At 36.9% G+C, this 72089-nt stretch overlaps 3 protein-coding genes across 6 annotated transcripts in view; 2 read left to right on the forward strand and 1 right to left on the reverse strand.

Annotated features, from left to right (window-relative positions):
• Nucleotides 1-21519: 21519 nt before the first annotated feature.
• LOC115975604 (nudix hydrolase 8-like) lies at nt 21520-24653 on the reverse strand. Its single transcript, XM_031096458.1, has 9 exons — nt 24510-24653; nt 24149-24417; nt 23605-23670; nt 23303-23440; nt 23144-23218; nt 22971-23021; nt 22849-22883; nt 22615-22723; nt 21520-21844 (listed from the first exon to the last, which is right to left on the reverse strand). The coding sequence occupies exons 1-9, from the start codon at nt 24628-24630 to the stop codon at nt 21659-21661; spliced, it is 1050 nt and encodes a 349-aa protein (XP_030952318.1). The 5' UTR covers nt 24631-24653; the 3' UTR covers nt 21520-21658.
• A 6212-nt stretch (nt 24654-30865) lies between these two features.
• On the forward strand, nt 30866-38289 carry LOC115975605 (mitochondrial-processing peptidase subunit alpha-like). Its single transcript, XM_031096459.1, has 13 exons — nt 30866-31050; nt 32041-32286; nt 32384-32680; nt 32775-32942; nt 33025-33192; nt 33287-33367; nt 33654-33720; nt 34111-34208; nt 35019-35091; nt 35192-35262; nt 35340-35389; nt 36551-36663; nt 38000-38289. Exons 1-13 carry the CDS (start codon nt 31006-31008, stop codon nt 38050-38052), a joined length of 1530 nt encoding a protein of 509 aa, XP_030952319.1. The 5' UTR covers nt 30866-31005; the 3' UTR covers nt 38053-38289.
• A 29465-nt stretch (nt 38290-67754) lies between these two features.
• LOC115975607 (NAC domain-containing protein 75-like) overlaps nt 67755-72089 on the forward strand; it is a 5057-nt gene continuing 722 nt past the window's right edge. The window contains exons 1-6 of one of the 4 annotated variants that reach the window (XM_031096461.1): nt 67755-67892; nt 68665-68864; nt 69109-69286; nt 69543-70102; nt 70660-70947; nt 71457-71576. In XM_031096461.1, the coding sequence (XP_030952321.1) occupies nt 68742-68864; nt 69109-69286; nt 69543-70102; nt 70660-70947; nt 71457-71576 (1269 nt within the window). In that variant the 5' untranslated portion in view covers nt 67755-67892; nt 68665-68741. Of the gene's footprint in view, nt 67893-67914; nt 68865-69108; nt 69287-69542; nt 70103-70659; nt 70948-71456; nt 71577-72089 lie in introns of those variants that run through there. The other 3 variants (XM_031096462.1, XM_031096460.1, XM_031096463.1) reach the window with 3 other exon arrangements.

Here is a 72089-nt window from a genome sequence, read left to right on the forward strand (position 1 = left end):
CTGTGAAGAGTGTTGCACTGAGGTGGAGACAACGGGGCATGTATTATGGAGTTGTAAAAAAGCAGAGGACACTTGGGCATATTCAAAAGTTGTTGCACCAACAAGTGGAGAGGAGTGCGTGTCTTTCCATGATTTTTTGTGGCATTTGGTAATGGTCGATAAGGTGGAGGAAGACAAACTTGCTCGGATTGTCACCATAGCTTGGGCACTTTGGTGTAATCGAAATGAGGTAAGGAATGGAGGGAAATAGAAAACAGGGAGCGAAATAATCTGATGGGCAGCAACGTACCTGGCGGAGTTTACAGCTGCAACAGTGTTACCAAGCGAACCAAGGCCAAGGCCGGAGTTAAGGAGCTTCTGGACACCACCACAAACCCCGATGTTCAAGGTTAATTTCGATGGAGCCGTTTTCTCATCACAGGGTGCAGTGGGTATCGACATAATTATTCGAGATGAGGAAGGATGGGTGGAGGCAGCTCTAAGTAAGAAGATTATGGCACCTTTGGGAGCATTAGAGGCAGAAGCTAAAGCTTTTGAGGCAGGACTTCTATTCATAAGAGACATTGGAATTCAAGAGCTGGTCTTGGAAAGGGACTCCATTACTATCTACAATGCACTCTGTGAAATATCAAGCCCACCATCCTCTGTGGAACCCATTATTGTAGGTGTGAACGTACTATGTTGTGATTTTAGGCGAGTCGAATTCTCCCATGTAAGGCGACAAGGAAATAGTCCAGCACACTTATTAACCAAACATGCTAAAGGAATTGCTGATTTTAGTACATGGATTGAAGAGAACCCTTGCTTCATTGAGCAAGCTCTTATCCACGATGTAATTGCTTTTATGCATACTGAATGAAATCCTAATTTTCGCATCAAAAAAAAAAAAAAAAAAAAAATCAACACTTGATAATAATAATAATCTCTTTGTTGAGGGGGAAATTAATGCCTCTGAATAAAATGTTGGGAAATCAAGCCGAAACTCGACTATGGCCTCTTGAGATGGCACCCGAAGGCTTTCGGTGTGATGACAAGCCTATCCAAGCAAGAAAACAAAGGCTGCACTTAACAAAACAACAACAAAGGCCCAATGGAAATACTTTACAATACTTAGTTAGTACATTAGTGGTCCTATTCTGATAGTTCAAGGGAAATAAATTCTCTAGCGGTAAAGGTAAAGTTACACTTAAGTCCAAAAAGATAAATTGTCCAACAGTAGGGGTGAAATTACACAATCCAGCAATCAATAATTAGATAAATATAGGAAAATGTTAAATCCCGTGGGTCCTTGTATGTCTCAGTCAAGAGGAATTTATTATACTTTCAGCCATTATTACATCAATATGAGGAAAGAGTTCAATTGTTATAAATACATCATATCCTTCAATAGTAAAATAAAAATTAAAAATTAAAGGTTCCATATGAAGAAGAAAAGAAGGATTAATTGGCTTGGTGTGAAGGGAGAAAGTAATCCCAGCTCAGTGTAGCAAGTATTAAACTAAGATTTTGGTGAGTGTGTGTATATAAGGCATGAACGAGGTGAATGTGGGCCATTTTGAGTGAGTGAGATAGAATTAATACTAAGATTAAGGCTTTTTGTGAGTGGTGGTCTGTTTGTGACTAGTTGGGAGACATTTATGAGCTGTGATTGTGTGAAAGGGGGAAAAGAGTATCTGAGATTAGATGAGTGTGGACCAAAGATGATGAGTGGTGAGCTTAAGGAAAGCTAAAACACGAGCAAAGTAGTAAACAAACCAAGAGTTTCAGAGAGGGTAGCTGTCCTTCAGTGGGCTGAGGTGTTTATGTTTTTATAATGGAGTTTTAGAGAAGCATTAGTTAACAACAATCCAAAAATGTAATACTAATCAGAGGTAGTGAATCAAGGTTAATCTTCCTGAGATTTTTGGTCAGAAGTAGGAGATTTACTTTAGGGACTGCCTTGCTTCTTTGGGTAATGATGGGATTTTAGAGTGTTTTGCATTAAATGCTAGGATTTCTGAGGCTGAGCTTAATCAATGTGATTAAGCCGTGTATCAAGAACGAATCCTAATGCTGCAACTGAGATTCAGACCCCCAAGATGTAAGATTCAACACCTCAAGCAAGGTGTCAAACTCTTAAATCCATTTCAAGGGTTCCACTAGAGATCCTTTTATGCCCTCCAAACCACATGTTCCCAATTTTTTCCCTTTAGGATTCATGGGCTTGGCACATAAATCATGTCTTAAAAGTTTTTAACATTTATAGCATCAATGTGTTAAGGTTTGGATAATTTGGTTTCAACTCCCCTTCCACTAGAGGTACAACCTTGAGGAAGATGATGGAGTTCCATCATCCTTTAGACTTCAGTTGATATGATAGCCCTCGAGCCCTGTTCATGTCAGGTAGAGGGTGGCAAAAAACTAATGGGACAGCCCCTAGTTCATCCTCAAAGACTTGGTTCTCTTGTAGGGGTCCCTAGTGTTTTTTGGTTAGAGGTGAACAACGGCTGGTTGTCCACTCTCCATCCTTTGCGTCTTGGTGGTGTCTTTTGGATTGGGCTTGCTTACATGGGCTATTTCCTTTGGGCCAAATTGTGTGCATCCTACAAAATGGACATTAACAACACATGTTTGCCATGGGTTTTCATTCCTCATGGACTTTTGTTAGTGAATACTTTGGGTTTTTTCACAAATACTTGCAATGGGCGTTTGGGCAATTAGTTGTAATATTTGAAACAATAGGACAAGCTTCAAAATGCCTTTATAAATCATTTACCGTGAATTCCGCATTGTAAGTAATGCTCGTGGTTTCTAATAACCGCATTATAATTTAAATGTTGAGCTTGTGGGTTTGAATATTTATCATGACTGTTGATGTTGTGACACAAATGGTGATCATGTACTTCATGGGTTTATAACATGAGATCAAAATCTTTAAGATAACTCCCAATGAGTTTTTATAAGACGATTGTCATAGCAATACTTAAGCAACGATTATACCATGATATTTTCTTTTTTGCCAAGTGTTACTAATCTTAGGCTTTTGATATTGCTAGTGGGAACTGAGATTTTGATATTGCCAATGAAAATTGGGCTTTTAATATTGCCAATAAGAACTGGGCTTTTGATATTGCCAATGAAAATTGGGCTTTTAATATTACTAGTGGGAATTGGGTTTTTTATATTGTCAATGAAAATTGGGTTTTTGATATTGCTAGTGGAGACTGGGCCTCTTTGATGAATAATTTGCCATGGATTTGAATCATGGGATTTGATCATGGGGTTGAATACCATTTGGACAAGATAATATTGCCATGAATTTGCATCATGGGTTTTTAGAATATTTGCTAAGTATAAAATTCTTGGGCCTTAGAAAGGATTAGATTTTATCTCACTAAAAGCTCGAAAACATGTGAAAACACAAGAACTCGTTTAGACTCCCAATTCAAATTATGGCTTGGTTGATTTTACACTAACTTAATACTAAGTGTGGAATAGTGTAAATACAAGCGTATAAGCAAGACAACTACTCTAATCCAAATTTAAAGCAACACAGTAGTAAAAATGAAATGAACAAGAGTAGGGAAGAGAGATGCAAACACAGATAACACCGAGACGTGTTATTGAAGAGGAAACCAAAGAATCTTGGCGAAAAACCTCTCTGCCGCCCTCCAAGCGGAAATCGATCCACTAGACAATCAGTTGGGATACATGGGTAAGCAAGAGACCCTCCAAGCCTAATCTACCCTCTGTACCTAAGCCCTCCAAGCTCTTACTCCAACAAGGCTTCTCGGAACCGTGTCTTGTCTAGCTCTCCGAATCCCACAACAAGCTCCATGTTGCATCTGCCATCCTTGGCTTCTTCCAATGCTTCCTAGCAACTCCAAAAACACTCACTACACTCTGAAAAGGTGTGGATTGTGTTTGGGTACAAATCTCCTCTCAAGGGTATGGAAATGGGAGAGGGATGGAGAAGAGGCTACAATGATTTCTCACTAAGGATGAGTAGCTTTCTCTCAAGAGGATGGGTGTGTGTGTTGTAGAAAACCTATCTAGGGTTTTTCTCTCTGAATGACCTCTCTTACATTTGTGGGTAATGAAGGTATATATAGTATGGGTGAAGGGTAAGGAATTCACACATAAAAATCCTCCAAGCAGAATGTTTCGTGGCTGTCTCATGGGAAGGCCTTACCCGTAAGACACTCGCGAAAACAATAGCCTGGCACGACTCTTTAGCTTCCAGTCATGTGCTCCTCACATGCTCTTTCCCGGCTTAACTTCTCGCGAGCTTCTCGCAAAATCCACTGATTCTTCATTTAAGCTTGAGTCTTCACCAACTTAATATTATACCCAATACAATAAAATTCCACAAAATACAAGGAACAAAATTAGAGCAATTATAACATTTTTTGTCATGGAATAAAGCCAACATAAAATATAGTTGTAAATCACAACTTTACACTCACTTACTAAATAATTCGGGCTTTTACGAGAAAATATTGGGTCCCACAGCGTTTTGCATTTGTAGCCCAATTTTGTGATAGAAAGGAGAAAAGTTATGGGCTAGCATAGTGATAGTCAGAAAATATTTAGGCATGCCCAATAATTTTTTTGTGATATTTGAAAAAAATAAATAAGTGTTATTTAAATAATATTAGGTGTAAAGAAATGTACCCCAACACTTCTAATAAAAAATGACAAAATTTGGTTACAAACTTAATTGTAACCTAAGGCTACAGCTTTCATTAAAAAATTGATATGATTACATATTTTGAAAATCTAACCATTGGATTGCATGTTGTTTATATCCTTAATACACATGTCAAATTTCATGCCGATCAGATATTATTTACCAATAGATCTATAAACTATTTTTTTAATGCATAATTTTAGATTACAAAAACTTAAAATTTAAACAATTAATTAATAACATAGTTATTCATCTTTAATCTTCTAGAAATTTTGCAAGTATAGATATTATAAGAAGAAAATTTAATCCAACGTTGGATCTGTCAAAATTTCCATCCAATAAAAAGAAATTAAATAAAGTTGCAGCCTTAAGCTACAACCAAGTTTTTTTTGCCAAACTTTGTCCTAAATGAATACAATAATTATCAAAATTTTATACAAACACAATCAAAATAAATGTCTATTAATAACTATGGGGGGAGTGGGATAAATACTAGAGGTCCATAAGCCTAAAGCCGAAAAAGACAGGAAAGGGAAGAGAGAAATATTGGGCTAGGTCCAAGGTAAGCATAGAAAACAAGAAGCAACAATTGGACGCTACTAAGAAAAAAAGGAAAGAAGATTCAAATAATGTATAAATAGAGCCCTCACCGTCCAAAAAGGGGACACAAAATAATAAAAAAGAAGTGATAAGAGTGAACTTCAATTGTACTTTGTTTCCTTGTTAGAGCATTCACAGTAGTGGAACTAAAAATTTAGCTATTTAACTCCACCAAAAGTTACTTTATCTATTTTACCTACACATATGCTGCAACAGTGGATCTATTTTAACTTTCAACACAATAAAATAATATATACATTACAATAAAATAATATATCTACTATAATAAAATAATATATCCACTGCAATAAACAACAATCACAACCACCCGTAACCGCTACCGCTGCCACTACCGCCACCACCATCGACTCTCCCACCGCCACTGCAATCGCTACCGCCGCCACCACTGACTCTTCCACCTCCGCCATCACCAACTCTTCCACCACCGCCGCCACATGATAGTAAATAATCGTTTAGTATTAACATGTGATTTTTTTAACCCCAAATTATACTTATACATTTTTTTTTTTTTTTACTAAAACAATTTCTCAATCATCATGATAGCAAATAAGAAACCAGAGTAACAATAATATTTTGTTTTAACCCCAAATTATATATATACAAATTTATCTTTTGACTAAAAAAAATTTCTCAATCGTTATTGTAAGCTCACAATTTGGGACCCAAGCCCAAAATGTACGGAATCTTAGTCCAATGAACTCAATACAATGAATTTATAGAGAATGGGTTGGAAACTTGGACCTTAGCGAATTAAACGAACAACCAATAGTTTTTGGTGATAAAGAAAGAAAGATAATGTAAGTTTAATAGGGAAAGGCGTCCTCGGATTTTACCTGAGGAGGTTGATTCTTAAGTACTATTCTTAAGAATTTGTTACAAGTCCGGTCTCCAGACTGTTCTTCCTCCTTCTTTTTTCCCTTTTTCCCTATTTTATACTATCTTCCTCTCATTTCCACCGTCCACTTGTAGATTTAGATCATCTTCCACGGAATGGTCCGAAGTGTCACTCTTAATGATAGACCATTCCCTTTGTCCTCGGCCTTGCCTGGCCGAGGAGGAGTTCTTACTCGGACTGGACCTTTGGCCCAACATATACATAGATATGGGCTCCCTGGCCTTTCACCCTTACAGTTATGATAGCCTATTATCGTCTCAATTGTCCGAAAGCAATCTTGGAACAATGTGAACTATGAAATGGAGAAACTTTATAAGAAAACATATAAAATAGAACACATATTATAACTAGAATAATGTAGTCCATAGATTACTCACATACATAACTCAAACCAAATTACAATAAAACTCACATGCTCGCACAAGTTCCTATGACTCATGCTTCTCAACATATAAAAAAGGAAGTTCCTATGACTAGTCTTGCAATTGCCATAAATGTTCAATGAGGTCCTCCTGGAGTTGAAAATGAATTTCTCGGTCTCTAATGCGTCCATACCTCTCAATGTATGTGATAGGCCACAAGCTGAATGACCCCTTGTGATAGAAATTAATTAATTAATTAGTCAAGTTATTAATTAATCAATTTATCATGCAAACGTGTGGTAGCACAAACAAATCACCAATAAACTAATAATGCAGCGGAAAATAAATAACACGGTGATTTGTTTACGAATGGGGAAAACCTAACGGCAAAAATCCCACCGGGTGATTTTCAGGTCACCACTCCCGAAACTCCACTATTATCACAACAAGCGGTTACAAGTAAAGGAATTCCAAGTACCTTACCAACCTACAGTTGAACCCTTACCTCAATACCTAATTTGACTTATTCTATAGTGACAATTCCCCTTTCTGATGCATGGCTATCCCAATATGTGACTAACTCCACAGCAACCCTTTGATTGTTGTAGTTGATTTGTAGCAGCTTCACATAGAAACACCAATAAGATCTTCAATGTTGGTGCAAGAGACTTTGCTTGGTTACAGAACCCAAAGGCGTACAAGAAACACAGCAAGAACTTTTTCTTCTGTAGGAGGAGGCTTAGAGTTTCAAAAAGAAAACCTTATGAAGCTCTCTAGGGTTAGGTTTTTCTTTTTCCACCTCCTTTAAATAGGAGTTTAATGGGCTCTCCTATTCCAAATAAGTTTACACAAATCTTGGGATTTCCTAGTCCTATAAGGATTATACAAACTCATAAACAAATAGCCTTTTAGAATAAAATGTTTCTGGCTATAATCTGAAAACCTGTAAGCTCGATAGATCGAGACATCTGTCGAGCTTTAATGAATCTCGACAGATCGAGCTTTTGTAGAGGAGGTATCGAGACCTACAGATTGCACTTTTCTTGAGCAGTTCTTGAGTAATCTTCATGTCTTCAATTTAACCACTTGTAATGATCATCTTGAACCTACTTAGATTTACCCAAATACAAATAAAGTGTGTTTTGTCAAAAGATATACCAATTACATAAAAATATGTCCCTAACAATCTCCCCCTTTGGCAATCCGTGACAAAACCACAAGAGTACATTGAATGTCCTAGAATACATTCTACTCAAGATTACAAAATAAATAAGTCTAATCTAAAAGATCTGAACCTTGGAAGTTGCTGCAAGAAGAAGGTTCGGAATCTTGACTTGGCTTTAACTTGTCTTTCCTGAAAGTCGCTAAACAAAACACATCAAGGTACCATGTGGAAAATAATGACAAGTTAGATAAACAAGAAACATGTATATAAAGAGAGAAAAGAAACGACACACGTGAGATAAAGAGTGAAATACATACATCATCATTTAATATAGAAACAACAAATGATGTATGTAAATGGTTACAAAACCAAAAGATACACAACACAAAAAATATATCAATATCAATATGTATTAAACTAACTCTCCTCCTAAGTTAGTTACAACAAAAACATTCTTCCCTTTAACATGAAGTTCTCCCCCTAAATCTATTACTCCCCCTAAGGAATGACATTCAATTCTCAAATTTCTCCCCCTTTTTGACATGATTGTCAAAGGGAATAAAAAGCCAAAAGACATGACGGAGACAAACAAAAAATTGACATAGAGGGAATAAGGAGAACAAGGAACCATAGACCTACAAGAAAAAGAAAAACAAGATGCTATGGACACAAAGATAACCAAAAATATGCAAAACATGTGAAAAATAATGCATGCAAGAGGATCTCGATTGATCGAGAGGTGGCGAGACAGGTGTCGAGCATAATAGATGTCGACAGATGCAGCTGTAGAGGATCTATCGAGGGACAAATCAACAAAAAGATAAAAAGATCTCGATCGATCCACCAGGTGTCGAGAAGCTATCGAAGAGATAGGAGCTTTCTCGATCGATCCACCAGGTGTCAAGAAGCTGTCAAGATTGCGATAAGAAAAAGCTTAGGAAGCTCGACAGATAGCTAGCTATAGAGGAGGTGTCGAGCCAGCTTTTAAAAACAGTTTTTCGAGATGTGAAAAACACAGACATGAATGCAGTCCAACATGCAACTCAACCAATGATCCAATCAAAATATTAAACTCTCAAAATCATCTCTCAATTAAAATTTTAAGCACATGGATCTTCAAAAAACACACACACACACACACTAAACAAATCTAACCAATTTTATATTTCAAAAACAAGTCAAGACAGTTTAGTGAGCATACATTAACACATGTAAACCTTTGTGATGGCCAAATCACATTGTATCTGCACATGTATCAAGAATAGCAAAGAATATTGCGTGTTGTGTGTGAAAAATATCGCAAGATTGCACAAGTGTATACATGTTATGACGATTTGAGATATGAGAAAATCACTTTACCTCACACACAATCATAACTGCTTGATAGGGACTATCACCTTCGAGGTACATCCTATAACTCTTACATCTCTTAGAATACATGCTTGCAATCATATTTAAAGCATTTTTGATCTTTTTGCTTTTGATTTTTCTTTGCATATTTTTCTTTTAAGCATATCATGCATGAGCATATTAGAGAAAGAAAAGAAATACCTAATGATATTTGACATTCCAATTTTGCTATGCCGAAGCATACAGGTGTCATATTATGATTGGCGGGCAACAGTGGTGCGATGGTTATTTATGCCTTTCGTTTAGGATTTTCTAGTCCTTCCCATCAAAAAGAGTGATATGAGTGTTAAGTATAAGAGTCAACTTAATCGTACTCATCACAAACACGAGCCACAAAGCTCACTTGCTTAGTTATGCATAAAGATACTCATCTAAGCTACAAATGATACAAAGTTTAGAAGACTTTGTTTCAATGGCCATCCAAGGTACACAAGATCCAAGGTACACAAGTACCAATGTACACAAAACACACACTATTTTTGTATTTTTCTAATATTTCAATTTTTTATTTTTTATTTTTATATCAAAAACAAAATAAACAAAACTGAAAACAAACAAACAAAAATATGTTAAACAAACAACATAAAAGCATGAAAGAAATATGCATATTCATGAAGGCATGATAGAAGGGTATAGATGCATGAAAGCATGATAAGAAATCAAGCTAAGAGAGTCCTACTTTAGATAGAAAGAATTAAAGTAGAGGACAAACAGAAAAGACAATTAAGTCTTAGGATCCTTTATCACTCACACAGCACGAGTCTTTGGCTGTGAAGATGAAAAAGCACGTGTCCTAGTATGACTACTATAGGACATAGAGGAATTAGAATTCCCCTGAAATTGAGTTAAAGAGTTCAAAGCTTTTAATAACTCACCAAGAATAGGTACAAAGCCTTTAGACAAAGGATGAGACCTATTTGACACTCGCTTATGAGGAAACAACTTGAAACAATTAGGATGAGTATAACCGGAAGCACCACGATGGTGACAAACATGAGTAGTTTTCGAACTACTATGCTTCCTAGAAGGAGCTCTAACCTTGGAGGTTGACAAAGACCTTAACTTAGGACAATTTGGCCTAATATGACCAAAAATATGACAATGATGACAAGTGGGGACAAATTCAGAATTTTTATTCTTCTTAGGAGGAGTTTTAGACATAGGTTTAGAAACTTCAGCGTTAACATCAGAATTTTTACATTTGTCTATCCTAACAATATTAGCCTTCAACTCTTCATTATTCCTTTTAAATGGAGGAACACAAAAATCCTTTTCTTTTGAGTTAGGCTCAACAACAAGTTTGGCACTAGTTAATTTTTCAACTTCAGTTTTAGATTCAACTAGTTGCTCTTCCAAACTTTTAATTTTGTCCACCTGAGATGAAATTTGATTTTTAAAATTCTCATTCAAATTATTGGCTTCATCCAATTTTGCAATCAAATCATCTTTTTCAAGCTTGACCTTCTTAAATTTAGCTTTTAATTTTGTAGAATATTTAAGAGATTTCATACAAAAATTATAAAGCTTGCAATAGGCATCTTGAATATCATCATCATCATTCAACATAAGATCATGCAAATCAAAACAATCAAGAGTTTCCATGACAACAAGGGTCAATGGATCACACAGCAAAGATTAAACCCTAATCAGAGTGTGCCTGCTCTAATACCACTTGATAGGCCACAAACTGAATGACCCCTTCTGATAGAAATTAATTAATTAATTCGTCAAGTTATTAATTAATCAATTTATCATGCAAACACGTGGTAGCACAAACAAATCACCAATAAACTAATAATACAGTGAAAAATAAATAACACGGTGTTTTGTTTACGAATGAGGAAAACCTAACGGCAAAAACCCCATCGGGTGATTTTCAGGTCACCACTCCCGAAACTCCACTATTATCACAACAAGGATTTACAAGTAAAGGAATCCCAAGTACCTTACTAACCTACAGTTGAACCCTTACCCCAATACCCAATTAGACTTGTTCTGTAATGACACTTCCCATTTCTGATGCATGGCTCCCAAGTACGTGACTAACCAATTTGATGCGCGAATCCCAGTACGCGGCTTGCTCCTTTGCACGAATCCCAATACGTGACTAACTCCATAGCAACCCTCTGATTGTTGTAGTTGATTTGCAGCAGCTTCACATAGAAACACCAATAAGATTTTCAATGTAGAAACACCAATAAGATCTTTAATGTTGGTGCAAGAGATTTTGCTTGGTTACAGAACCCAAAGGCGTACAAGAAATGCAACAAGAACTCTTTCTTCTGTAGGAGGAGGCTTAGGGTTTCAAAAAAAAAACCTTATGAAGCTCTCTAGGGTTAGGTTTTTCTTTTTCCACCTCCTTTAAATAGGAGTTTAATGGGCTCTCCTAGTCCAAATAGGTTTACACAAACCTTGGGCTTTCCTAGTCCTATAAGAATTATACAAACCCATAAACAAATAGCCTTTTAGAATAAAACGTTTCTGGCTATAATCTGAAAACCTGTAAGCTCGATAGATCGAGACATCTGTCGAGCTTTAATGAATCTTGACAGATTGAGCTTCTGTCGAAGAGGTATCGAGACCTGCAGATTGCACTTTTCTTGAGCAGTTCTTAAGTAATCTCCATGTCTTCAATTTAATCACTTGTAATGATTATCTTGAACCTACTTAGATTTACCCAAATACAAATAAAGTGCATTTTATCAAAGGATATGTCAATTACATAAAAATATGTCCCTAACAGTATGACATAAATCCATCACTTTATTCACGTAACACTTGCATAGGAGGATTATCCACTCCATCAATTTGTTCATAATCCAAGTCTAACACTTCATTATTATCCCGCTCATCTTCAACAATCATGTTATGGAGAATTATGCATGCTTTCATGATCTTTTGGAGTGTTTCAAGATGGAAAAATTGTGTAGGTTCACGGACAATTGCGAAACGTGCTTAAAGCACTCCAAATGCATGCTCAACATCCTTCCTACACGCCTCTTGGGCTGCTACAAATAATTTTCGCTTATGTCCTTGAGGAGACGGGATTGCTTTCACAAATGTTGCCCACTTTGGATATATACCATCAGCAAGGTAATATCTCATTGTGTAGTCATGACCATTGATTGAGTAATGTACTGCAAGAGTATGTCCTTCAGCAAATTCATTAAATACATGAGACCACTCTAACACATTAATATCATTATTTGACTCAAATAACCCAAAAAATGCATGTCATATCCAAAGATCATACGATACTACTACCTCTAAAATAATAATAGGCTCACAAATATGACCACAATATTGACCTTTCCATGCAAATGGAAAAATTTTTCACTTTCAATGCATGCAATCAATTGAACTTAACATACTTGGAAAATCTCGACGTTTGCCATAAGCTAATAGTCTAGCAATATCTTCATTGTTTGGCTTTCTCAAGTATTCCTCAGAGAAAACATCAATTAGTAACAAACTTTTTCAAACTTTTTAATGTAGTAATTTCTCCAATCTGTACATATTCACCTATCAAATCACCCAATACTCCATATACAAGCATTCTAAGTGCAGCAATTATCTTTTGTAATGAAGATAAACCAAGTTTGTTGGCACTATTTCTTTTTTGGACAAAGTAAGAGTCATGAGTTTCTACCTTAGATTGAATACGAAGAAAAAGAGAATACTTCATCCGAAATCTCTTACAAAATAAAGCGGGTAGATATATTGTTGCAGGAGCAAAATAATCAAGAAAAAGCCTCACATGGCCAACTAAATGATTATGTCGGATAAAGCGACGATGTTTAGGTTGTGATGTTTCCATAACAAGTTCTTCGATTATCTCATCCTCATCTGAGTCATCAAATAGCAACTTGCACAACAAAGAGCAATTCGTGGATGATTCAAGGCAATTAGAAAGAAATTATTACTATAGATGCAAGATTAAAGTCAAGTGACATAAGCCACAACAAAATGAATATAGCCAATTCATACAATGTAGTCACAACACAAACACATATATATAGTTTAAGATTAAAGTCAAGTGACATAAGCCACTATAAAATGAATATAACAAATTCATACAATGTAGTCACAATACAAACACATACATCTAGTTTAAAATTAAAATTAAGTGACATAAGCCACTACAAAATGAATATAACCAATTCATACAATGTAGTCATAACACAAACACATACATCTAGTTTAAGATTAAAGTCAAGTGACATAAGCCACTACAAAATACATAAGTTACTACCAAAATACATAAAGGCCTACATAAGCCACTACAAAATACATAAAAGCCTAAGCTGCATTCAAAATGCAATCAAACCCGTTAATTACATGAACTTCGTTTTGCCATGATTTCCTCTTGGAGTTGTTCATAAAAAGCTTTTTGTGCTTTGGTCAAGCCACTTGTATCTTTCATCATGATTCTCTCCTCCTCTAACATATATTCTATATCAAATTTTTTCTTCTCAATCATGATTTTTTCCTTCTCAATCTTAAGTTTTTCTTCACTTTTTTCCTTCTCAATCGCAAGTTTTTCCCTCTCAATAAACATTTTTTCCTCTTCCAATCGAGTTACATCCTTAATAAATTTCAATTTCTTGGTCAAATATTCCCCTACATCTTTTCCAGTGGCTTTGTTCTTTCGGATGGCCTTTTCAGCCTTCCTACCAATTGGCCTCTCAAAATGGGAAGTGTCACCAAGTCCGGACCCACAATCCCCATCACCAATAGATGTTGACTCTAGAGTTGGAGGCACGTTTGCTCTCGATCTTCCATTAGGATCGGCAAACTTTGGTAAGTCCTTTAACATGAGCTAATAATGATCAAGAAGAAATGAATTTTTATGCATCTCTTTATACAAAGCCTTTGCATTGGTAATCTAAACAAATTAAAAGAAATATAACATGATTAATATCTTCAAACTATTGGTGAATGGATATATTAACACTATTGCAATATAATTTATACCTTATCTTCTTCGGTTATACCACTTTGATGATGTGTGTTAACTTTGGCCATACACCCGACAAACTTATTTGTCTTTTCACTAATCGTTTCCCAACGACTTAGCACGGAGATAATAATACATATGGTACCGGATGTATTGTACTACGTGAAGTACTCCCAAACTTTTTGACAAAATGTATTTAGTGTTTGTTCATTATTGTTTATGACATCAACACTAGTATTGAGCCATGTTGACACTAGGAGTTGATCTTCCTCTACACTAAAGTTAGAGCCATGTTTTCCTTTTGTAGAAGAGGCATTTTCAACTTGAGATTGAGGTGGAGGTGGAGAATCAGAAACTGACATAGGAGTATTTTGAGATGTTCCCAAAAATTGTGAGTCAATTTCTATATCCCCATTCATGATACCCATGAAATATGGTAGGTCTCTACGTAACTCCGTGTCTCTATGTGACTCCATAAAATTAGAAAAAAAAAATGTAAACTTCCCTGCACATAGAAAATTCCCAAACTAACATTTATATCAAAACTTAAAATACTTAGAATTATAACAATAGAACATGATTATGCATAAATACTACATGCAATTTCATAAATCCATTATTCTAACAAAAAATGCAGCACAACACTTCTAAGACACACAATTGTGTGGAACATAAAAATAGTAAACAATAAAAACACACTTGATGCCAAGATGCATTAAATTCCATGTTCACAGAAGTAAATCAACGGAAGATCAATGAACATTCCAATAGAAACATGCAGGAATCTTAGGAATATGAAATGCAGTAGCATATAAGAATTGTTCTAATAAAGAAAACATAAAGATCTTTTCCATAAATAATTATGGTTTCTAATGATAAAATATACAGCCGTTAAAAAAAAAAAAAAAAAGAAAAAAAGAAAAGCATCAGAAAAAGGGTGTTATTCATTCTGAGAGAGCGAGACAGAGGAAACTTTCCAAACATTCCTCTTGAACTAAGTTATCAACATTTTAACCTCTCATGGACCCAACAAGCAAATTAAACACAAAAAGAAAATAAAGTGTAAACATCAAACATTACCAAACAAACATTCTTTTCCCTTGCTATGCGCCTTGAAAAAAAAAGGCATACAGTATTCCTAAAGCCTACCAATTGGTGGAAATTGTGACCCACTATTCCAATTTCTGTTCATCCTAACAAGAAATCTGACCTCAAATTCATGGCAAATACCAATAATCCAGAACAACAATAAAATATCATATATAAAAAATCCCACATTCTTTGATGTTATACCCAAATCAAAAATCCCACATTCTTTGATGTTATACCCAAATCAAAAACCCCAAGCATCCACATGAAGAAGACAGAGACAACTGACCTGAAGTGGATTGGCGGAAGAGAAGTGGGTCTGAGGTAGATAGGCGGCGTGGGTCTGAGGCGGATGGCGGCGTGGGTCTGAGGCTGATCGGCGGCTGGTGGGTGTCGGTGACGTCGAGCTTTGGTGGCAGCAATGTTGACGATGGTCGGACCGGCGGCGGTAGACAAAGTGAGCTTGAGAGAGATAAGATGAGAGTGAATGAGAGAGAGAGGCACAGTGTGATAAAAGAATGAAAAAAAAAAAGGAGCAAGTGGTTTTTGGTGTTTTGGTGGAGCTTAAATAGCTATATAGCTATTTAGCTCCACTGCTGTGAATGCTCTAAGAGAAAGAAATATATAAGCTATTGTTACTTTTTCCATTTCTATTAGTCGTCTAATCGGTTGTTCTATTTAGCTCTCCCATTGTGAATTTTTTCTCTACTTATTATAAATTAATTGTGAGTCTTATTTACCTTTTGTTTTGCAACTCCCACAATAACTATCATAATTATTTAATTTCATATTTATATACAAAAAAATAGTAAATAGCTTTTAAAGATAAAATCATATTTTATTTAGTTAACTTTCTCATGCATTGTTCAAGTTGCTGACAAGTAGTTATTAAACTAGGATAAATTAGACCAGTTGAATCAATTATCGAGTGGACCAATATTAAAGTCGGTCTTGTTGTTTAGTTGAACAACTTATGCAATTGCACCAATAAAACCCAGTAAGATCCAATAAGTTTTTTGAAACTTGTGCAACCTAGACAAGTTTTTTTTACCCCACTGGTTATGTAATAATAAACAAAGTCACTTTTATGTCCATTGCAGTACTCTTTTTTTTTTTTTAAATAAAGAGTCTAATGAAAACATAGGATTTTATAATGAGTTTTTGATGTTGGATTTTTCAATGAAGATAGAGTTTCATGTACTAGCTCATATCACAATCCATAGAATTGGAGTAGCTAGTGAGATCTGCAACATGCAAACAATGTGATTTTGGAGTTTTAGAAATACTTTTGTTTTTTTGCTGAATTTGAGAAATACTTTTGTTACTAGATTTTTAAGACATAGTATAATATAATTTCATCTTTTTAGTAGAGACTTTACTACAATTCAATGATATCATCCTTGTATTTTATGTTCTCTTGTGAAATCTTTATTTTGAATTATTAAAAGGTTGACAAAGTGATGTTATGGTGTTAAGTTATGGTGAAAGTTACGTGAGAAGCACATGCTAGAAGCTGAAGAGTCAAGTGCCAAAATGTATTTCGCGAGTCACTTTGCGACTTAGGCCAAGTTGAGAGTGACCCGCTAAACTCTCTGTCCGGAAGATTTTAAGTGTGACCTTACATCTTCTTTACCCTACTATATATACCCCCATTACCCGCAAAATTCAAAAAGAGGCTATTTAGAAGAAAACCCTAGAGAGATTTCTACAACACAACCATCATTTTAGAGAGAGACCTACTTATCCTTAAGTGAGAATTCTTTTGTAATCTCTTCTCCTTTCCCTCTCCCATTGTTATACCTTGAGAGGAGATTTGTACCCAAACACAACCCACACCTATTTAGAGTGTAGAGAGTGATTTGGAGTTTGGGAAGTATTGGGGATTTGCCAAAAGAAGCCGATGAGGCTTGGTGGATGCAATCGGGTGGTATTGTGGGATCCGGATAACTAGTGAAGAAAAGACTCCGAAAAGTCCATTGGTAGCTGGAGCATGGAGGGTTCAAGTACATTGGGTAGATTAGACTTGGAGGGTCTTTTTAATATTCATGTACTCCAACTTATTCACTAGCGGATTGATTTTGACTTGGAGGGTTGCGAAGAGGTTTTTTGTCGAGTTTTTTGGTTTCCTCTTCAATAACACATCGCCATGTTATTGTGTATTTGCATCTCTCTTCCCTTACTCTTTGTGCTTTACATTTATTGTTTATTGCTTATGTTCATGCACTAGAGTAGATCCGGTTTATTGCGCTTCATTTACTCTTGTTCCGCACTTAGATAAGTTAAAGTAAAAGCAATTAAGCAGTGTTTTTAAAATTGGGGGTCTCAACAAACTATAGTGTTTTACACTATTTAAGCTTTCATATGGAATATAAAATTTACAAACTAATGTGTCAATTTTTTAATACAAAATATAAATATAATTTAAATTTTATTTATTATATTACTAATGTGATAACAATTATATTCATTGTCATACCAATTTGTAATAAGGTTTGTTAAATTGTGATTTTCTATTTTATGTTGGCTATATTCCATACCAAATTTCTTTGTAATTTCATGCATAAATTCTATGTATTTTGTGGGATTTGATGTATATGAGTTTAGTATAGAGTTGGTGAATAATTGCTCAAATCAATGGATTTTACGACTTTCTCACGAGTATCTCGTGACTGTAGCACCCACTAGTGATCATGTGAGTAGCAGATGCCAGAAGTTCATACGTATTTACACACTTTCATTTTAATACAAACCTATCAAATGTTCTAAAGACAAGAAATGATCTTATATAACACATACCTATAGTTTATAAAATGGATCTTAGAAAATTTAGATTATATTTTTATTTATTTTTTGATAATCAATAGATCAAGTAGATATAAGAAAAAAATCTAGATTTGTGCAAATTCTTTTCTTATATTTTCTTATATCTAGTAGATCAAGTAGATATAAGAAAAGAGACTGCACAAATCTGTTTTTTTTTTTTTTTTTTTTTTTTTAAATAAAGTTTTTACCTTAATATTTGGGCTCCTCAATTTCTTCCATGGAGTAATTTTAGAGATACAAACATTTTTACAAAAACTTTTACAAACTACTGATATGATGAGTGGTTATTTGTAAATGAAAAAGTAATGTTAATGGTGGGTCTAGATAAAAACCAATGATAAGTTGGTCACATTAACGGCTTTTAAAAATGTTGCAAAATTGTTTGTGACTGTAGCATTACTCTTCTTCCATGGGTCACCTAATTAGTAATTACAGAGGATAGGTGATTTATAGGAATTTAGGGGTTATGATTTATTGGAATTTAGGGGTTATGAGATGAAGAAAAAAGCTAAACAATTTCATTTTTGGGTCTATGGGTGAGTTTTTTTGGGTAAATCTAGGGACACAACTTCTTCCAAGTATATTTCACAACTTGCTCCAATGACAAGTTATTAGTAGTAAAAAAAAATAAATAAATGTGGTGCCAATAGTGGGTTTATGTGAAAATAATTGTCTACTACTCACAATTTACCATGCCTTTCAAAAGACAAAAGACGAGTTCCGACAAAAACTTCGTTAAAATCATGAAACTCGTCTTTTGAAAAGACAAGTTCCTTTCAAAACATGGAATTCATCTTTTAAATTGGTTTCACTTGGTTAGTCCTCCTAATTGGGGCCCATTTGGGAACAACTTATTTAGCATTTTGCTGAAAGTTTATTGCGGAATGTATGATTAAAAAAAAAAAGAGTAAAAGAAAAAGTCATGTGGGACCTAGGGGGCCCTCAAACATTTATTGTTTAAAAAAAAAGTAAACCAAAAAGTAATGAAAGTGGGCTCACAAACTAGTGGCGGCTCCAAGATTATTTTCTAAGGGGGGTCTATAAGAAACATAAATTATATAAAATTTAAAACAAAAGAAAACTTGAATATATTGATATCAGAGAAAAAAAAAAAAAAAAAAAACACACACACACAAATACATGAAGTTTTACAATTGTTTTTACAAGATTTCATATTTTAAAATTGTTGCATGATATTTTCATTATAAATGCTACTATCCAAGAAATCATTCATCTATTGATCTCTCATTTGATTATTTTTTTTTCAAATTTTTTAAGATCTAAAAGAGCTTTTTCTACTTTCACGCTAATTGTTTCTACTTTTGTTGTTAGAATTTTTATTTTTTTTAGATTGGTTTGTCATTGGGTTTTTGTGTGTGTATGTGTTTAAAAAGACTAAGATATTATTAATAGGATCATAGTCAAGTTTGTTTCAGCTGAGCTTAAAAAAAAAAAGAAAAAAAAAGGATTAGGGTGTTCAAAATTATATTTTAGGGGGCCAAAATCAAAAAAAAAAAAATATTCTAAATTATATATGGTAATTTTTTTTTTTTTTTTGCCATTTTAGGGGGTTCATTTGAACCCTCTGGGCTTCAAGTGGAGTCGCCCATGCCCCAAACACTTGCAAATGATGTTTTGCTCTTGAAAAAGTAGCAAGTAGGCTTGCAAATAATCAAGTGTGTCACATGGGCAAACTTGAAATAAGTTGAATAAGCTAAAAGCTAGTGTGAAAGTTTACACACCTAATTACTAGGTGCTGTTTTAGGCCCCCAACTTTTAATTACGACTTAATTAATTTTAGGCTAAACACAATTCAAACAAAATATATGTAATTAGCCAATTATTTAACTGAACCACCAAAAAAAATGCATGGATGAATATAAATGTGCAATGCAATAATGTAAAGGGCAATAGGTAAAATAATATCAAACCCAAGATAACACCCAATGTGTTACTGAAGAGGAAAATCGAAGAACTCGGTGTAAAAACCTCTCTGCAGCCCTCTAAGCCAAAAATGATCCACTAAAAATAAGTTGAAGTACAAGGATATCAAAGAGATCATCCAAGCCTAATCTACCCATTGTACGTGTGCTCTCCAAGCTCTAGTTGTTAACAAACTACATCGAGTCATGCCTTCACTAGCTTGCTAGGTCCCATGATACTGCCCGATTGCATCCCCATGCCTTACCGGCTGAATATGTGGTCAAGCTCCAATGCTTCCCAATGGATCAAAACACCCTCAACACTCAGAATGTGTGTGGATTGTGTTTGGTTAAATCTCCTCTCAAAGTATGGCATTGAGGGAGGGAAGAGAGGTGGAGAAACTAAGGTGTTAGGCTCTCACAATGAAAGGCATAATTCTTACACTTTCAAGGGATTTCTTTAGGGTTTTCTATATGATTCTCACTTTACAATTTTGTGGGAAATGGGGGTATATATAGTGTAGGAATAAAGGAGGAAAGATGCCACTGGAACATTAGCTAGCAGTGCAACTAGCAATTCACTCATGGGTTGGTCTACTTGCGAGTTAGCACAATTGTAACTAACTTTTGAAATTCCTCACGTGCTCCTCACAGGTCAACTTTTGGGTTGTAGTCCTGAGCTACTCGCAAGTCAATCTTGAGTTCTACTAATTAAGCAAATCTTCACCGACTCTAAACTAAACCCATGTACATTAAAAGCTACAAAATACAAATAAATCATTGCACGCATTACAATCGAATTGACACATAATAAAGCCAACAAAATTATCATAAAAAAAAATCACAACTTAACATAGCGTAATGGAAAAATGGTATATTGCCATGTTACTACTAGAAATCGTCACTTGATTAGACAAGATTCAAAAGAGGCCAATCTCCAAATAACTTTTAGTCATAAACAAATAAACTGCATTGTAGTTGGGACCTTAATTTTCTCTTTTTCGTTAACTGGATGGATAATAGAAAAACTACACTGTAATGGTGTTACCACAGCAACGCCTTAAGGTTACACAGCCCATAACATCCTGATTCAGTAATAACAAAATACAAGGAGGGTGATCAAATAGTTAGGACTTAGGACCTTAGTTTTCCTTCAAACTGTTTTGTAGAAATCTCCTCTAACCTATTATGTGGTGATTCATAAAACTATCAACGCATATGAAATTATAAGACTCATGATATTATTTAAACAAGTTACACAATTCATTAAATAGATCATGTGACTAAAAATACATAATGGTTGTTTGAATAGATATGAAATAGGTTGGAGGAATTTTCCTCCAAATTAGCTTGGAGTTAAAATCTGTACCAACTATGATGGATTTATATATGAACATCTATAACAAGTATAATTTTCTTTTTGAAAACTTACATTAATTACAATTCATAATTAAATATTTATTATCTTTTAACATTTGCCCTCAAGGCCCTATTTGACAAGATTGAGTCATAGTCAAATGAATTGAGTTTTTCCCTTCTCAAAAAAAAAAAAAAAATATATATATATATATATATATATATATAATAACTACATTATTTTTTTCCCCCAAAGACGAGTTTTATTACAATAAAAACGTCTGGAAAAACTTGATTATTGTCCGAAGTATTTGTACCTTTACATTAAAACGAATGTGCCACAGCCACAAGGTATGTCCCTCGTAAATATGGAACAAAAGCTTCGTGACCTAATTTTTGTTTGAATAGTTGTAGTACAAGTAGGATAATTTTCCGTCAATTTTCGAGGTGAGCTGATTTGCAATGAATCCGCTGTAACGATCTTCATAAGCTGACATGCAAATATCAATGACCTTCTTTGACATGTGGTCTTCTTGATAAAATGGCTGTCCAATTAATTCATCAATAGGCATCCACTGAAGAAGCAGAACACTTTGCACAATCAATTGAGAGAGCTAGAGATGACAAATAAAAAATAAATTACAGTGAAAAGGAATATTATGCTAATCTTTCCAAATAGCATGATTTAAGAAAAAAAAAAAGTACCTAGCCAAATTTACTTAGCTATGTAACACTTTTTTGAAACTTAAGTTTGTCAAACTTGAGTTCCAAGTGAATCTCGAGTTTACCAAACTCGAGTTCCATGCATTATGTTTGATTAGATTAACATAATGTTTGGAATTCGAGTTTGGTAAACATAATGCTTGGAACTCGAGTTTGGTAAACTCAAGGTTAAAAAACTAGAGTTTGGTTAACTCAAGCTTGAAAATCTCGAGTTCTAAAAAAAGTGTTACATAACTAAATAAGTTTGGCCAGCTGTTTTTTTTCTAAATTTTTCCTAAAATTATGCTATTTGGCAAAATAGGCCAATAAATATTGCTCTCTTGGTCCCATATTACTGATCCAAAATTCTACACTATCCAGCCTATTTTGTGATGTCTTGGAATATGATTCTCTTTCAAAAGTAAATATATACACACAACTTTCTTCACTTTTATTTTATTTTGTTCAAAATGTTAATGTCTTTTCCTTGTAAGTTTTATTTGAGATTTTGATATATAAAGGATAGTAGTTTTTGGAATTTTATATAACTAATTTTTTTCTTCATAAATTGAATTTCCAAACATGACCAACAATGTGTGATGAAAGAAATATGAAGTTACAATTTGACTGTACTTTTTTATACCTTGGCAGCTTGAATTTCCTTCTCATCGATTGTGATTTCAAAGGACAATGGCTTAAGCATGCACACGAAGAGCAAATCTGAATTCTCAAAAGCCACAAGGTGGGCATGTCTTTGAAGTTGCAACCAAAAAAAAAATGGTAGAATTATAAGAAAGAACGTCAATATATATGTTCATCTCATAGTGGCAGAAGACATTTTCTAACTGAAGGCAATAGTAGCAGAATAAAACTTTACCTGAAAGCAACCAGTTCCAGGAAAATTGTGTCAACCTGTGAAGAGAAAGGGTGCATTAGAACTTAAAAGTAATTAACAAGAAACAATGTTCATAGCTATAATATTCAGAGAAAGATTCTTACCCCAGTTTCTTCTTTCACTTCTCTGATAGCTCCAGTGAATACGTCTTCAGACTGAAATGAGCCAAAAAAAGCACTCATTGTTATTTGCACTCAAAAGGAAACATTTCATCGACAAAGGAGATTAGTGTGGAATCTGCTTAATAACATAATTCAAAGTGCGGAAAATATTTCACCTTGTTAATATAGCCAGTAGGCAACTTCCACAAGCCTGAGCAACTACAAGGACATTTTTCTTTCACCACAAGGACCTAAATATAGTTAAAACAATAAGGAAAAAAAAGGTGTAGAATTAACCATTCCCAATCTAAAAATAGAATAATATAAACATGTACCTCTCTTTTGTCGTTGAGCACAAATCCTCCAACGCCAATTTGATGTGAAGGGCTAGCAGGAAGCATGGAGGGCTCATTAGGAATCCAATATGTTAACATAACATATCCTGATTCAGCTTGATGGTAATTGAAACCCTCCTTTAAAACAAGAAACAAAGAAGTTACACATAACAGTTAGTTTGCAACTAATCTAATACTGAATGATTCAATGATAATTTACATAGCAAAGAAGTCAGATGTGGTATTGTTAATGATAAAGGAGAGCTCTTGCATGACTCCACAATGGAATACTAAAGCATTACCTGTATAGCAATTGGAACAAGATCAGCTTGATCTAGTAGTATTTTGAGCCATAATCCTTTTTTCCCCTGCATTGCACATTGAATTAGGCATCAAGTAAAGCTTGTAGGTGAAAGTAACAACAGGAACAATAAGTTATGGCAGGTCTCTGATTTGTTAAAGTTGCAACTTGATTATAAATCATCCCTGGTTTTATCTAATACAAACAAAGAATTCCCAAGATTATCCGGGCAATACCTGCTTCATGGGAAGCATTGCTAGGGGGACTATCCCAAAGCCATGTGATAATATATGACTGAACAGAACAAGTACTAGTCCATGTTGAAACTTCACAAACATGAAATTGATTATACTGAAAAGGGAAATATAAATACAAAACAGAACGATTACAATTTTCTGAATGACATGCTAATCTTCTGAGGAAAATTTTTGGCAAATCTGTAAATTTGAGTATGTGATAGTAGGACATGCTTATGAATGAGTTGCATTCTAGTATCTGCCTTGATTGACTTTTGTCATGCGTCATTAAGTTAACTAAAATCCCACCTTCAACTTCCAGTTTGACAGAGAAGCTCGAAGGGCCAATTCAAAAGCATTTGCACTTAAAGGTAAGCTTTCTGGATTAATAATGACACCATCATAGTCATCATCCCAAGCATCAAGCAATTCCACTCTCATGCTTGGTGATGATATATTTGGAGATAAAACATGCATTCCCTTTTTCTTGTGCACATAGCTGCTCCCATGAAGTGGCACGGTAGAGGACTTGAGTTGAGTACTGGAGGTAGTTGAGAGAATAGACTTCTGCAAGAAACCTAGACAATAAAATGAACATGTTATGACTTTGATTTGTTCTTTTGTATTAGGAAAAAAAATGTTCACAACTCAGACAATTAGTAATGCTCACCCTTTGATAAACACTGGAAGCTGCAATCTTTAGCCCCAGAACTTCTAGGCTGCTCTATGAGACGCTGAATGCAAAAACCGGACCATTGACAGGCATCCATCACTGCTGCCATCATCACCATCCTTGCAAAGAATCATGATGACCTGACTTTCCATTATCTATATATAGCCCTTGCAGAGAAAAAGAAAAGAAAAGAAAATATTCTTATTGGGAGAATATTATTTGGCAGGCAAGTAGGAGGGAAGAGATGTAAATTTAATTTTTGTAGTTAAGAATCAACATTGTTGCATAATCTAGACCTCTTCCTAGTTCACATCATCCAAACAAAAATTTTAACCAGTATATTTTTGTCTTAACTGAAAACAATAATCAATTACCCTGATAAACTAGCAGCCACTACAACTTCCCTTAGTGCTACTTATCTATATTTCAGTTGCTTGTCAGAAGGATGAGAATATTCTATATCCATTTCAACAATTCATGGGCTCACTTTGCATCATATTGTGCGCTTAATCCGTTTTTAACTTTCTGTTTCTGAGGCATACTGAACAATTTTCCCTCGAAAACAGCATCATTTTGATATGGGGAGGTTTATAACTTTTCACTAGTTGCACCATATATGGAACTGTTCCTATTCCCTTCCCTTGAAGGATTATTCTCTTTTCCTTGTTTTATTTTTAGTATAATCGTTATCTTGATGCTTAAATAGCATTAGCAGCATGTTGTATACATTACCAGGCCACTCAGATTTTGCGCTCACACAATTACGTTAGTCCCTATATATATGTCATTCTTTACCTTTAGTTTTGGGAATGAAAATTAGCTTAATTCGAACTTAGCGTTAGATGGGAAAATTGGAAGGAATTTATAATATTCCTGAAAGAGAAATAGGAATGCATGTCAATATCCAAGCAGAATCTATTCAACAAGTATCGATGTCTCATTTTATATCACCATGAGCATCGTAAGAGGAGCCACATAAAGTCCCAGTTGCTAACCTTTCTTCAATATTGAATGGCTAATATGGCATTAAGCTAAGTAAAGCAGTGCAATATGCTTTATGTGAGGTCAGGTGCTAGTTTTATAAAACTAGAGATTCCACTTCTTCCATTTTTGTGTGTTAGTAGTCTGTCGGAGAAACTAAGCCAAGATCAAGTACTGAAATATATATAGGTGTAGAAATTTGTGATAAAAAATTTGTGATAAAGTGATAAAAAAGAGACAAAAGACAAGACAATTAGAGTTATACATAGTTTAACCACACGACCTACATTCACGTGACAAGAACTCAAAAGGTTACATTTTATTTATTCACTAAGATAATGATATATTACCTTGGAATTCATTTTTATAATGGAAATTACTCATTTACATACAAAAATCAATCACAACTTGAATTTTGAATTGATTTCTTCAATTCCAAAATTTCCTGCAACAATCAATTTTTTAGGGCCTGTTTGGTAAGAGTATTTAAATATAGTTTTTATTTTGCAATTCAGAAAATAATAGGTTCCACACTTGAATATATTGTTTGGCTGATGTTCTCTAGATACAATTTCCATACAATTTTCAGAAAATTGTATCATATTTTCCTTATTCTAAACATGATTTTGAAAATGGCTGAGAGGATGTTTTCAAATACAAAAAATGTTTTTAATAGCATAGTTGTAAATAAATTGAAAACAGTAGACCCCAAAAATTTGGCCAAACTCTTCTATCCCTTAAATTAAGGAGTTTGTTTATCATAAAAAATTCTCATACTTCAAATTTGAAACTTAACATTATTTATTTTTTTTAAAAAAAATGAGCTCTATTCCCTTGTCATTATCCAAAAATATATATAAAAAAGTAATCTACAAATTCTACACGTTATTTTTTTGTAAATTTTTCAAATATATATATATATATATATATATATATAAAATAGAAATGGCCTTTCAAACATTTATTTTTTGTTTTCAGTGTTTTGAAAATTATTCTTAAAAATGGGAGCCAAACACGTATAACGTAAAAATTATTATTTAAAAACTAGTTTCAATTTCCTTTTCTTTGAGCTTGTGATCTTGATAGTGCTTTGGTTGGTACCGATTGAATTGAACGAGGGGAGGATGAATCAACTTGAGCTTCTCATACGACCATATCTAAGGGAGAGAAAAAGAGAGCATGAGTGTTGAGTGGAAAAATGAGAGATGAAAAGGAAAAAGAAAGAGATATTTAAAGATGAGAGAGAGAAGTGGGGATCGGTGGCGAAGAGAGGAGGAATAGAGAGAGATGGAGAGTGTTGATGCCCTTTTTTTTTTTTTTTTATGAAATGCCCAAAAGTAAAAGGAGCCCAACAATTAAAAAAAAAATTAAAAAAATTAAAAAGAAAAAAAGAAAAAAAAAGAAGCAAGTTTGTAAACCCAATGGGCCAACATGGCATGAATAATAGCCAACAGGCTCATGGGAAGAATAAGAGATAAAGACGAAGTAAGTGAGTTGAGGAAGCCCAAGAAAAGAGGTAACAAGCCCAATGGACCGACATGGCAAGAATAATAGCTAGTAGGCCCATGGGGAGAATGAGAGGTAAAGACGAAGTAAGTGGGCCGAGGAAGCCTAAGAAAAAAGGTAGCAAGTCCAATGGGCCAACATGATAGGATAAATAGCTAGCAAGCCCATAGGAAGAATAAGAGGTATAGATGAGGTAAATGGGCTAGGGACGCCCAAGAAAAGAGGTAATGAGCCCAATCGGCCAACATGGCCAGCAGGCCTATGGAAAGGAAGAGAAGTGGCAGGAATAGGAACCCAATGGGCTATATAGGCAAAGGCCCTTATCTGGACAATGCCCATTCCACGAAGGGATGAAAAAAGGTAATACATGCCCAAAAGCCCACCCATGCCTCACACCATAGAAGACAAACATTACCAGTACGCATGGCAGAAGAATACGGCGTAGGAGCAGCAGAAATAACATGGGAATGAAAGAAGACAAACCCAGATGGTAGTGACACTCGTATAAGGCCCAGGGCATCACCGACGTGTACCTAGCAAATACAGGGGAGGTGGGCCCTCGGTTAAGGGATTCAAGTGGTGTGGTTTGGCAGTTTAGAGAAAAGAGATCTATTCTAGGGTTCCTGCCAAGACTTCTTTTGGGAAAATACTTTGCTAGGATGACATTTTTTCCAAAAGGGGTAAACATAGGCTGGGACCACTTGATGCATGCCATAGGAGTAGGTATAGAGAGCCCTCAACCTTTATCCACTGAGGGAGACAAGGTAGTGAGTGGGAGAGAAACAAAACAAGAACTTTTGTTTGGAAATGGAGAGTGGTGTGGCAAGCACCCTTTGAGTAGAAGTAATGGTCAAATAACAACCAGGTTAGTGGGTAGTCTTGGAAAGATGCCCATAAGAAACCAAAAGTGGTTGGTACAGCCTGAGGGACAAAATGGAGAAATCCCATGAATTTAAGCAAGTATAAAAGGGATAGAGGTAACCATGAATAGGGAAATGAAAGGAGAAGAACAAAGTTTCTCTCCAAACTAGTTTGGAGAAGAACAAAGTTTGGAGAGAAACTTTTCAAACTTCTCATATATCTTTTTTTTTTTTTTTTTTGTGAATTTTGAAAATCTAACCATTAAATTTCATGTTCCTTATGTTTTTAACATGTATATCAAATTTCGTTTAAATTGGATATTATTTACTATTCGATCAATAAACTTATTTTATATACACAATTTTAGATCATAAAAATTTGAAATTCTAACATTTGTTTGATGAGATAGCAATTGATCTTTGATTTTCTTGAAATTTTACATGCATGAAGAATATAATAAGAACATGCAATCTAACGGTTAAATTTTCAAAATTCACACTCAATATAGAGATATATGAGGAGTTTGTAGAGTTTTTCTCCAAACTAGTCTGGAGAGAGACTTTGTTCAAAGGAGAATGATAAGGGTTAGACGGAGAAAGAAAACACACAGAGAGAAAAAAGAAAAGAAACTTAACAAAAAAGAGAATAAAAAGAAATCAAGTGGTAAGATAGAGAGAGTTATGGCAGAAATAGTGGCATGTATCAATAGATCGACTTTTCTCTCCCCTTGACATTCCCACTCTCTTGGACCCATAATCTAAAACACAAAACCATTTAGGCCCTTTTCCCAACACAAGTAATTTCTAGCAAAAGCCTGTATTGAGGTTACCTGCATTGGGGATTGGCTCCCTTTTTGGATCTGCACCTGCCAAACAGCTCAACCCAAGGTTAGGAAGGACCCTATTCTCATTGCATCACTAGACATTATGTGACAGTCCCCTTTCAGTTTATGTTGACAGTATTAACGTTACCGGTTTTGTTTTAGTATTACATGTCTTGCTGTAGTATTTCCTTTTCGTTCCTATTTGTTGTATCAGTTATTTTGTTGTAACTTTGTTTATTTTGCTTACAGTGTTAGTTGCCAAAAGTGCCTTTTTATTTTAGCAATAACACTCTGTTGTAGCATATTTCTATAGTTTCTGCTGTAACAATTATCCTGCCATGACTACGTCTTGCATTTAGTCTACAGTGCCCTTAATAGCTTGTCTCAACATTAAGTAAGCCCAACTTGCACACAAGCTAGCCTACGATGCAATCTAAACTAGGCCAGTTCCAACTCCCTCACTCCAGATTCACAGACCTTAGTATAGCAGAAGGGCCAAAGCCCTAACATGCAAAAGGCCACCACAGAGAGTCATAGAGTAAAAGAGGAGAGAGGAGAGAGAAGAGACTGAGAAAGAGAGAGCCACGAGAGCGAGAAAAAAAAGAAATTAATAATTAAAATAATAGCAACTTGCTAAAGTGACCTAATATTAGTAGCAAGTTACTGTAGCATGTTGCTAAAAGTTTTTAGCTTTGGCACCACCGATAAAATGCATTTCTTTAGTGTTTAGGATGTTAAGAGCTATTTTAATATTTTTGTTGTGAATGCTCTAAGCCATTTATCACCATTTTTCTGAGAGGCAAGAGAGGGGAGGAAGTGATAGAGGAGAGAGTGAGAGAATGGAGAGAGAGAAACTAATTTAATATTAATAACAATTCCCTATAGCAAGTTGGTAAAAAATTTTAGCTTGAGCACAATACAATTGATGGAGAGCATTAGTATGGTATTTTACAATCCACAAACACTAAAATCACGCATTACCTAAAGTTGTAATTGTAAAAAAATATACCATTGTGCTACAGTAGCCTTTTACAAGTAAAATGCTACTGTAGCAAGATTGTATTCTTAAATAATATTATTTTATTGTGTCTCCAATTTTTTATTAATAGAAAGAGGAGAGATGATTTTGTGTTGTATATTTTACTGCATAGATATATATATTATTTTAACTAACTTGTAACCTCATGCATATGCATGGATATACTAAAAGATATACAATAAGATGCATAATATAATTCTTATATATATAATTTAAATACTATTGATAGTCATTTTTATATTTTAGTAACTCTTAAAAAAAATTTATAAGGATATTATTAGATATAAAATGTAAATTGTCCATATATTTTATTTATTTATTGTGAAGCACTTTTTTTTTACGATTAATATATTCTAGACTTTTTGGTTTTTGTACTTAGTAACTCACTTAGATAAATATTTATGATGTAGTTCCACATTTGATTCTAAAATTAAGAAATAAAAATTTTTAAGAATAAATAATTTAAGACACATAATGCGAAATTGGAACTCTAATTTGAAATTCTAATTTGAGTTTTTCTCAGTTTCATCTATTATATATATATATATATATATAGAGAGAGAGAGAGAGAGAGAGAGAGAGAGAGAGATGTGTTGTATAGAGAAATAAAAATTGAGATATTAAATGTGTTGTAAAATATTATTGTATAGTAGATAAAATAGCTTCCTATATAGTAAAATGAAAATTTTTAAAGATCTCGGATGCGAATGCAAAGGAAGGCTAGTTTAACACTACCGCTATGAAATGAATGAGATGAGCACAATTGTAAATTACTTTAGGACACAAGTCCGGATAACGAGACAGTTTGTGTGTTTTGACGGTAAAATGTATCTATAGATTTTGACCGGTATTATGTGAACAGTTCAACAGTAGTCGCAATTTTTGACCGGTCTTATGTGAACAGTGTATCTGTGTACTGTTTATGGACCTATAAATTTCATTTTTTATCCATTTTTTCATTAAAAATGGGTCTTACGGTACTATTCACATATTTAAAAATTATTTTACTACAGTGTTTTCAGTTTTCAATTTCAGCAAAATAAGTTCTATCCAAACAAACCCTATATAGTATACGACAGTGCGGATGTGAATGCTCTTTTAGCAACTTTGATGTGAATGGTGTAAGGATGGCACGTGCTTCTTCAAACCCCACAATAACAAAGGACAAAGTGACACCAGCTGCAGAGACAGAAACAGTACAGACTGCAGAGACAGAGAGACCAACCAGGCATTTGTAATTGTAATTGGAGGCGAGTCGTAGAGTAGAAAGTCTCCCACCAATCATGTACAGAGCCGCAGCCTCACGCCTCAGGCTCAGGTCTCTCAAGGTATGCTCTTTCCCAACAACACCCTTGGATTCTATGGAAACAAAAATGATTTTATGGAAACAAAATTGGAGTTCAGGTTGAATTTTCAGAGACCAGGGTTTTGTTGTAATTTTTGCAAGAAAAGTTTAAAACTTTGTTTATCTAATAATCTAAAACATGATAATTTTAATTTCTGTGAAATATTGAAACTTTTAGTGCTTTTGGATGAAGCTTGTATAAGTTGTTGGTGAGATTTTAAAATATAAAAAGCTAGCGGTGATTATTTTTTTGGGAATCAATGGAAAATAAGAAATCGAAGTATACTTATTAGAGCTTTGCTAATGGGTTCTGGGCAAATCACCTAAGTTTGGATTTTAATACTAGAGAAGCCTGAGACTTTGTCTTTAATAGTGTGCTAAAATAATTTACAAACTTTTTAAATAAAATAAAATCTGTAAATAACTGAATATGGATGACTAGTTTTAAATAATAAATATAAATAGTTACCTTTGGCTTAGAGAAGGCAGAGTTGAAAGGTGACTTTGGCTATTACTAGCTGTAAGAGAGTAGAGACTGATCATAAAATCATCTTTTGAGTGCTGTGCTGATCGAGCGAGCTATTTTTATCCAATAAATTACTCTGTTTAACGATCTAGGAATCCTCCTGTTTCTCAATCGTGGCTTGAGCTAGCCATTAATTAAATCTCAGTTTCTTCTTTCTTTCTTCCATCGCTGAAGTAGGATCACTTACATATTACAACAACCTACATGTATTTACACACAAATTAAATTGGTGTTTTAAGCTAAAACAAACAAACAAACCTTTGTCACTATATGATGCTACTGTGTTGATTTTGATTAAATTTGCTTGTATTGTCTTTTTGGTGGTAATTTAGCCGATGGAGTGGGGTTATTTATTTTCCCTCATAATGTTTTTATTATATTTATGTATGGGCTGTCTGATAGAATGGAATTTTGTTATGCTCTGCACTGTGATTAAACCATGATTAGGGTCAAACGTGCAATGGGGCATTGGCCAGATTTGCAAGTTCTAGTGCTGTTGCCAAAAATCCATCCTCTGCTTCAGGGGCTCTCTTTGGCTGGCTGACGGGGGGAGGATCAAAGTCTTTACCTCCTCTGGACTTCCCACTTGCAGGTGTCACGCTCCCACCACCATTGCCAGATTACGTTGAACCAAGTAAAACCAAGATTACTACTCTCCCAAATGGTGTTAAGATCGCTTCTGAAACATCGGCAGTGAGTATGGGTGTGGGAGTTATTCTTTCTTATTGTTTCTTGATCTATTATGGATTCAAATTTTAATTATTTATCAGGATTGCTGTTGCTTGACCAGAATCCTACAGCCTCAATCGGGTTATATGTTGATTGTGGTTCAAACTATGAGAAACCAGCATCAATTGGGGCCACAGACCTGCTACGGCGTATGGCCTTTAAGAGCACAAGAAACAGGAGCCACTTGCGTGTTGTGCGTGAAGTGGAGGCTATTGGTGGCAATGTGGAAGCCTCATCTTCTAAGGAGCAGATGAGTTACACCTTTAATGCTTTGAAGACTTATGTTCCTGAAATGGTAGAGCTTCTTATTGACAGTGTGAGGAATTCTGTTTTCCTGGATTGGGAGGTCAATGAAGAGGTAATTTTTTTTTTTCATCAGGCTGTGCATCGGCTAGCATGTCTGTAATGTGCGAAATATATTAGAATTACTGAGTCCAATCTACATTCTGCAGCTTCAGAAGCTGAAAGCTGAGACTAGCGAAACTTCTAACAACCCTAAAAATTTGCTTTTGGATGCAATTTATTCTGCTGGATATTCTGGTGCACTGGCGAATCCAATTTTAGCCTCAGAATCTGCATTCTATAGACTGAATAGTACAATTCTGGAGGAATTTGTTTCTGTAAGTCTAAAATTTATACAAATTTATTGGCCTAGTTATTGAATCATCTGTATTAAACTCGGGTTTTCTTTAACAATTTCAGGGCAATTATACTGCTCCTCGGTTGGTACTTGCAGCTACTGGTGTTGAACATGATGAACTGTTATCTGTTGCAGAACCACTTTTGTCTGATCTACCTAGTGTCTCTTGTCCCGAGGAGCCAAAATCTGTTTATACTGGAGGTGATTATCGTTGTCAAAGTAAATCTGGGGTGTGTATCATAAATGTTCCATTTAAGTTTTTCTCTCCTGTCTTTGCTGTCCATCTAGCGTTATGTTAACACTGATGTTCCCTTGAATGAACAGAGAACCCATTTTGCTCTTGCATTTGAACTCCCTGGTGGCTGGCATAAGGAGAAGGAGGCTGTAATTTTAACTGTGCTTGAGGTGTGGATTTTGAGTTTTTCTAGTGACTTTATGTGGTTAAAAACTGAAATATTCTCAGGAATGGACAATTAGCTCTAGCTCAAATGACACCTCCTCCCTTTGTAATAATAAGGTTAAGGGTGAGGTTGCGGGTTCAAGACCCATCATGCGTGTGTGTAAGTCGTGTGTAACTTACCTTTTTTTTTTGGGAATATGTTATCTACTTGGTTCCTCAATATTTATTTTCATGTTTTTTTGCTCATGATCATTTTAATGGGTTGTGATAGTAAATCTAACTTTACTATAGGCACTAATGGGAGGTGGTGGATCCTTCTCAGCTGGTGGACCTGGAAAAGGGATGTATTCACGCCTATGTAAGTTGTTTTTGAAATACGTTACCTTTGACAGCTATGTAACTGAGCTTGAAACCTCATAATGCATTCAAAGTTATGGGTTCTAAGATTTTTAGTAGATATTTTATTAGTTTTCTTCTCCAAGGGTAGTACAATCAGCTGGGACCACTCCTTATAAAGCAGAGGTCACTATTTTAAATCTCCCATTCCCCCCTCCTTGGGCCAAAGCTTACTTATCAAAAATAAAAATGATTCAGTTTTCTCTATTTGCTGAGTAATTTTCTGCATCTAGATCCTTGATGCATTTGTTTTTTTTTTTTTTTTTTTTTTTTTTTTTTTTTTAAGTTATTTATTTTCATTTTTTACCTATTGTAATTTTGGCATCTAAATATATGCTCGTATGGTGAGCAGACACTCATGTTTTGAATGAGCACCCACAATTTCAGTCAATTTCTGCATTCAGCAGCATCTACAAAAATAGTGGCATATTTGGCATCCAAGCTACCACTGTAAGCATCTTTTCTAACCTATCATTTGGGTAGACCTGCAAATTATAGTTCTTGATATATTTAAAAGATCGTTTCTATCGCACAAACCTTGTCACTTTGGGTGGAAGGCACTTGGCATTGTAATTATTATATTTAAATCCTGTTTTTATAGTGTTAATTTAATAATCAAGGGTTCAATTCATTCTTGAGGTCGATTCCATGCTGATTAGGAAAGAATAGGCACTTAAGATGATTTAAGATGGGCCAATAGATGCTAAGTTTTTATGCTTTGGACTCAAAAGGGGAAATGCTTATCAGAATTGTGCAAGTCTGATGATCAATCAGTACTCTGGAAAGCTATGGTGTTTGACAATACCATATATGAAGGTGTCTAATTTCTCTTGGAACATGGGTTGCATAGGTGTGATTACATTGAGTGAAGTTTTTGCTCCCCTCCCCTTTCTCCCTTCTTTACAGACAAAATTATATGAATGCAAACCTTTTCCTACTCTGGCATGGTTAAGTGACCCATCAAGATTACAACTGTTTTGTTATGCTATTTTTCTGTTGTGATCTAAGAGAAATTTTTATAATTCTACAGTCCTCTTCTCTCTTAGTATGTGTAAAGATACTGTAGCCCTTGGGCCTTTGCCTGCAATGCTTATGCGGAAAGACTTCTTTATTTTTTGGCAAGTGTTTAGAATGGTGAAGTTCCTCAAAGTTTGACATCATTATTTCGAGGGTACAATGCTTGGCTGGTGATGTTCCTATCTGTGGATCCTATTTGTTTATATTGCCGCGTCTTTAAAGAGTTAATGTTTCTGAATTCAGGGTTCCAAATTTGTGTCAAAGGCCATCAATATAGTGGCTAAGGAGCTTATTGCAGTCGCAACACCTGGAGAAGGTTGCTGCCCGTACCTTTATGTTGCCTAGCATTGTTTTTTCATCGTTGCATGTAATCTTGAATCCTGCCTCTGACGTGTTATTCCCCTCTCTTGTTTCAGTTGACCAGGTACAGCTGGATCGTGCTAAACAGTCAACAAAGTCTGACATCCTAATAAATTTGGAGTCCAGAGTATGCTATTTATTTTCCATGTGTATTATTTATTTTTTTAATAACCCATATGCTTACTTGTGAAGTGTATTTTGTAGATATGTGCATCAGAAGATATAGGTAGACAAATTTTGACCTCTGGTGAGAGGTATGGCCTGACTCATGACTGTCCAGGAACTTGTAGACATCTTTATATGCATTAATCCACTTCATTCTCTTTTGTTTCTGCCATGCACTGCACATGGATATCTCTTTTATATTTTCATTTTCTGCATGCCTATTGGGTGCTTTCAATATGTTTGTGTTACTAGGTGGAGATTTAGTTGGTTGATGTGAATTATTGTGGTTTTACCCTCATCTAAAAAGAAAAAGCTTATAGAGGGTTTAGTTGGAATTGTGCACATTCTTTATTTCTTGTTTTGTACCATAGAAATGAGACGTTGGTTTGTAGGTGTTAAAACACAGTATAGGGAAAGTATGCATTTTGTTAACTGGAATATCTCTACATTGATCATTCTAGAATTAGGTATGAAGCACATATAAACATTACAATCTGAGGAACCATCTTAGGACCGTGAAGGTTACTTTAATTGTCCTAAATGCATATAAGATGCTTGTTAGGATTATGATGGCAACCCCTTTGTCATAGTACATGGTTAAAAGTTTAAACACCCACCCTCCTGAAGAAAAGAACTATTTGACATTTAGTGGATTTGGAAAGTTCATTCTAGGACTGCAATATTACAGAATCTGGTGTCATAAATGATAAATTGTGTCCCAGATTTTTTTCTAGACTTTAATTAATTGAAATTTCATGTACAAGATCATATAAATCGTCCTGTAGTGGGTTGGAGAGACTTCACTCTAAAATGGTTTGAAGGGGAATTCTTCCCTTGTACAAAAAAACTAATAAAGCTGAAGCACCCCTGCAAATGCCCACCAATGGAGCCTGATTTTATCCTTCTTTTCAGGCTTCAGCAGCCTATTTGAGATTCATTAAAGATACAAGTGAAATTTGTTTACTGTTATGCTCGGGGACTTCACTTGCTGAAGGCAGAATGTCTTCTCTGGTTGGGCTTTTCTAGTTTAGTTAGTCATGTCCCTGCCCACATCATTCTTATTTCTCTACGTACAAGTCATTTGGAGAACCTAAGCGTTTTTCGGTTTGACCTCTATTATAACTTATTATTTCTTATTTTTTTGGTATTGATAATACCTGATCTTGCTTTTTTGTTTTCATTTCCATGCATCTTAAAGAGGTGTGATATAATTTTTTTTTTTCTTAAGATATATGTTTTTCATTCCTTAGGAAACCTGTGGACCATTTCACAAAAGCTATTGATGAAGTTACTGTGAAGGATATTACTTCAGTTGCCCAAAAGCTTCTTTCTTCCCCACTTACGATGGCATCATATGGAGATGGTATTTTTTCTTTTCACCAATGAGAACCCTCTTTATTTTATTTTAAGGAAAATTACACTTTGCCCACATGTGGTTTGCCCGAAAAACATTTTGCCTACCTATGGAAAATTAACTCCGTTTGTCTCCCATTACCCACCTCTGTAAAATAGGGGGTAAATTTGTATTTTTGTTACCTTTTTATGTCTCTCTCCTCTCAAAACATAAAAAACTTAAAAATCAAGGGAAAAGAAGATCAAAAAGCTAGGTTTTGTAAAAATTAAAACCTAACTTTTACATCTTTTTTCATGTATCAACTTTTAGATCTCATCATTTGAACATAAGATACCTTAACAAAGACAAGTATTGCAAGATTAGGAGCCTGTTGAAGCAAGAGCATTAGCACATGGCACGTGTAAGAACCCTCAACCTTTAAGGACATATTATGAAACATGGGAGGATCAAATTCAAAAGCATTGCAGAGGCACTGCACCACAACATAACAATTACAGGTCACAATAACAATGTTACTGCTCGTCCAAGAAGAACTTTTCAGAAATTTAATAATAGAAAATGAAAAAACCTGCTTTACCATTATGGAATTTCTGGACAAATGCAGCCGTTCAATATGACAGAGTGCTTTGATGAGGTTGCACACCCAATTACCATGATCTTCTATATAATCAATTAATCTTAAATTTGGTTCAACATTGACAACAGCTTCAACTAAGTTGGACAGATTTTCCAACAAAACATGTTCAACAAGATAACCTTTGAAATCAAGGTATTCCAGCTGGGGCATTTATGCCATGGGGTGTTTTATTCCAAGTTCGTAAACCGCCTCCTCTTGCAAATATATATATATATATATATATATATGTATGTATGTATGTATGTATGTATGTATGTATTCTTTTAATTGTAGATACAATGATTTTAAAATTGAAATCATGAGAGAGAGTCATCATTTTCGTGCTCACCTTGAAATGCATAATTTCAATTTTTAATGTATTAAAATAGAAGATCTAAAAGTGGATACATAAAAAAAGATGTAAAAGTTAGGTTTTAATTTTTACAAAACCTAGCTTTTTTATTTTCTTTTCCTTTTGATTTTTGATTTTTTATGTTTTGAGATGAGAGAAACATTAAAGGGTAACAAAAATATAAATTTACCTATGTTTTTAACAAAGATGGGTAACGGAAGACAAATAAAGTTAACTTCAGGTGGGTAAAGTGCCAATTTTTAAACCACTAGGCAAAGTGTTGGTGGGTAAAGTGTAATTTCTCATTTATTTTATTTAATAGGGTATTATTCATTCAGTGGTGATTGTTTTCTTAATCCTTCTATAATGTTTTGCAGTTATTTACGTTCCAACCTATGATTCTGTCAGCAGCAAGTTCCATTCAAAATGAAGTGGCTTTCGTGTATAAAAACTGCTTGTACTAATATTATTCAACATGTGCATATCTTCAAGTTCTCATACCCTTGATTGCAGTTGAAAATTGAGGAAGTTCTGACGTTCTGATTTCTAGTATATAAAAAGCGGCTAGGCTAGGCCAGGCCGCTGAAAGTGGTGTTACTTTTGAGCCTTCAGTTTCACAATGGGACATACATGCTTAATTATTTGTACGGTTGATCATTGAGAATTAGTACTAAATTTACCGTGAATATTGCTTTGGAAAGTTAAAATAAGAATTATCTTGTGAAAAGAGAAACAGGTAGGAGATGTATAGTTAATCACAGATGGTCAGGTAGGTAGTTGTTACATCAGTTAGACTTTAAAGTTGCATGTGAAAAGTCTAATATTTATCCCTTGTAGTTTTTGGTCCTTATAGCATGATAATTGTCACGTATGGTTAGTTCAACATCATTCTTCATCTTAATTTTGTGGTTAATTAGGATAATCGAGGATCTTGGATACAATGTTTTGAAGTTTAGGATATACACTACAAATACAAATTTCCCTTATAATTCTCGTGGATATCTACAATTAACTCATAATTTTCCCTTTTGTTTCTCCACTTGTCTACTAGTTTGGTGACTTTATTCTAGGGTTGCAATTTTTATCCAAACTATTAATCCACCCATGACTCACCAAATTTAGGCAAGTCTTGACTCAACCAAATTAAACATTTGGGTAAAATAAGTAAAGGTTCATTGGATAATCTAATTAAATGAGTTTTAATAGATAAATCTGCTAATACCTAGTGGATACCCATCTAAAATGTAAAATCTTAAGTTAAAGTTTTTATTAAAAAAAAAAAAAAAAATCTAAAGTTCTAAACCACAAAGCATTTGTGCGCTCACTCTCTCCTTGATGTCAAAATATAAACTCTAAATTTGGTGATTTTCTTTCGTTTTCTTAGCAGCCAGACATATCTATTCCTCTCCCCTGCTCTCTTTTCCTTTCAAAAACTTGTCAAAGGTCGTATTAGAGTGCAACATGAACTATGGGTCTTCGATCTTCGCATAAGATTTCTCAAGTAAGCCACCCAATTCTTGGGTTGAGTTTTAAATTAGAGTGCAACATGAACTTTGGGTCTCCTATCTTTGCATCAGATTTCTCAAGTCAACCAATTCCTTGGTTCTAAATTAGGGTTTTCAAGAGTTTTGGGTTTAGGGTTTTCAAAAAAAAAAAAAATGAAGAAGAGGTTTTTGCTATAATTTCTTGTGCGAATGAAGGGGGAATATGGTAATGCAAGAGAAAATTCATTTGCGAGGTGGCCAAGTTAGATATGGTGAAGAGTTTTGTAGATTCTTGGAAACTAAAATTGGCCATTGTTTTTTTTTTTTTTTTTCCTAGCAAGAGTTTGTTTGGGATTCGTTTATTTTGCTGAAACTAAAAACTTTTTGCTTAAAATACTGTAAATAAAAGTAAATGTTAGTTGAAATAATACAGTAGGACTCATAAATATTAGCAAAAATAAGCTGAAGAGTAAAATAAGTTGGCAAAAAATAAGCTAGCCAAACAGACACTAAGCGTGTGTTTGGGTTCACTTAAAGCTGCGTTGCATTTCTGTTCCTCCGTTTTTGTTCCTTTTTTTTTTTTTTTCACACGTTTTGGAGTAATGCTGTTACTGTTCATTGAATAGTAACCGCAAATGTTGACTTTCCACCGTGAACAGTGCATACATGCACTGTTCATGGACCCACAAATTACACTTTTCAACAACTTTTTCATTAAAAATGGGTCCCACGGTACTATTCACACATTTAAAAATTATTTTGTTACAGTGTTTTCAGTTTCAGCAAAATAAGTTCTATCCAAACAAACCCTAAGTCCCTTTTAAAATTTGGCTGTCTTTCATTGTGTAGATCAGGTTTATGCTAATTTGCTAATTGTCATTTTGTTTCTAGGGCTTGTGTAGCTGAATACCTTAATCTTTTTATTGTTTGATAGATACTCCAGTCTAAATTGCATTTAAGACTTTTAAAATTACTTAGATATGATGGTCATGTTTAAAGTTGACTGAAATATACTAAACTATTTTTATAAATAAATTGATAAAATTTGGTTGTAAGCAAGAACTAAAACTCCCGCTAATTTGACTAACTTGAAGTTGATTCTAGACCTATATAATTGGTGTATGTAATTAGAAGTAAGGCATTGGGTAGACTTTTCTACAAAGAAGCATTGCTATTGCTTGGTTTCTTTAGGATTTGTTTTGCACTTCGTGCTATACTTGAAATTGAGATTGCTTTAGACTACACCAATTTCCACCGTTCAATTGTGTCCTTGTTTATTATTTCACTTCAGGTTAAGTGAATTTTCTAGACTTATTTCGTATCTGAAGCATTGAGTTGTCTTAGATAGTTTTAATTGGTGAAAATAAGCATGTATGGTAGATGAATGGATAGGAATACAGCCGTCATTCATGAACTGCTTTTGTATTCCACAGATTTTGATTTAGTTTTTATTTCATAGATTTGGCTAATTTTACTTGGTTCTAATTTTGTGTCCCTTACTAGAGAGACGCATATTGTGCACTGGACTGACTCTAGGCTAAAGAAGAAAGTAGAAGTCTGACAATCTCATGTGGTAATATTGTTCTAGTAACGTTGTTTGTATTTTTTGGAAATATATGTGGGTGAAAAAGTGTGTAGAAATACAAGTAATTTTGTTTAAAAAGTGAAAATTGTTGTTTAAGTGCATGTACTAAACACACTCGAGAATCAAGTTATTTTTTGTCTATGAAATTTTGTTAAGAGAAAAGACAAATGTCAATGTGGTCCAAGGATGTTGAGTACTTATTCAGAATATTGCTAGCTTTAGCTCTTTCAAGTCTAGTTGTTTTAATTGGGGTTGTTCAGTAATTAAAATGTTGAACAACATTTCAAAATCTCTCGTGGTCAATTTTGAGTTTAGCTTTGATTTTATTGTTTTTAAAAGACATGCATGGCCTGTGAGTTCTCTTTGGAAAAATTGCAACTTTATGCAATTTAGCATTGAAAAAATGGATTCAAATGACCACACTAGATTAAGTCTTCCATAAAATAAAATAAAATAACTCACACCACCACACTTTGATTATGTTATCCAGGTTCCACCCAAAAAAATAAAAAACGTTTTCCAAGTAATAATGCCAGTCATTAAAGGTTAAGTATCCAAAATTTTATCTAAGAACATGCAATTGTCCAGTAACATGTGTGCGCTTGTCCCACCACAAAATCTCTCATAGAAGTTCAAATGCCAATAATATGATTGCCAACCAACATGGATTTATTTATTTATTTTGGTCATTTTAGAAATTCCAAGAATATTTTGGTAATTTTGAAGGTCAAGAGAGTATTTGGGTCATTTTGGATTAAATAAATGGGTTATTAAATTAAATAAGTTGGGTGAGTAATAGGTATTTAATTTATATATAAATAAAAAAAAATTATGTCTCTAACTCATTTATGATTCGACTCATAACCCGCCCAACTGCACCCCTACTTTACTCCTAAAATTATTGTTTTTAAAGGAAAATTAAAGATGAGAATGTAAAGGTTCTTATATTTACATATATTTTGTCCATTTCCGTTCTCCTCTCCCACACCCCATTTTAAAGTCATTTGTTAATTCTTTGTCCTCTTCAGAGCCGGAGTTATTGTCTCAAATATCTGAGGGGCAAAATTCAAGAGTAAAGATGTTTCAAATATCTTAGGAGAAAAAGAAGAAGATAATTTTATTGATTTAGTAACCAAGTGAGTTAGGAATGATATAATGACTCGGAATTCTATCAAGCTACTTGGAAATGTGGCTGAATTTTGTGAAGAAACAAACGTGGTGTACGTACCATGCCAAAGAAAGGAAAATCTATGGTCAAAACAGAAAATGGAGTGAAATAGAAGCAAGGGCCAATATTAGATAAACCTAACATCAAAATTCTTCTCCTCGTATCAAGAGTCATACCCAACTCACATTGTAAAAACCTACATGTTTTGTCTCTCACTGTGTAGGCAAGCATATTAATTAATTATGTTTCCATATTCTTCCTAAACATTTTAAGTTGGTTACCGGCTTACATTTCTTACATGATTTCTTCCCCCCCTTCTTTTATCCTATTTTGCTTGTGTTCCCAGCTTCTACCTCTGACCTCGTCTATTTTTGACTTTCCATTTTCAGTTAATTTTATTTGCCCACTTTTTTTGAGAAGCTTTAAATTCTATTAAGATTTTTTTTTTTTTGAAACAATCAGCTTGAATTATATTTGAAAGGTATGGTGGATATGTGTATTATTGCATGTTTAACAAGATTATGAGTTACAGAGTTATCTTTATGACAAACATGAAAATAGCTAATTTTTCTAGAGGCCTCTGCAATCAAGGCTGATTTTATTTTCCGAAGGATTTATATATAATTGATTTAACAACCACTCCTTTACACCAACAATCTTATTGAAAACACAGAAATGCCATGGTGACAAATTTTTTATTAGTTTTCTTAATTTTTAGCTAAAGTTTCAAGCGGTTTGGTTTTCGGAAGATTTTAATTTCGTTGGATTCATCAGTAAAACATGCGACCTTTTATTTCCTAGCCTCATTTGTGTGAAGTTTTAATTTTATCCAGGGCATCATCACATATTATACTAGTCCATGTACATTGCAGTATACTCTTATTGGTTATTCAGCTTACTTTTTCTAATATATCGTAATTAATACTTTTGATGAGAATAGTTGGAATTTTTTTCAAGACTCTAGTCTGAAAATTGTTATTTAAAATTTTTTAGCAACTTAAAAGAAAAGAAAGAAAGAAAGAAAAAAAGTTAAAGAAATAGAATTATAAAATGGGGAAGAGACTTTTGGGGGTGAAAATTAAAATGCAATGCGTTTATGCATACAATAAGTGCAGTGATGCAGAAAATGTTAAATTATTGAGGTGATAAGTTATTGTTACTCATTGTTAGTAAACAATAAAAACTTTATTAGTGGTGTCATGTAAAAATGACCTTACATTTACATCAATCATAACTTACTATTTTAATAAATTTTTAGTAATTAATGATTGTGAACTCTTTTATATATCTGTTACTCTTATAGGGATGGCAAGACCACGCACTCTTGGTGCGGTGGTCACTCCATAAGTATAAATGCTTATGGGGTGTGGGGGGCAAGGACTGGGGTTCAAGTTTTCAGAAGGGAGCTTTACACACATATACACTTAGTATCTGTTTGGATCCACGTTTGCGTTTCTTTCCTTTTTTTTCTCAGCCGCATGTTTTGACTTTTCAACAGTGAATAGTGCACCCGTGCACTGTTCACGGGTCCCAAAACTTCACTTTTCAGCAACTTTTTCATTAAAAATGGGTTCCACGATACTATTCACACATCTAAATTATTTTGCTACAGTGTTTTCAGTTTTCAGCTTTCGGTTTTAGCAAAATAAGTTCTATCTAAAGGGACCCTTAGATTAGGCTAGAGTAGAAATTCTATCTTATAAAAATAAAAAATAAAGAAAAAAGAAATGGCAAGAGTAATGCTATAGTCACAAACTATTTTACAACATTTTTGCAAATTATTGATATGGCAAATTTTTATTAATTCTAATATGAGTCCACCACTAACATCACATTTATGTTTATCAATGATTATTTGAAAATTACTAAAACCACATCAGCAGTTTGTAAAAATGTTGTAAAATAGCTTGTCTTTGTAGCATTACTTAGGATGGCAAATAGGTGATTAGTTTGGGATCTGATAGTTTTAATGCCAAGGAATGTCATTCTATTATTGTGCTCGTCCTAATTGCTTCTGTTAGGACATATGTGGAACTTGTTAGAACAAATGTTATTGTAAATCGGCTAATTTTTTGATAAAACACACTTTACTTGTAATTGAATAGATCTAGGATGAGTTTAATAGTTCAAGGAACAAGAGTTCAAGTCTAGTATTGAAGCCATGCAAGTCTGTCCAAGAAACAAGTGAAGAAGTGTTGTTCATTAAAACTCGACAGATATCTCGATGGATAATATCTATTGAAGTTTAATGTTGATGCTCGATAGCTACTTGACAAAAATAGTATCTATCGAGAATTACGAAATTGAGATTTCTAGATCTATTTTCATGCATATCCAAGTGTATCTGTGTAGGGTTTCTTTTCTGACAACCTTAGACATATATAAAAATTATTTTAAGAGCCGTCAAAGGGGATGCAAAGGTTGTTGCAATTGTTGTTGCATGCATATTGTGACCAAAGACAAAATTGCCCTAATTTATCATATTCTTTGTAGAAGCTGCTACGTCTTTGGGCCAAGGGTTTTGTAACAAGGAACTTCTTGATCTTCATCGTTTGGATGAATTGAAGAACTTTGCATCTGACATCTTTTTCAAGTTGGTCTGTTAGTCACATACTTGGATCCGTGCATCAATTGGTTAGTCACGTACTAAGAGTTGTGCATTGAAATAAGAGATTGTCACTACATTACAAGTCTAATTGGGTATCGGGGTAAGGGTTCAATTGTAAGTTGGTATTAGGTATTGGGATTCCTTTTACTTATAACCGTTTGTTTTGATAATAGTAGATTCTTAGGAGTTGTGACTTTAAATTCATCCGGTGAGATTTTGCCTCAGTGGTTTTCCCCATTCGTAAACAAATCATCCGAGTCAAATTTAATTTCCCCTGTATTTAGTTCTTTGGTGATTTGTTTGTGCTACCACGCTCATGCATGTAATTGAATCTAATTAATTTCACTTGGCTAAATTAATTGATTAAGTTACCAAAGCAATCAATTAGATTAGGCACACTCTAATTAGGGTTAATCTTTGCTGTGTGATCCATTGACCCCTGTTTGTCATAGATAGAGAACAATCTTTAATTATACCTCCTTTATTTGATGACACTAACTATGCGTACAGGAAAGTACTCATGAGAGATTTTTTTTTTTCGTCCTTAAATAAGAAGGTGTGGCAAGCTATGGAGATTGGCTGGATTAAGCCAAAGGAAGCACCGGCTGATTGGGATGATGCTAAGATCAAAATGGCAAATTTCAACAGCAGAGTATTGAATGCTTTATTTAGTATGGTCACCAATGAGGAGTTCAAGAAGATATTCTCTACAAAAACTGCTAAGAAAGCATGGACTATCCTCTAGACAACCTATGAAGGGACTAAGGCTGTCAAGAATTCAAAACTTCAAAGGCTTACCATAAGCTTTGAAGAAATTAAGATGGAGGGGGATGAATCGTTTGATGAGTTCTATGCCAAACTGAAGGACATAGTCAACTTTGCCTTTAATCTTGGGAAAACCAGTCTCGAACCCAAGGTTGTAAGAAAGGTGTTCAGATTTCTACCAAAGAGATTCCATGCCAAGATCACCGCCATTGAGGAATCAAAAGATATTGACAAAATTCCTTTGATAGAACTGGTTGGCAACTTGCAAACCTATGAATTAAGTTTGACTAGGATTGGGAAATCAAGCAAGAGCATGGCACTGAAGGCCAAAAACAATGATACAGATGAGTCCTCTAATGATAAAGATTCCAAGATGAAATCCTACATCACCAGGCAATTCAAGAAATTTATGAAGAATGTCAATGCAAAAGGATTCAACAAGGACCGCAAGCAATCCAATTCTTCACAATTCAAGAGCCAAGATAAAGGGAAGAATGATGCTAAGGAAGGCGGTCAGTACACTACTCCCTCCAGACCAAAGTGCTTCAGATATTAAGGTTTTGGACATATGAAACAAGAATGTCCAACATATCTCAAGACTATTGGGAAAAGCAAGGCCCTTGCTGCTACCTTAAGTGACATTGAGCTTGAGGATGACTCAAATGACAATGATGACGAAGGAATCTTGAATGCCTTCACTACCATAGTAAATCCTACTGAAGGGATTGTTGAAGAGGTGGATGAAGAAGAGGACTTGGTGGAGTCTAAGTTTGAAAAGATGGATGAGCAGGATGACATCCATACAACCTATGCAAAGTTGTACAAGGTCTCCGAAAAGCATGAGAAACTGTATAGGCTGGCCACGAAGAAACTAAGTGAAGTGGAACTTGATCGAGAAGAGCTCTCCACAAAATTTGTCGAAGCTAATCAAACCATTGGAGCACTGCGATTTGAGAACAATTTCTTGGTGGAAAAGACCAAGAAGCTTGAAGCAGAACTATCATGGGTCAGAGCTCAATTGGAGAGGACTTCCAGTGCAAAGCTTGATGAGATGCTTAACTTTCAGAAATCTGCTTCTGATAGAACCGGTTTGGGGTATGATTTCTCTTCTCCTAAGATTGCTTCTTCTAGTACTACTGTGTTTGTCTCACCTGCTAATAATGTTAATTCTAAGAACAATTAATGTAAAATTGATATAGCTATTGAGAATGTAGACAAGGGCAAATCAATTTTAGGAGCACCCCCTAAACTTGAAAAGAAAGAGACTAGAAATCCTAGGACTAAGAAGGGTAATAACCAAAAGTCTAAACAGAAAAAGCAGCATCTCTATCATCACTGTGGAGCTTCCGGGCATACTTGTCCAAATTGCTACAAATTGTTAGCCACTTAACAAAGCAACAGTATGATCTCATCTGGAAACCAGAATCAGTTTTCATTCTCTTTTGCTCCTCTTAGATATCTTCTTAAGGCCCTCATGTTCCTTTCGAACTTGAATGGTTTCAATTCTTCCCCCTCACCGTCGGATCAAAAGTTCGCTCAATGAAAGTTCTTCCAAGGTGTGGAAGGAAAAAAGCTCAAAGTGATTTAGTCACTTGTTCTCTTTCTCCCTCTTTTTGTTTATGCATTACTTGTGTGTTTTGCTTTCTTATTTTTGAGTCAGTCTAGTTTTATGCTATGTTTTGTTTAACATGTTTTTGTTTGTCTGTTTTCAGTTTTGCTTTATTTTGTTTTTCATAAAAATTAAAAAAAAAATTGAAAAATCAAAAAAATACAAAAACAGTGTGTGTTTTTGTATACATTGGTACTTGTGTACCTTAAATGGCCATTGAAACACAGTTTTCTAAACTTTGTATTTTTTGTAACTTAGATAAGCATCTCAATGCACAACTAAGCAAGTGAGCATTGTGGCTCGTGTTTGTGGTGAGTACGATTAAGTAATTTCTTGTACTTAAGACTCATATCACTCTTTTTGATGGGAAGAACTAAAAAATCCTAAGAGAAATGCATAAATAATCATCTCACCACTAAAGCCCACCAATCATAAATAACATCTGTGTACTTCGGCATAGAAAATTTGTGATGTTTAAAGCTTAACATAATTGAATATTTCTTCTCTTTCTTATATGTCCATGCATGATATGCTAAAAAGAAAAAGAATATGGAAAGAAAATAAAAGCAAAAAGAATTAAAATGCTTTTAAATATGGTTGCAAGCGTATTCTTAGAAGATGTGGGAGTTATAGGATGTACCTCGAAGGTGATAGTCACCATCAAGTAGTTATGATTATGTGTGAGTTAAAATTGATTTTCTCATATCTTAAATCGTCATAACTTAAGACATTTATGCACTCTTGCGATGTTTTCACGCACAACACGCATATTCTTTGCTACTTTTGATACATATGCAGGTACAATGTGATTTGGCCATTACAAGGAATATATGTGTTAACGTATGCTCACTAAACTGTCTTGACTTGTTTTTGAAATATAAAATTAGTTAGACTTGTTTATAGTGTGTGTGTGTGTGTGTGTGTGTGTGTTTTTTGAATCTATGAATGCTTTGCATTTTCTTGTTAAGAGATGTTTTTAAAAGCTTAAAATGTTGATTGGATCTTTGGTTGAGTAGTTTTCTTGTTTGCATTCATTTCTGTGTGTTTTTCCTCTCTTTGAAAAACTTCTTTTTATCAATCTCGACAGATCCTCAACAGCTTTCTATCTATCGAGCCTCTTGGACTTCTTTCCTTAACAGATCTTATCGCAAATTCGATTCATCGAAGTTTTCTGGAATTTGTCTCGATAGCTTCTCAATAGATTCTCAATCTATCGAGAAAGTTTTTGTCTAGCCGATAGCCTCTCGACAGATTTTCGATCCATCAAGGTGATTTTGCCATCAACAGATTCATAGCTGTCAAGATTTAATGCTTAACAGATCTCGACTGATCCTCGATCCATCGAGATACGATTTGTTTAAATAGGTTCAGCGCAAAATTAGATCTCACTTTCTCATTTCTCCCTTGACAGAAATTTCTTTTCTCTCCCTCCAAACACTCTTCCCTCACTCCCTTCACCTTCCTCACTTGAATTTTGGCCTAGATTGTGTTTTTCTCCTCTAGTATGATCTTTTAATCCTTCTTTCTTCATGCATTTCACGCATTAGACCTAGGTTTTTGGGGTTTTTGAAAACTTTTGAGTTTTTTGTGAAATTTTTGGGTTGGGTGTTGCTTATTTGATGCTATATGATCATGCATTGCATTCCATTTACATTTTCTCAATGTTTCATGTAGCTAGATGTGTGTTTATATGTTGAAAATTGTGTGCTGATAGGTTTGGATTGAGTTGAACCCATGATGCAATTTCCTTTAGCACATCACATGTTCATACATTTTTCATACATACGTACCTGCTCTTTTCTTTTGTTGGTACTCTGTTGTGATCGTGTTTTTCTATTTCTCTCCCTCTCTCTTTTGGATAGACTGCACATGACACCCAAGCGCAAATCCACTCCGTTTCGGAACCCTCTTCGTTCCAGGACATCTTCTTCTACTACTCCTCTTCACATTTGGTTCCGTGATGAGAAGGCCCATAAGGACTTCTCGGAGAACTTCTCTAAACATGGTGTTCATCCGGAGTGCCATGTGGTTCTATCGAACTATTCTGATACTGCTCTACCTGATGTCATTCACAGTCGGGGATGGGAATCTCTCTGTGAGATACCAGAGAGTTGTCTTATCGTGATCATACAGGAGGTCTACTCCAATATGCACTGTATCAATACCTCTATACCTCAATTTGCTACGCATATTAGAGGTACACGTATCGTAGTCACTCCGAAGCTTGTTTCCGAGATACTACATGTTCTGCGGGTATCATATCCTGATTACCTCGCTTGTCCACGTTTGAGGACTGTGTCCAAAGACGAACTTCTGTCTCTCTTCTGTGAGACACCTTCTTTATGGGGTGAGCACCAAAACACCTCATGCTCGGGCTTTGCAAAAGGTCCGAGGTTCCTAAACATGGTGATAACTTTTGTTCTCCATCCTTTGTCTCACTATAACTCTATTACAAAGCCTCGTACTCGGTTTTTGCTGTCCCTCATCAAGGACCTCTCTATAGACTTTCCTTCTCACTTCATTCTCTTTCTTATTAATAATGTCTATAGGGATACGGAGACCTGTGATAAGCTCTTTTTCCCTTCGACTATCACGCAGATCATTTGCCATCTTCCTATCCCTATTCCTAAGTCTCTTCACTTCACGGCCATAGATGCCATTAGCGTAGTGTCTATTCGACAGAACAAGGCCCAGCTTTGGCCAAAGCCGCCATGGACCGAGATGACGGATTCTCCAGCTCCCTCCATTCCATCCACCTCTGCTCCTTCTTCTTCTTCTGCAGGTGGTGTGACCCTCAAGGCAGTCATGGCACAGTTTCAGCGCATGGATGCTCGCCTTGATACACTTGCTACTGAGTTGTATCAGGTGAACACTCATGTTAGTCATATTGCACGACGACAGGCTCGCCTTGGTGGCTTCATCGCTTCTCCCTCTCCTCCTCCAGAGGCTTCTGAGGATGAGGATGTTGATGATGGTACTAATGATGATGATGAGGATAAGGATACTAACTCTTCTAGTGATGACGAGACGACTTCTCAGTGACTTACCCTTTGTCATTCGTGACAAAAAGGGATGGTAGTTTTGGGTTGAGAGTAGTCATGTATTTAGGGGGAGAGTTAGCATAGGACATTTTTTATAGGAGGAGTGTTTATATTTTTTGAACGATGTAGTGAGGATATATGTACTTTTCTTTTCTTTATCTTAGTTACATTATCCTTTTGTACACTGGTCCTATTTTTTTGATAACATACATTATACTCATTTCTCATTTATATATGATGATGTGTGTTATTATTCACCTATCTCTCCATGTGTTATTTCTTTTCTCTCTTTATACACATGTTTCTTTATGTATGCAATCTTTTATTTATGTTTCACACTAAGATACCTTGATGAGTTTTGTTTAAAGTGTTTCAAAAAGACAGGTCGTCAAAATCTATCATGCCATGAACTCTCTTCTTGCAAAGTTTTTCAAGTGTTTGTGTTAGGATTAGATTTTATTGTACTCAACAAGTGATTCTGAGTTTAGTGATTTATGACTTCTCTCATACTTCATTTGTTTGTTGTGGTTTTTTCACGAATTGCCAAAAGGGGAGATTGTTAGGACATATGTGGAACTTGTTAGAACATATATTATTGTAAATTGACTAATCCTTTGACAAAACGCACTTTACTTGTAATTGGGTAGATCTAGGATGGGTTTAGTTCTTTGAGGAACAAGAGTTCAAGTCTAGTATTGAAGCCATGCAAGTCTATCCAAGAAACAAGTGATTTAGTGTTGTTCATTTAAACTCGACAGATATCTTGATAGATAATATTTATCGAGGTTTAATGTTGATGCTCGACAGAAACAGTATTTATCGAGAATTACGAAATTTAGATTTCTAGATCTATTTTCATGCATATCCAAGTGTATTTGTGTAGGGTTTCTTTTCTCAAAACCTTAGACATATGTAATTATTATTTTAAGGACCGTCAAAGGGGATACAAAGGTTGTTGCAATTGTTGTTGGATGCATATTGTGACCGGAGACAAAATTGCCCAAGTTCATCATAATCTTTGTAGAAGCTACTGCATCTTTGTGCCAAGGGTTTTGTAACCAAGGAGTTTCTTGATCTTCATCGTTTGGATGAACTGAAGAACTTTGCAGCCAACATCTTTCTCAAGTTGGTGTGTTAGTCACGAACTTGGATCCGTGTATCATTGGTTAATCATGCACTGGAAGCCAAGCATTGAAAAGAGAGATTGTCACTACATTACAAGTCCAATTGGATATTGGGGTAAGAGTTCAACTATAGGTTGGTATTAGGCACTATGATTCCTTTTACTTGTAACCGCTGTTGAGGGCCATTTGTGAGAATCCAAGTGGAAAGAAAGAAAACCCAATAACAAGGGCAACAAAGAATTGACAAAGCAGACAGCAAAACCATTAGGCCCAAGCGGTAGGAATAATGGATCACAGGCCCAAGAAATAAACAAATGGACCTTGAAGAGGCAAGTAGGCTCAAAGAAGCCCGAAAAGAGAGAAATAACATCCCATGGGCAGTGTATGAGGTAGAAAAGCGAGAAAGGGATGCCGCAGGCCCAAAGTAATGCAAACTAAAAAAGTAAAGGGTTTATAGCAGGCTCATAAACCCCAAGGATGAGAATAAGGTTATTGGGCTAGGGAAGCCCAATGAAGTTAGTAAAGTAAAATGTAGAATAAGCAAAATGGCCGAGGAATCCCAAAGAAAGCAAACGGGCTGAGGATGCTCAAAGGAAAGCCAAAAGGGACATAGGAGCCCATAAATAAAAGCAAACTAGTGGTCATGCCAAGCCACTGAGAGAAGGAATAAACGGTTGGCCTAAAAGAGGCACAGCAAGATTAAGTTATTACAGCAGGAATAACAGAATGACATTACAAGAAATAAAGGAAAATAAGGAATGGGCCAAAGAAATGTAAGATCCATCATCAAATAAAGTCCAGCTCTTGAGAGGAGCGGGAAAACAAAAAGCAGTCCACATAAGAGGTCAAAAAACACGAACGGCGAGTCTCCAGACCACGGCAGACGAATGGATAGCAAGCAAGTTTTGGACACATATGGAATGAGGGCACGCGCAAGGCCCAGGCACCACCAGCCTGAACCCAGCCAATACAGAGCATGGTGAGGTCGGGGGGTCAAAGGATCAGAGGGCATGGTTTGGTGGTAGGGAGAGGGAAAAATTTATTTTTATGGTTCCGGCTCAGGCTCTTTCGGGGAGGTGTCCTGCTGGGATGGCTTACTACCCAAAAGAGGCAAGCTGAGTTGGAACCATTAGGTGCATGCCATGAGGGATAGGGAGAGAGAAATAACCCAAACCGTAACAGGAAAGGGTGCCATGATAGACTAGCAAATAAAATACTCTTCCTTGTCTGGCGATGGGAGGACAACACACAGACGGAACAGTAATGGTCAACCAGTACACCTAAACCAGACAAAGGGAGTTAAGGGTTAAAACAGTAAAATCGGGTAATAGCAAGCACTATAAAAGGAGGGCCTTGCCTTGAACAGAGAGGAGGAACAACAGAACTTTGACTAAGAAATAGAAAACTTAAAAGAAAAAGCAAGGAAAACGAAGTGAGAAGAAAGAAAGAAATAGTGATAATTAGAAAGGTGGGCATGCACCTGTAGATTAGTCCCTTCTCTCCCTTATGAAATCCGGCCCTCTGTAAGAAAACTTGAGAGTACCTACGCAGAAAACCACCTAGACCCGTTTCCCTCAGGGCGGTTAACCTCTACGGTAGGACTCTTTCCTAAGAGATTGACTGCTTTGAGGAGGAACGTTCTCCCCTTTGTGGTTCTGCTCCTGCGGATTGAATTTCTGGTCGATTTCCTCTAATATTCCGACTAACCCATGCTTATAAACATTTAATGTCCTCTGTTATGCCTTTTTCTCTTCCGTAAAAAAGAAAACAAATAGTATTGTTATTGTAATTGATTTTAAGAGCTATTTGGTCAATTCCCCATTAAAGTGGCTAGATATTTTCTATTTTTTTTTTTATTATTATTATGTCTGCCTACCATGATTTGTCTGAAATACTTTCGCCTGCCGTGAACACGTCCCTGGCAGATTTGGCCTAGTTTGCGCACAAGCCGGACCAACTTAAGCTAAAGCTGGGCCGGTCCCGACTCTTTTATCTAGAAAACTTGGGTTTAGTGCAACAGGAGGCAGCCCAACACCACTAGCAGTGCCCACCCCACTATAATTGGCGACTCCGTTGGGGAGTTGGGAAGCAAATAGGGGTAAAAAATAAAAATAGAGCCCCTCGCAAACAATGCCACCAAAGTCCAGGACGACACAAAATATAAGTGTCATACCCTTGCAAGCAGAATCCAGGCCAACAACGCCTCACCAACAGCAACTTAACCAAACGGAAGGTGCCAACAGAACAGGGGCTGATCCTCAGCCTCAGACAAGAGTCCCCATGGACAATGTCAACACCTTTATTGAAGTATTACAATCACTGTAGCACTCACAACAACAAATGATGGAAGAGATTCGTCAACTAAAGGCAAACAAAACAAAGGAGAAAGGCAGCCAGCATGACCCAGAGCATGCGGCAGACAAAGAGGAGACACTTGCAAGAGGTGTCCCACAGAATGCAGAACAGCGCTTCATTACTATGGCTGAAGTAGCGGCTCTCCTGGAGCAAGAGAGAGCCAAAACACCAAAGGAGAGGTTTTACGCACGAAGACCTCCTTACCCTCTAAAGGTACTCAGCAAACCATACCCCGAGAGGTACGAGTCAAGGGCCTTTGCACAATAGGATGGCAGGAAGGGAAGTGCAGTTGAGCATGTGAGCAAATTTATTGATACCCTTAGCCCTTATGCAGCAGACAAAGATTAATGTCTGCGGGAGTTTTCAAAGTCACTGTGTGACCGGGCATACACCTGGTACATTGGCTTAAAACCAGGATCGATCCCAACTTGGGATGACATGGTGAATGTATTTTGCACTAAGTACTTCCACGGAGAGGAAACAGTAACACTCGCAACCCTGCAAGCGACCAAGTAAAGGAATGACGAGGATTTAATGGAATACATCAAGCGGTTTAGGGACATAGCACTTGACTACTACGACCACTGTGAAGTAAGGACCTTAGTAGAAATGTGCATGACCAACATGATTTGGGAATTCAGAGTTGTTTTGGAAAATCTAGAAATTTCCCAGTTCGTACAGCTATTGTAGAAAGCTAGAAAGATGGCTCAGTCTGTAAAACCCAGTTCAGACAAAAGAAATACCCCGCAGGCTATGGCAGTGTCCACTGGAGAGCGGAGAAGGAAAACAGAGGGGAGGGAGTATATTACGCCCCCACTCTTACCATGTACTTCTAAGGAGATGGATGTGCTGCTAGACAAATGGATAGCGGACAGGATCTTTAAACCCAACTAAGTTTCCAGAAAACCCACGGAGGAAGAAAGGAGAGATCTTCGCTTTTGCCGCCTGCACAACTATGTACAACATCCCACCGCAAAATGCTGGGTGCTTTGCAGGTTGGTGCATTACAGGATTAAAGAAGACACATTGGAGCTAACCCAGTAGGAAGTCCATAAAAACCCACTCCCAAACCACAAGGGAAAGGGTCTAGCAGCAGTGGTAATATGCGCAGACCCGGGAGAGGACGAGGAAGAAAACTTGGCCCTGCTTGTCGCGGCGATTACCACTCTACAGCAGAGTGCCAAATTCAAAAATCTATTTGACCAGTTGGGACTTATAGCAAAAGAAAGGAAAATAGCCACGGAGGCTTTGGTAAGTATCGCCTCCGGGGCAGGGGTGGAGTGCCTGTTAGTAGAAATGCCAGAAGACAGAGCCCTCCTACAGGAATCAACAGAAATCACGTTCAGCAATGAGGATATGGAGGTGGGACACCCGGATCACAAGAGGCCTCTCTATTTAGCAGCATCTATAAATCAAATCCCCATCAAGAGGGCCTTGGTGGATACAAGTGTTTCCATAAACCTCATTCCGTTGAGCACCTTGCAAGCAGCAGGAATTTCAGAAAGAAAGATCCAGGGATGCCCGATGGAAGTAACGGGGTTCGGCAGAAGAGGTGAGTACACCGCAAGTCACATTCAATTGTGGTTGAAAGTAGGCCCTATAGCTCTTTAGCTTGTTTCCATGTGGTCAGAACTTAAGTATCCTATCATGTGCTTTTGGGAAGGCCCTGGTTGCACAAACATCGACTGGTCTCATCCACCTACCACCAATGTGTGAAAGGAAGATTAAATGACAGGATGATACGCATACCTGCAAACCCCTCGCCATTCGAGCAGGCAGAAGCCCACTTGGTGGAAACCATGTTTTATGACCAATGGGCTCCGTCTGGGGAAAACTCGGTTTCAAAGCTGCAAGGAACTTTCACGCCTAGGTGGGAAGATGTCCAAGGTGACCCAGAACTCGATCTAAGAGAGCTACTGGCGCGAAAGAAGAAAAGAAAAGAAGCACCTGCTGTAGAGCCAGATGAAACACCTCAGTGCATCAGGGTCCGAGGCCTTGATGGCAGGATTGTGTATAAGTTATGAAGGCGCGTGAGGCCCACGAGTGAGATGCAAGTGGGTCCCACCCAAAAAGGGCAACGCAAGAGTTTGGCGTGTTGCATCGCTGAAGAAGGTTGGGAAAAAGAAGAAGAGAAGGATGAGGAAGTTACGGCAAAAAAGGACATATAGGTTGACCTAGGGTCTGATTCACGAGAACTAAGGCCTATCTCAATTAGTGCAAGCCTAACAGAAAAGGAGAAGTCAGAACTGATATTGATGTTGAAAGAATTCAAAGACGTTTTTGCTTGGGACTACAGTGAAATGCCAGGACTGGATCCCGAGCTAGTTGCGCATACATTAAATGTAGACCCAGAGGCCAAGCCGGTGGCCCAGCCTGCTAGGATATTTCACACAGAAATAGAAGAGCAAATAGTCAAAGAGGTGCAGAATTTGCTGGCCGTAGGATTCATCAAGCCTATTCAGCATCCTCGCTAGCTATTCAACATAGTACCAGTGAAGAAGAAGAACGACCAGATAAGATGCTGTGTGGATTTCAAAAATCTCAACAAAGTCTGTCCAAAGGACGAGTTCCCATTGCCAAACATGGATTTACTAATAGATTCCGCGGCAGGAAGCGCCATGTTTTCGTTCATGGACGGTTTCAGCGGATACAATCAGATTAAGATGGCACCAAAGGATGCAGAGAAAACTACTTTCAAAACACCCATGGGCAATTTCTACTATACAGTGATGCCTTTCGGGTTAAAAAATACAAGTGCAACTTATCAACGAGCAACGACGGCCATATTTCATTATATGATGCACTAGGAGCTAGAAGACTATGTAGATGACATAGTGGTTAAATCAAGGAGGAGAGAAGAACACTTTTGCGTATTAAAAAGGGTATTCGAAAGATGCAGAGCTTTTAACTTAAGGATGAATCCCCTCAAGTGCGCATTCGGAGTGTCCTCTGGGAAATTCTTGGGTTTCCTGGTTCACAGTAGGGGCATAGATGTGGACCCGGCCAAAGCCATAGCCATAGCAGCTATGAGACCTCCGGCCACAATAAAAGAGTTGAAGAGCTTCTTAGGAAAATTCTCATATATCCGGAGATTCATCCCTAGATTAGCATCAATCACCTCTGCCTTCACCATATTACTCAAAAAGGAGCAAAGTTTTGAGTGGGGGGAAGCGCAGCAGACGGCCTTCAAAAGGCTACAACAGATAATGATGAACCTCCCCACGGTGCAGGCTCCTATCCATAAAAGACCACTGCTACTTTATTTGGCCACCAACTCATATGTCATCGGTGCACTAATCGCTCAGGAAGATGGAAGTGGTGCCGAGCAGCCAATATACTACATCAGCCACGCCTTAAAAGATGCAGAAACTCGTTACCCAAGGGTAGAGAGAGCATGCCTGGCCATTGTATACGCTTCGCAAAGGTTGCGTCACTATTTCTTGGCCTACGAAGTATGGCTGATGACTAAGTCCCATGCCATTAAAGCTTTGTTACAACAGCCGATCCTTTGCGGCTGGATATCCAGTGGTTGCTACAGTTATCACAATACAACTTGAGAATGGGGACACCTAGGGCAGTGAAAATTCAAGCTATAGCAGATTTATTGGCACAATTTCCAGGAGAGGAAGAATTCCCGCTGGATGATGAAGTTCCAAGGGAAGTAGCCATGGCAGAAGAGGTCAGAGAATAGTGGGTAATGAAATTTGATGGATCTTCTACTACCCATTCCGGAGGGGTGGGAGTAGTTTGTGTCATGAAGAAGACAAGGCAGTGGCACTGTCATTTAAGCTGAAATTCCCTTATTCAAACAACACAGCCGAGTACGAAGCCTACCTAACCGGGCTTGCCACGGCTCTCGAAATGGGAGTTAAACATTTAAGGGTATTGGGAGATTCGAACTTGGTTGTCTGCCAGGCCAAGGGAAGCTTTTCCTTAAAGGAGCCTAGCCTAGCCCCGTACAGAGCTATGGCCCAGAGAATGGAAGAAAAATTTTCAACCTTCAAAATAGAGCATGCTCCGAGAAATGAAAACCGGTTTGCGGACGCATTAGCCGCACTGGGTTCGCCAATAGTCTTCAAAGGGAGTAGCACCAAGATAGAAGTCAGCAAGAGGGAAGAATCCATCATTGAGGTGTTGAAGGAAAAGTTCTGGGAGGAACAGGGTGAAGGGGATTGGCGGATCCCCATAAAGGAAATCTTGATAAAGGGAGACAATGTAGCAGAATTAAAGATACTAAAAGACTACGCCTTGGTAAAAAAAGAGTTGTACCGCAGGATGCCAGGTGGGGTCTTATCCAGATGCGTGGGGCAGGAAGAAGCCCAGAGAAAATTGAAAGAAATACACGACAAGACTTGCGGGTCCTGCGGAGAAGTCAGTCTTTACCGCAGACTTCAGAGGGCAGGCTTCTATTGGCCAAGTATGGATAAAGATGCAGATCAAGTCCAAACCCAGTGTGGGACTTGCCAGCTTGCGACAGACAGGGAGGAAAGTTACGCTGTATTCGTCAGCGAGGATTGGAGAAGCCCTTTCACGCAGTACCTAACAGAGGGCATACTGCCATAAAAGCATAGTGAAAAATACAAGTTTAAGAGGTTGGCAACACGTTACTTCTTGCATAACATGGTCCTTTTCAAAAAAGGATATGATGGGGACCCTTTGAGGTGTTTGGGCCCTGAAGAAGCAAAAGAAATGATAAAAGAAGTACATTCAAGAGAATATGGTGAACACTAGGGGAAAAAAAAGCTTTACAGATGCCTGCTGCAGATGGGCTACTACTGGCCAACCATGAAAAGAGATGCGGCAGAATTTGTAAAAAGGTGTCACAGTTGTCAAGTACAAGCCAACTTGATTCGTACCCATCCACAGGGCTTACACAGCATGGTCACCCCATGGCCCTTCCACACTTGGGGGCTAGATTTAGTAGGGCCAGTCAACCCACCATCACGTGGATACATATAGATATTAGTGGCTACAGAGTATTTTACTAAGTGGGCAGAACCAGTGCCACTCCGTAAGGCCACAAGGGGAGCAGTGGCAAACTTCATCAAAGAAAATATGATTGTGAGGTTTGGGGTGCCTCACAGGATCATTAGTGACAATGGCACACTATTTGTCAACAGTGATGTAAGGAGGACGCTAGAGTTCTACCAAGTCAAGCACCACTGGTCATCACCTTATTACCCTCAAGGGAATGGGCAGGCAGAGGCAACAAACAAAACTCTCATAAAATGAGGTAGTGAGTCTAGCAGAAATAATGACACCGTCCCTGACGGTCATGTAGACGTGAGAAAAAGAAAAGGAGGGAGAAGTCTTCGCAGCAGAAAGGTGCGAGGACCTAGAAGGGCTTGATGAAAAGAGAGAAGAAGCCCAATAACGCAGTCGAAGATACAGACAAAAGATGACTGAAACCTACGGCAGGACGACCAAGGAAAGAGTGTTTGCAGAAGGACAACTTGTGTTAAAGGTGGCAGACCATGTCAGGCAAGGCCTGGCAGGACCATCTAAGTTTGTACCAAAGTGGGAGGGACCCCTTGTGATAAGGGAAGCGCATCAAAGTGGGTATTGTCGCCTAACTCAAATGGATGGCAGGGACTTGATGGATCCCATCAATGGGAAATGGCTGAAACGTTATTATGCTTAGAGAAAAGAGTTATGTGGTTGTCCCTTTCTTTTGTTAAAAAAAAAAACTTTATGTTTCCTTCACTGCTTTTTTTTTTTTTTTTTTTTATTCCTCCAAGTGACTATGTCACAGAAGAAAAAGTTGTAACATGCTTTCATAAGTATGTAATGAAAAAGTACGAAGTATTAGCACCATGTCATAGCAATAGTAAAAGAAGTAGCAAGGTGTAGTATCATGGTTACAAACCCAAACTATGGCAAACACACGCCAAATAAATACTATAGGAAACATATAAGTATTCTGTGTGACATGACAAAAACAGGAAAACAAAGAAAAGGGAAGGGAACTGCGTCATCATCAATGAAGTCCAGAAATGAGAGTCTGGTCTCCAAAACGACTGGGCCCACTAACGTCGGAAAGAAGGTGCTCACGACGACCCTCCAAATCCGCCACATTTTTCTTCAGAAGCTCGATACGGGCATCTATAGCATCAATGGCTGGCTGAACTCTCCTCATAAAAAGGGCTTTGGCAACTTCACAGAGGTGATCGAGAACAAACTCCACAGCAAAGCCCACGTTGATAAGCTCCTGAATCACGGCCCTCCACTGCAGGATTCTCTCGGCAGAAACAGAATCAATAAAGCTGTGCTCAATGTCGTTCAGCACATATCCCAACATCTTCAAGAAATGCTCCCTAGTAGAATGGCCAAGATGGAATTCTTGCATAAAATTGCCACAGCTGCTGTAGATCATCACCAAGTGAGAAACGCAATCCTCAGGAACTTGGAAGCCATAAAATCCACGTAAGGAGGACCAGAAGCCCAGAAGTCTACCAGGCCAAGGTCGTTAACCTCCGGCTGGTCAAAGCGGGCAAAGAAGGTTGCAGCATCATCCGGGACGATGGCGGAACTGCTACCCACCTCAAACTAAGAAAGGGCAGTAGGAAGTGGACCTATAAAATAAAAATAAAAATAAGGAAAAAAACGCAAGGCAAAATGAGAAGCCGTGGTTTGGGAAGAGAAGATTTACAAAAAAAAAAAAAAAAAAAAAAAAAAAAAAAAAAAAAAAAAAAAAGATGATATAATAAAAGGGAAAGAAAACTTGCCAGAGCTACCAGGAATGGGGGCTGTAGGTGTAGCGGAATCAAGTACTGTAGGTACAACAGAAGCAGAAACAGTAGGTGCTACTAAAAAAGGTACTGAAGGCGCGACAGGAATGGGCGCTACGTGTATGGCAGGAGCAGGCATTCCCACGCCTGTTGTAATTCCTGGCCCCTCAACAGTCTCTGCAAGCAAGGAGATAGGCGTGTAAGTGAAACGCAAGTACAAAAAAGAGAGAGGAAAAAGCAGGGGAGGAAAGATACATACCCATGAAGTCAGGCTCGGGCAAAGCACTCTCCTCTTCATCAGAATCAGAAATCCTCTTCTTCAAGATGGGCGCATCATCGGGATCCTTAAGAATGTCATCGGACCCCTCAGAGGATAAGTCCGTATCAAGACCACAGGTAGCGGAACCGGGAATAGAGGAAGGAGTAACAACAAGGGAAGCACCGCCCTTTGCAGCCTGGGAGATAGCTGCAAAGGGGTCACTGGTCAAAATGACAAGCGGCAGAACAGAGGAAGTGGTCTTGGTCTGAACGGTGGTAGGAGAAATGGCTCTCTCTGGAGGAGCGGGTGTCTCGGTGGGCAAAGGTGTAGTCTCACCAACCCCTTCGATATGACTACCCTCTTCTCTGGTTACCAGCTAGGCAGAAGGGGTGGGTTTTTTGGCAGGAGCCTTATGTGCAGCAGTGGAAGGAATGGGTGCTGCGAATACCACATTGGCCCCATCAAAAAAGCCTTCCATGGGTACACCCATGGAGGCGGAAATCTCCTCGACAGTAGGGTGATATATGGATAGAGGTTCGGGCTCCTCCTAAAAAAAAAAATAGGAAAAAGGGGAAGAAGGTGAATACAAATACTGACGTGAAGACCAAATGAATTATTAAGCAAAACAAAAGACACGTAGCAGAGGGAACACGTGCGAAAAAGAAAAAAAAAAAAAAAAAGTGAAGAAAAGAGACTTACCTCAAATTCGAGTTCATCAAGCAAGATAAGGCGGGTAACTGACGAGTCCTCCTTATGCTTAGACTAAAAGGAAGGAGGAAAAGGAAATTAGCAAGGTTAGCCGCAAGAAAGTTAAAAGGTATTTTTGTCAAAAAAAGAAGAAGGTAAGAGATAACTTACCCTCCGCTTAGCAGCAGACACAGGATGAGGTGTTGTCTTCCTTTTGCTACCTCAAGTTCTGCTAGCCAAGGAAGCACCTATAGGTGGTAGTGGGGTGGCAGGCTTGGCTTTGCCGGCAGATTTAAACTTGGCAGGAGCTTTCTTACTCAGTACAAAGATGTTTATTACTTTCAACTTTTTCTCCTAACCGGGTGGATAATTGCCAGCATGCCAATACCATCCTTTTTTCTCTACATCCCATTCAAAAATGGCTGACCGGTTCTGTCTCCTAGCATACGCCAAAACAGACTTAGAAGAAAGAAGCAAGCGAGGGTTAACCGAGATGACCATACCTAACCCATCAGGGGGAATAAGAGAGAAGCCACGGCTACCCACTGGCTCATCCACAAATGTAGTCATCACCGCGTACCAATAACCGTGCATGGGAGGAGTACAGAGGCCCTCCCTTAGTGAATCGGGAAAGGTAATGGCATTAAAACGCTGCCTCCAAAATTCAAAGGTAGTATGCCACAAGAAAGGGCGAACTGAAGTAGGAGATTCCATAAGGAAGGAAATGTTATCGAGGATATCCTGATCTAACCCAAACTGCCTTCTCACCCGATTAGCAGGATAGTAAACAAACCTAATGCCTTCATCGGTTAGGTAAGGCAGACATCCAGCATTAGTGGCCGCCAGATAAGTAATCCCTGTTTCATCAAAACTAACCAAGGGGATAGTAGTCCTGATGGTGTCAACAAACGAACCCATGGCAGAATCCATACATGTATAATTTACACCCAAGTTTCTATAGGCTCTCCAAGAAAAACCAACGCCCTCATCAAAAGACTCAACCACAGAATAGCCAATGGGCTTCAAGCCAGACCAGCGGAAAGCAAGCGAAAAATCAGACTCAAACCTACCACAAAAGTCAGTAATTACTCTCAAACATGTCTGGTACTTATCTCTAGCAAAGCGAGCAGATTTGCACTTTGCCAAGTATTGAGCACAACACTCAAATAACAACTGCTGCAATATGGTACAGTGGACGGAAGAGGTAACTATATGGCAGGACCCAGCCTGACTCTCATCACTACATAGAATGTCTAATTGGACATACAAATGCCCCAGGAACATGGGGGGCCAACGGCAGGCTCACCCCAGCAGATATTTTGATGGCTAAACGAAAATACAAAGGTTTTGTGGCATAGTGGGGGTGGGACCCAAAAACAAATTTGCAAAGCCAAAACGCAAGAAAATCCGCACGGCGAGCAGCTACAGAAACTTAGAAGAAGAACTAACCTAGTATGACAGTTTGCCGTTTCCGACCATTTTTTTCCTCAGTTCGGCCTCAATCGCCTCTTCCTTTGGAGAAAACTCTAGTGGTAGTATCGGCATCACCAAGAATAGGCAAGAGTAACTGATTGGCCACATCTTTGAGGGTAACGGTGAGTTCGCCGCACGAGAAAAAGAAGGTGTGGGTGGTGGTACACCACCATCGGACCAAATGTCGGAGGTTGTAGAGGTCTCGGAAGTTCGACAGGAAACGAGATGAGACAATAGCTTTCAAGACGCCAGCTCGTTGCAACAACCCCATGAAGCCCGTATCAGATAGCTCACTGTTGACCCATTCTCTCCAACCCAAGAAAGTGCTAGACCCAAATTCGAAATGAATGGGTATGGAAAGTGAGATGCCTTAACGAATGGCTAGATCGGGGATTGAAGATGCTAATGGAGCCCAAGAGACGTCAGGGTTTCGCCGGCCAAGGGCAAGCCATACGTGACCCGGCAGCGGCAGCGCATAGTCACCAGGAACTTTTGGAAAGTGAGGGTGGGCTTCATACCACGGATCAACCAAAGGGGCACATTCACTGTTGGGGTCGCGCTGTGTCTCTTCCCCAGCGGACTGCTCCGAATCGGAGTGTTCGGTCTCCTCGCCTACGTCAGGAACGGCAAGAGAGTCGGAAGTAATTTCCTTCCCTTTACGGCGGGAAGAGCCTTGGCTTTTCACCGGCGACATGGTGAGAGGACTTAGTCGGAGAAGATGGGTACGGGTGTTTGAAAAGGAAAAGATAATGAAGAGTAAGAGACGGAGAATATGTGTTCTTGGAAAAGGAGTTTGTGTTTAAAGTGCAGAAGGATTCCTCTTTAAATACCCAAGTCATTAATAACGGCACGAAGGAAGGCAACAGGTCAGCCATCAGAATGGGATGAAATTAATGAAATGGCGGCTATGCTTAGAAAATAATTGCCAAACTGGGAAATTCAAAAAGACAACCCTGTTCGCAGCAGGAAGGAAAATATAATATATATATATATATATATATATTTATATAAGAAGGGGTCCACAACTTAATTAAGACCTGCGAAAAAAGAAGAAGAAAAAGATGAGAAGAGAGAAGGGCAGAAACGTCTTTTCATTCACATATGAACCGCAGGAACGTTTCATATGTTCAGGGGGCTAAATGTTGAGGGCCATTTATGAGAATCCAGGTAAAAAGAAAGAAAGCCCAAAAATAAGGACAACAAAGAATTGACAAAGCAGACAGCAAAACCATTAGGCCCAAGTGGCTGGAATAATGGATCACAGGCCCAAGAAATAAACAAATGGGCCTTGAAGAGGCAAGTGGACTCAAAGAAGCCCGGAAAGAGAGAAATAGCATCTCATGGGCAGTGTATGAGGTAGAAAAGCGAGAAAGGGCCGCCGCAGGTCCAAAGTAATGCAAACTACGAAAGTAAGGGGTTTATGACAGGCCCATAAATCCCAAGGATGAGAATAAGGTTATTGGGCCAAGGAAACCCAATGAAGTTAGTAAAAAGCCCATGGGAATGTAGAATAAGCAAAAGGGCCAAGGAAGCCCAAAGAAAGCAAACGGGCCGAGGATGCCCAAAGGAAAGCCAAAAGGGACATAGGAGCCCATAAATAAAAGCAAACCAGTGGCCATGCCAAGCCACTGAGAGAAGGAATAAACGGCTGGCCTAAAAGAAGCCCAACAGGATTAAGTTATTACAGCAGAAATAACAGAACGACATTACAAGAAATAAAGGAAAACAAGGAATGGGCCAAAGAAATGTAAGATCCATCATCAAATAAAGCCCAGCTCCTGAGAGGAGCGAGAAAACAAAAAGTAGTCCACATAAGAGGTCAAAAAACACGAACGGCGAGTCTCCAGACCATGGCAGACGAATAGGCAGCAGGCAAGTTTTGGACACATATGGAATTAGGGCACGCGCAAGGCCCAGGCACCACCAGCTTGTACCCAGCCAATACAGAGCATGGTGAGGTCAGAGGGTCAGAGGACCAGAGGGCATGGTTTGGTGGTGGGGAGAGGGAAAAATCTATTTTTATGGTTCCGGCTCAGGCTCTTTCAGGGAGGTGTCCTGCTGGGATGGCTTACTACCCAAAAGAGGCAAGCTGAGTTAGAACCATTAGGTGCATGCCATGAGGGATAGGGAGAGAGAAATAACACAGACCATAGCACGAAAGGGTGCCACGGCAGACTAGCAAACAAAATACTCTTCCTTGTCTGGCGATGGGAGGACGACACATAGGCGGAACAGTGATGGTCGGCCAGTACACCCAGACCAGACAAAGGGAGTTAAGGGTTAAAATAGTAAAATCGGGTCATGGCAGACACTATAAAAAGAGGGTCTTGCCGTGAACAAAGAGGAGGAACAACGGAACTTTGACTAAGAAATAGAAAACTTAAAAGAAAGAGCAAGGAAAACGACGTGAGAAGAAAGAAAGAAATAGTGAGAATTAGAAAGGTGGGCATGCACCTGTAGATTAGTCCCTTCTCTCCCTCATGAAATCCGGCCCTCTGTAAGAAAACTCGAGAATACCTACGCAAAAAACCACTTAGACCCGTTTCCCTCAAGGCGGTTAACCTTTACGGCAGGACTCTTTCCTGTGAGATTGACTGCTTTGAGGAGGAATGTTCTCCCCTTTGTGGTTCTGCTCCTGCGGATTGAATTTCCGGTCGATTTCCTCTAATATTCCGACTAACCCATGCTTATAAACATTTGATGTCCTCTGTTATGCCTTTTTCTCTTCCGTAAAAAAGAAAACAAATAGTGTTGTTATTGTAATTGATTTTAAGGGCTATTTGGTCAATTCCCCATTAAAGTGTCTAGATATTTTCTATTTTTTTTATTATTATTATGTCTGCCTGCCCTGATTTGTCTGAAACAGTTTCCTCTGCCGTGAACACGTCCCTAGCAGATTTGGCCTAGTTTGCGCACAAGCCGGACCAACTTAAGCTAAAGCTGGGCCGGTCCCTACTCTCTTATCTAGAAAACTTGGGCTTAGCGCAGCAGGAGGCAGCCTAACACCACTAGCACTACCCACCCCCCTACAACCGCTTGTTTTGATAATAGTGGATTCTCAGGAGTGATGACCTTAAATTCATCCAGTGAAATTTTGCCTCGGTGGTTTTTCCTATTTGTAAACAAATTACCCGTGTCAAATTTAATTTTTGCTGCATTTAGTTATTTGGTGATTTGTTTGTGCTACCACGCTCATTGCATGTAATTGAATCAAATTACTTTCACTTGGCTAAATTAATTGATTAAGTTACTAAAGAGGTCAATACATTCTTGACCTATCAGCTCCTATGTATAATAGTTAGAAAACAAGCATTGAGAGCTCTTTATCATCTTTATTTATTGTACGTGTGTGTGTATATATATATATATATATATATATATATATATATGCTAGAATAATTCAATCCCACGCATAAAGTTACTTCTCATTCCACATTTTTGTTTCTCTGAAACTATCTATAATTTAAAATACATATATACTAAGTATTATTCTCCTCCCTTCCAAAATGAACACCTAAACTCACAAAGATGCTGCCAAGTGAAATGCACCTTGAAAGTTTGTGGAATATTTCATTCGCATTGCTGAATATTATCCTTGTTTATTATTATTGAAATTCCTGGGCACATTTAATTTCCCCTACAAAAAGGAAATAACCATTTATAACACGATAAGAATATATAAATATCAAGATATATTATGGCACATGCAAAGAATCAAGAGCATGAAAACAGTGTTAAGATATGTGGGGTCCATTTCTTGATTAGTCAAAGGTCAACTAATTGGATAATATGAGCAACCTGATTCTTCATTCTTTTGGACAAAAAGAGAGAACTAAAAATCAAAGGTTGTTTACCATTTGATTGGTTTCAACCAATTAGCCCTCTGTTTATGTTCACAATGTCTAATGTCACACAGATATACCCCCCTCTCTCTCTCTCTCTCTCTCTCTCTCTCTCTCTCTCTCTCTCTCTCTCTATATATATATATATATATATATATTCCTCACTGGCAATGCTTTTAGACAATTCAATAATTCTAGGATAACAAAAAAAATTTGCAAAATATTTTATAATTATCACGATGATAAGTTGTTAATAGTAAATGTTAAAGTGGTATTAATGGTGAGTCAAATTATATAAAAAGGGACAGTGTAACTCAATAATTGCAAGAAATTTTATGAAAGATTGTTGTGCTTGTAACCTTACTCTAAGATTGTTGAGAGAGAGAGAGAGAGATATCAGACAAAGAAGCAATCATGGCCATCTATCTGTTGTGTAAACATCATTTCTGGACCCTTCATAATTCTACTCTTGACTGCTCAAAAGAATGTTATAAACGTGAATGCTAACCATCATCTGATCAAAGTACTTTAAGGGCAGAAGATTTACAAGCTGGGCCCACATAGTGGTGGGTCTACAATATTATTCATGTGTAAACATGAACCGTGTGAGTGGTATGTGCTTCAGATTCCCCCACCCCCCCCAAAACACCCCCCAAAGAATTAACATAAAAAGCCAAAAGGAGACAGGAAAATATATACAAACTATAGTACACACAGAATTAGTATTGTTTCTTATTGTTATTCTCATGGTAAAATGTTTGGTGCTTCAACCGGAAGTTTCGTAGAATTTTTTTTATTATATGATTTTATATAATTCTAATTAGAAGGGGTGGTGGTGGTCCATCAAGTATACTGCTCATTTGCCTTGCTTATCAAGCAACCTTCTAATATCTCTCTCTCTCTCTCTCTCTCTTACTCTCTCTCTGCAACATTCATGGCAAAAGCATAATCATCAGCACTCCAGATCAAAACCCATGTGAGTTCCTATCATCCTTTCTTTTTCTCTCCTATTTCTATTTTTCTCAACCTCTCTCTCTTTTCCTATCCTTCTTACATCCCCATGAAGAATTTTCTTTTTTGGCCTATATTGTACTCTTAAGTCCTAACTATAATCTGTTATGTAAAATTATGAAACTGAAAACCCTTGGTTTCGTGTTTATCACTCAAAAGTTTTACTGTCAGTGTGATGTAAATTACTAAATCTTCTTTTCTTTTTCTTTTTCTTTTTTTTTTTTTTTTTAAACACAGTTTAAGTTATATTAACTTTGTCGATTTCACCATTTTACCATGAAAATGGTAACCCAATGCTTATCTATAATGTTTTTGTTTTTTTTTTTTTTGCTTCTTCCTATACTATATGTTATTATTATTATAATTTCAATAAATATAAGTAAAAATTCAGATGGGTTGCTCTAGCTTTTGAATGTTTGGCTTAGAAAACAGCTGTGAAGGCCGTTTCTTGCCTTTTGCTTTTGTAGTCAAGGCTCAAACAAAGGTGAAGGAGAGCCCCCTTGAGCTTTAGAAAAACAAAATACCAACCAGGTTTTCTTTCTATCCTGTTCTCTTCCTTTCTCTTTCTCTCTATTCTTTCTTTCTTTCTTTCTCTTTCTCTCTCTCTCTCTCTCTCTCTCTCTCTCAAACCGCCTACATGCGCTTCTTAATTTGGCAAAGGCATAAAGTTGGTATGTAGGTTTGAGGGTACCTTTTCCTTTTTTTCCTCTCTTACACAGAAACACACACAAAGACAGGCACTTGCTTCAGTTAAAGTAGCCAGAGAGGGAATTCCGGTGTTTTTCATGGTTAAAGCAGGTTTATAGTTCAATCCCACTGTGACAGTTTCCTTTTTTCCTCCTCTTCTTCTTCTTCTTCTTCTTCTTCTTCTCTTTACAAGTTTTTTCCTAGGGAATATTTGTATTTCCTATCCTGGGCATATATTTTCTCATCTGATTTCCTGATTTTTTTTTATTTAGACTGAATTGGTTGATTGGTGTATTCTAAGAACATGTAATCAATCAGTTTTTTTTTTTTTTTTAGTTACTATATATATCCAACACTTCTTTTTTTTCTTCTTTTTTGGGGAGGGGGGGTCATTCCTTAATTGTTTTCTGATTGAACCAGACTTTGGTTGAGCTTGCTTGTTTATATATATATATATATATATATATATATACACCTTTTGAAGCAACAGTCCAAGTTCATATTTTAGAAAACTGTTGTAGAAGTAGAATACCCAGAAATTTTATTTCTTTGTACTCTTTCCCTTTACTTCTGAAGCATCAGATCTCAATCAAAGTTATGGTTTCTATCAATATAGAGAGCAAAGCTGGGATATGAGATTTCAAGTCAAGGGAAAAAAGATAGCTGCTATATATTCAGTACGTGAAAAGAGCAATGAATAAGAGTAGTTTGGGCTCCATCAGCAGCTCTGATCTCATCGATGCCAAGCTTGAAGAGCATCAAATGTGTGGATCCAAGCACTGTCCCGGTTGTGGACACAAGCTTGAGGGAAAGCCGGTACGGAAAATCTCATAATATTCTTGGCTTCAAACATAAAGATTTTTTATTTATTTTTTTTTTTACATATGAGAAATCGCAAAAGAAAGAAATATGCTTGCTCTTTTATTATGATACTAATATTATTCTCATAATCATTTCTTTTCATATAAAAACAAATCAAAATTTAATTAAAGGGACCCTCTTTTTCTTTTTTCTCTCTCTTTTGCTTTGATTTTTTACTTGAGTTTGAATTGAGTTTCAGGATTGGTTAGGTCTACCTGCAGGAGTGAAATTTGATCCTACAGACCAAGAATTGATCGAACACCTTGAAGCAAAGGTAGAGGCCAAAGACATGAAATCTCACCCTTTGATAGATGAGTTTATCCCTACTATTGAAGGAGAAGATGGGATTTGCTATACCCATCCAGAAAAACTTCCAGGTCAGAAACTGGAATATTATCTATGTGTTTGTGCTGGATATGTCAACACTAGCATTATTTAATATTGTTAGGTTTTACTAAAACATTAGGTCTCAAACCAAGTGAAACTTCATGCATTGGGTATGTTATAAGTACACCATGCTAGCTGTTCCTATATTTGTTACGACTTTGAAGAACCCCACTTGTCTGCAAGTTTGTTACACCTAAGTCAACCTAACTTTGATTTTTGCTGATGCTTCATTCACATTAATTCCAGGAGTCACAAGAGATGGTTTGAGCAGGCATTTCTTCCATAGACCATCGAAAGCTTACACAACTGGGACAAGAAAGAGAAGAAAAATTCAAACCGAATGTGACTTGCAAGGTGGTGAAACAAGGTGGCACAAGACTGGCAAAACTAGGCCTGTAATGGTGAATGGCAAGCAAAAAGGGTGCAAGAAAATACTAGTCCTTTATACAAATTTTGGCAAAAACAGAAAACCCGAAAAGACCAACTGGGTCATGCATCAATACCACCTTGGTCAACATGAAGAAGAGAAAGAAGGGGAGCTTGTGGTTTCAAAGATATTCTATCAGACACAGCCAAGACAATGCAATTGGTCTGATAGGAGTGCAACCACTGGCGAAGGAAACAGTGACCCCAATAGCAGGAGAGATAGTGGTAGTGGAAGTTGTTCTTCCAAGGAAGTAGTTCCTCATAGAGATGACATGTCTGCAGCTGGGGTTGCTCCAATATCAGGTTACAGTGCCATTGACATTCAACAGTTAAAATCTGACCATTTCAGCTTTGCCCCACTCAGGAAAAGCTTTGATGAGGTACATTTATTGTTAATTAATTCATTCAATGTTTTTTTTCAAACATCTGAAACTTCCATGCATCTCCTTTATCAATCAAACACTAATCAATGATAAACATATATAATATATGGGTGTAGCATATTGCTAGAAATTTTTGTCTTTTTTCGGCTCAATAAAATTTAGATGAATTAAATCACATCACTATTAGCATGTTGAATTGTTGATCTTCAGCGTCTAGAAGTAATTAGATTTTGACATCAAACTAGTCATATACTTCTCAAATATTTATTTATTTATTTTTATTTTTTAAAGAACTCAAAAAGTTTTAGGGTTGCTTTTCTCATACCCATTGCTTGCATATGCAGCATGAAAACTCTATGGACCTCTCTTGATTAGCATTGTCAGCTAACTAAAGCTTGTTTACCCACCAAAAGGGCTACATTAAATTGAAATAAATGCCCAAGCTGACAAATAGGAAAAACAATAAAGAGAGAAAAGAGAACTAAAGCGAAATGAAGGGAAGCTGAAAATGGACTAGCTAGCAAACTGCTTCATAAGGGTGTTGTCTGTTGCAGGTAGGGATAGCAGAGGCTTCAACAGCAAGGGAAGCACCGGCATCAGGCACGTGCGAAGAGTTGCGAGATCATCAGAGGCCACATCCTATGGCCCATGAGCACCATCACCAACAGCAACAACATCACCATGCACACCATCAGCTTGCAACTACAGCCTTCCACATCAGCAGACCTTCACATCCCATTTCAACCATCATTTCACCACCTCCACTCCATCACACCTCTATTATTCTCGACCAAGACCCGTACCATGTCCCCAGAATAATGCTCCAAAATGAGAATTTCCAGGTAATCAAGCTATAGTCTGAATTAAATTTAATTAATAAATAAATAAAAAATCATATTCAGGTCACAAAGGTCCAACTTTTACTGGTAGATGTGTTTCCTAAATATGTACTTCATTAGTCGGTGTAGTTTTCTCCTTTGTTTGCTAATACTATTTTCTAGTACTAAAGTGAGGTGTATAAGATAAAAGAAAATGTAAAAAAGTGAGGGAGCCGCAAGAGTCGAAAACTAAGACCGTGTTACACCGGCAAAGACTAATGATACAATTTATTTGAATGTGTATAAACTAAAAGTTGCAATCTGGTAATATTTCTGAGTTTTTAACCGAAATCCAGTTGAGTCTGAGTCGTGGTTTTCATGTGGCAGACTCTGTGAGTCAAGCTGCTTTTGATGTTTGCTAAATTACAAACATGAAATTGTCTTTATACTTTTAAATCCTTGTTGAAGACATGATGATTAAGATGTGTTTTTCTTTTGTTCTTTGTCCTTGTCTTTTGAATGCATAAATACAGCAGCAACAACAACAACAGCAGCAGCAGCAGCAGCAGCAACAGCATCATAAACTTGGAGGAAGGTCTGCATCAGGTTTAGAGGAACTCATAATGGGTTGCACTTCAACTAATATCAAAGAAGTGAGTGTGAGCTTTTTGACCCTGAAATCCATAAGCCCTTTTTTTTTCATAATTGCAACTAGGGGAGAAGAAAGAAAAGGTAAATAAGGATTAAAAAGGACAAAAAGAAAGATAAATAAATTCCTTTGTTGATATAATTTAAATTAAAGAGAGAAACCAGAAGAACTTTTTTTTTTTTTCTTCCTTTACACTTTATCTTCCCTCCCGGTCCTCTAATGCTAGAGATGCAAGCATCTAACCTAGCTTATCAAGACTCTATAGACAATCTTTTCTACCTAAATGCATGGAAAGAGCGAGTTAGGTTGAAGAATTTCAAGGGAAAAATAAAAGCACGAACTGAAGCTGCTTTTGTACTTGTTTTTTTTTTTTTTTTTTTCCTTTTTCATTTTCTGGGTTGATCTGTTTTTTATCAGATCAAAAAAATAGGAAACCTAAGAATATAGTAATAAGAAAATGTGAAACCAGAAGAGACTAAAGAACCTCTCCTTATTCTTCTTTTGAAAAACTTAAACT

Source organism: Quercus lobata, chromosome 2 (genome assembly GCF_001633185.2).
Source record: "Quercus lobata isolate SW786 chromosome 2, ValleyOak3.0 Primary Assembly, whole genome shotgun sequence".
NCBI classification, from domain to species: Eukaryota; Viridiplantae; Streptophyta; class Magnoliopsida; order Fagales; family Fagaceae; genus Quercus; species Quercus lobata.

What these genes read in the sequence shown, in the direction of transcription:
- LOC115975604 (XM_031096458.1), bottom strand. Translation starts at nt 24,630, where the DNA reads ATGGTGATGATGGCAGCAGTGATGGATGCCTGTCAATGGTCCGGTTTT. An exon ending in TGCTCAACGACAAAAGAGAG is followed by an intron (nt 23,219 to 23,302) that starts GTACATGTTTAT and finishes AACTATATTTAG; the next exon opens with GTCCTTGTGGTGAAAGAAAA. An exon ending in AAGTGAAAGAAGAAACTGGG is followed by an intron (nt 22,884 to 22,970) that starts GTAAGAATCTTT and finishes TTCTCTTCACAG; the next exon opens with GTTGACACAATTTTCCTGGA.
- LOC115975605 (XM_031096459.1), top strand. Translation starts at nt 31,006, where the DNA reads ATGTACAGAGCCGCAGCCTCACGCCTCAGGCTCAGGTCTCTCAAG. An exon ending in TCGCTTCTGAAACATCGGCA is followed by an intron (nt 32,287 to 32,383) that starts GTGAGTATGGGT and finishes TTGCTTGACCAG; the next exon opens with AATCCTACAGCCTCAATCGG. An exon ending in TTGGCATCCAAGCTACCACT is followed by an intron (nt 34,209 to 35,018) that starts GTAAGCATCTTT and finishes TTCTGAATTCAG; the next exon opens with GGTTCCAAATTTGTGTCAAA.